At 45.2% G+C, this 72,089-nt stretch overlaps 2 protein-coding genes and 1 pseudogene across 2 annotated transcripts; all 3 read left to right on the top strand.

The window, feature by feature from the left end:
* Window positions 1–18,693: 18,693 nt before the first annotated feature.
* LOC137359408 (histone H2A-like) lies at window positions 18,694–29,764 on the top strand (the record flags this gene model as incomplete). The annotated part of the gene is made up of 3 exons (XM_068025390.1): window positions 18,694–19,059; window positions 25,290–25,420; window positions 29,593–29,764. Coding segments are annotated over 3 exons (669 nt in total), but the record flags the coding sequence as incomplete, so codon positions are not given.
* Window positions 29,765–36,617: 6,853 nt separating this feature from the next.
* On the top strand, window positions 36,618–36,752 carry LOC137359439 (U2 spliceosomal RNA; annotated as a pseudogene).
* Window positions 36,753–51,388: 14,636 nt separating this feature from the next.
* LOC137359400 (histone H2A-like) lies at window positions 51,389–51,778 on the top strand. Its single transcript, XM_068025382.1, has one exon. The coding sequence runs from the start codon at window positions 51,389–51,391 to the stop codon at window positions 51,776–51,778; it is 390 nt and encodes a 129-aa protein (XP_067881483.1).
* The last annotated feature ends 20,311 nt before the right edge of the window (window positions 51,779–72,089 follow it).

Here is a 72,089-nt window from a genome sequence, read left to right as displayed (position 1 = left end):
TTGTATACCTCAATCAGGTCCCCCCTCAGCCTTCATGCTCTAAAGAAAACAATCCTAGCCTATCCAGTTTCTCTTCACAGCTGAAATGCTCCAGCCCAGGCAACATCCTGGTGAATCTCCTTTGCACCCTCTCCAGTGCAATCACATCCTACCTGCAGTGTGGTGCCCAGAACTGTACACAGTACTCCAGCTGTGGCCTAACTAACATTTTATACAGCTCCAACATAACCTCCCTGCTCTTACATTCTATGCCTTGGCTAATAAAGGCAAGTGTCCCATATGCCTTCCTAATCACCTTATCTAACTGTGCTCCTGCCTTCAGTGATCTATGGACAAGTACACCAAGGTCCCTCTGGCCCTCTGTTCTTCCTAGGGTCCTACCATCCATTGTATATTCCCTTGCTTTGTTAGTCCTCACAAAATGCATCATCTTGCACTTCTCAGGATTAACTTCCATTTGCCACTGCTCTGCCCATCTATATCGTCCTGTAATTGAAGTATTTCCTCCTCACTATTTACGACCCCCACCAATTTTAGTGTCATCTGCGAACTTACTGATCATACCTCCTATATTCATGTCTAAGTCGTTAATGTACACTACAAACAGCAAGGATCCCAGCACCGATCCCTGTGATACACCACTGGTCACAGGCTTCCACTCGCAAAAACAACCCTTGACCATCACCCTCTGCCTCCTGCCAATTTTGGATCCAATTTGCCAAATTGCCCTGGATCCCATGGGCTCTTACCTTCTTAACCAATCTCCCATGCGGGACTTTATCAAAAGCCTTACTGAAGTCCATGTAGACTACATCAACTGCTTTACCCTCATCTACACATCTAGTCACCTCCTCGAAAAATTCAATCAAGTTAGTTAGACATAATCTCCCCCTGACAAAGCCATGCTGACTATCCCTGATTAATCCCTGCCTCTCCAAGTGGAGATTAATCCTGTCCCTCAGAATTTTTCCCAATAGTTTCACTACCACTGATGTTAGACTCACCAGCCTGTAATTACCTGGTTTATCCCTGCTACAATTCTTGAATAAAGGTACCACAGTAACTTTCCTCCAGTCCTCTGGTACCGCTCCTGTGGCCAGAGAGGATTTGAAAATTTGTGTCAGAGCCCCTGCTATCTCCTCCCTTGCCTCACATAACATCTCATCTGGCCCTGTGGATTTATCCACTTTTAAGCCCGCTAAAACAGCTAATACTTCTTCCCTTTCAGTGCTAATTTGTTGAAGTTTATCACAATCCCCCTCCCTGATCTCTATACCTACATCGTCCTTCTCCATAGTGAACACAGATGAAAAGTAATCATTTAAAACCTCACTTATGTCCTCCGGCTCCACATGCAGATTGCCACTTTGGTCCCTAATGGTCCCTACTCTTTCCCTAGTTACCCTCTTGCGGCACAGTGGCGCAGTAGTTAGCACTGCAGCCTCACAGCTTCAGTCAACCTGTGTTCAGTTCTGGTTACTGCCTGTGCAGAGTTTGCAAGTTCTCCCTGTGTCTGTGTGGGTTTCTGCTGGATGCTCCGGTTTCCTCCCAGCTCCAAAGACTTGCAGGTTGATAGGTAAATTGGTCATTGTAAATTGCCCCTAGTGTAGGTAAGTGGTAGGAGAATGGTGGGGATGTGGTAGAGAATATGGGGTTAATGTAGGATTAGTACAAATGGGTGCTTGTTGATCGGCGCAGACTCGGTGGGCTGAAGGGCCTGTTTCAGTGCTGTATCTCTAAATAAAATTTAAAAAATAAATAATATACTTATAAAATGCCTTGGGATTTTCCTTTATCTTGCCCGCCAGTGTTTTCTCATCACCCCACTTTGCTCTCCTAATTACTTTTTTAAAGTACTGCCCTACACTTTCCATACTCCTCTCGTGCCTCCACTGTTTTCAGCACTCTGAATCTGCCATAAGCCTCCTTTTTTTTCCTTATCCAATCCTCTATATCACTTGACATCCAGGAAAGACATTCTATTTTACGGAATCTCTCAATCTGATTCTGCACCTGAAATTTGGACTAGTATCTAATGTATATGTCAGCATACACTATGGGAATTAATACTGCAACTTATAAACCCATAATGTGTTAATATTGGGCGGGTATTAACTTGAATCTCAGAGTACATTATTGAGGCTAATTCTGTAACTTTGAAACGGAAACCATGTACCCAGTTCTATGTGTATTTAATTTGTAGCTGAGGTTGCAGTGTTGTGGGATTGACACACTGATAATTTGATAGTGGGTGTGAATTTGGACTGGGATGTATGTATCTACCTGTCAGTGGTACTGAGTTGGGGTGACATGGAAACAACGTCTGTCTCTCCTGTTCTGTTTGATTGATACATTGAAAATGTGTCTCTGGAACTATTTCTGCTGTCTGAGACTGTGGAACTGATGATCTGTCTGTCTCTCTGCGCTCTGTGAGCGATAATGTACGTACTGTGTGTGAGAAGGAGCTGGTGACACTCTTCCTTGTAACTTGGGTGGAGGAAAAATGACATTTACTCTGGTTTCTTCAATTATTTGCCTGTTGGAACAAAAGTATGTTTTTTAATTCAAATCAAGGTGAAATAGGAGATAGAGTTTTAATTAATTTAATCCCTCAAATAATAATCATTATGGATACCCGCAAAGGAACCCCAGCCACACAAATATTGTCAGTGTTTCACTCCACTACAATAACAGTTTCTTCCCATTCTGTCTCCCTCCCCTTGTCCACACACAGCCCGAGAATAGTCTCTCCCTTCCCCCACTCACTCCATGTTCCGGGACCAGTTCTCGCTCCACTCCGTCTCTTACAAACAGCCCCCACCTCCCCCTGAACTTGCCCCGGACTCGATGCTGATCTCTGAGTCCATCTGCGGACACGCTCCCAAAGCGATGTGCTGCTGGAAGGAGGCTGCTGTTTGCTGCCTTCCCCCGGTACCGGGATCTCTTCATTGGCGGCTGTTTTAAAGCATCTTCTTCCGCTCACAGGCAGTGCTGGGGGAGGGGAGTGCAGGCGCAGATTTCTGAAACAATTCCGCTAACAGAAACATGGAAAATTTCCGACACAGAATGAGGCCATTCGGCCCATCGTGACCGTGCCAGCGCAAAGAGCGATCCAGCCTGATCCCACAGTTTATTGTTATTGGACAGTGAAGTGTGGAAACAGAAGCGGACAGTCAGGATGTGGGGATTTACACAAAGAGAATCTATTATAGGCACCAGGTGAGAAGTGTGAAGGACACATTTTAAACAGCGGCTGTTTGGTTTCGCTTCGACCATAGGAGCGAGAACTGGAAATCTGACCTGTGTAAAAGTCCCGGTTCCGTCGGTCAGTCCCATTCATGGCCCAGTGGATTGTTTCTGGATGTCATTTAATTGTTGTAAAATGGCCAAAGACTCTGGTATGCAGTAGCTGGGGGCTGCAGGACTGCAGTGGAATCAGACACTGACTCTGTTTGTGTTGCTGGGTTTCCTTTGTGATTGTTCACAATGATTATTAATTGAAACATTGTTTTGGTCACATTTGTATCTTCTACCACACATCTTCCTGATTTTTTTTATTCGTTCATGTGACGTGGGCATCGCTGGCTAGGCCAACATTTATTGCCCATCCCTAATTGTCCTTGAGAAGGTGGTGGTGAGCTGCCTTCTTGAACAGCTGCAGTCCATGTGGGTTAGGTACACCAACAGTGCTCTTAGAAAGCGAGTTCCAGGATTTTGATTGGGGAGGCAGTGATGCAGTGGTATTGTCACTGGGCGAGTACCTCAGAAACCCAGGGCCTTGTTCTGGGGACATGGGTTCAAATTCCACCATGGCAAAATGTTGAATTTATTTAATAAATCTGGAATTAAATGAAGCTCGTTTTATGATGGCCATGAAACCATTGTTGGTTGTTGTAAAAACCCATCTGGTTCACTATTTTCCTTCTGGGAAGGAAATCTGCTCTCCTTACTTGGTCCGGCCTACATGTGACTCCAGACCCACAGCAATAAATTTGACTCTTAAATGCCCTGTGAAATGGCCTAGCAAGCCTCTCAGTTGTATCTAACTGCAACAAAGTCAACTATAAATACCTTTTCTTCCTACAGGCAAATACTTGAAGGAAGTGGAATAAATGTAGTGATTCCTCGACTCAAGGGGAAGTGCAGCCAATCCACACATAGTAAGTACAGTATCACTCTCAGAGAGAAGAGACATCAGTTCCACCAACAACAGAAGTAGTCAGACTGGCACTGATCTCAAGTTCCAGAGACATTCATTCAATCCAACAGTCACACAGAGCAGGAAAGACTGAAGTTGTTTCCATTTCGCCCCAACTCAGTCCCACTGACAGGTAGATACATCAATCCCAGTCCAAAATCACACCCACTATCAGATTGCAAGGCACTGTGTCACTCTCATAAGAGTGCAACCTCAACTACAAATTCAATGTCAGTGGTGCAGTGGTTAGCACCGCAGCCTCACAGCTCCAGCGACCCGGGTTCGATTCTTGGTACTGCCTGTGTGGAGTTTGCAAGTTCTCCCTGTGTCTGCGTGGGTTTCCTCTGGGTGCTCCGGTTTCCTCCCACCTCCAAAAGACTTGCAGGTTGATAGGCAAATTGGCCATTGTAAATTGCCCCTAGTGTAGGTAGGTGGTAGGTATGTGGTAGGAGAATAGTGGGGATGTGGTAGAGAATATGGGGTTAGTGTAGGGTTAGTATAAATGGGTGGTTGTTGGTCGGCACAGACTCGGTGGGCCGAAGGGCCTGTTTCAGTGCTGTATCTCTAAATAAAAATAAAAAAATAACAAAGATAGAACAGACAAACAGTACCTGATTGCAAGGTACAGAATTAATCTCAATAATGTACCCAGACTGCAGACTGAGCTACTTGTTACTCACCACTCCACAAAACTGACAAAGGGTCAGACTGGAAGACGCAATATTAATTCCATTGTTACGAGTTGAATGAAGCTGACCTCACATACCAGGCCATCAATCAGATTGTAAAATATATTGCCATTCTCAAATTGTGTTCACAGTGATACTGATTGAATACTAGACCAAAACTCTCTCACAATATCTGATTAAAACCAACAGCTATTAACTTCAGTTGATCCACCTTTCAATTAGATACAAGTCAGAATACATTTATGGAACATTAAGGTGTGAAACATATCCTTTCCAACACCATACCTGACCGATACAGAATGCATCCCAAACTCACATGGAACACCAGATACTGAGAGCAACTGAATGAATCCCACATTCATATACAGCACTCCAAACAGAGAGCTACACAACAAATCCTACATGTTAACAGATTAACAGATACAGAATAAATCCCACACTGATACATAATGCTAGTGAGTGGCAACTATAAAATAAATCCTGTGCTCACATACAGTACCAGAGGTTGACAGATGCAGAATGAATCCCGCACTCATACACAGTGCCATGGACTGACAGGTACAGAATGAATCCCACAAGCATGTATTGTACAACTGACTGATCGATGCAGAATAAGTCTCAAACAGTTCCAGAGATGGAGAGCTACCGAATGAATCCCACACTCATACATTGGTGAGTGTTACAGAGGAGTCACTATTACATGACCAGAAACAAAGACTGATGGAGACAGAATGAGTTGCACACTTATGCACAGAATCAGGGACTAAGATTTACAGAATGTAATCATACAGAATACCAGAGTCTCACACAGACAAAATGAATCCCACACTCATATATCATCCCTCAAACTGACAGATACAGAATTAATCCCACTCTCACATACAGCACCAATGTTATCCAAGTATAGAATGAGTCTAAATGAATACAAGAGATGGAGTGATTGTGAGTGTGGGACTTATTCTCATTCAGCCCTCGGCACTGAGAGATGCAGAATAATTTCAGTTGCTTACCATACCTGAGAATGGCAGACAGAGGATGTATCCCACAGGGTGGCACAGTGGTGCAGCGGTTAGTACCGCAGCTTCACAGCTCCAGCGACCTGGGTTCCGTTCTGGGTACTGCCTGTGCGGAATTTGCAAGTTCTCCCTGTGACTGTGGGTTTCCGCCGGGTGCTCTAGTTTCTTCCCACAGCCAACGACTTACAGGTTGATAGGTAAATTGGCCATTGTAACTTGCCCCTCGTGTAGGTAGGTAGGTGGTAGGAGAATTGAGGGAAGGTGGAGATGTGGGAGGGAATATGGGATTAATGTTGGATTAGTAGAAATGGGTGGCTGATGGTTGGCACAGACTCAGTGGGCTGAAGGGCCTGTTTCAGTGCTGTATCTCTCTATAACTCTCACACAGTACCAGAGATTGACAGATACAAGCTGAATTTTACACTTCCATTCAACTCCAGGTGTTAACAGGTATGGAATTAATATCATATTCACACACAGTACCAGGCACTGGCACGAATGAGTGAGACCTGCATTCAGATGCAATACCAGAGAGTAACTGACATTCAGTAATTACCAGTGACATTTAGTTTCAGTTATTGACTGAAACAGAATTAATCCTATTTAGTTTCAGTGAGTGATGGATAAGGAAGGATATCAACATCTTTATAGAGTGCCCAAGGCAGATGGATGAAGAAAGAAACTTATACTCACATAGAGTATCAGAGACTGTCATATTTTTATTAATCCATCATGGACACACAGGAACAGAGCCTGGCATACAGATGCGCACACTCAGACATAATACCAAAGATTCAAAGATATAGAAAAAATACCACATTCACTGACAGTGTTAGAGACTGACAAACACACTCACATACTGTTCCAGAAATTGACAGCTGCAGAATGAATCCCATACTCACATACAGTGCCAGAGATTGACAGATGGAGAATGAAGTCCACACTCAGACACTACCACAACCTCACAAACACTGAATTAATCCCATACTCAGACACAATGTATCAGAAAACAGAGACTGAATAAATTCCACACTCACACACAGAATGAGAGACCACAGTTACAGAAAGAAAACTCCTCCCCCCCACCAAACACACCAAGTATCAGACACAGAATGAATCCCAGACTCATGTATAACAGCTCTGACAGATACAAAGTGTTTTCCACACTCACACATGCATTACCAGAAAATGACAAATACAGTGTTAATCCCACACTCACACACTGCACCAGTGAATGACAGATAGGTAATGAATTTCACTGACGGTCAGTACCAGAGACTGACAGATTTAAAAAATGACTTTCACTTTCACAGGCAAGACAACAAGCTGACAGATTTATGACAACATCAAAACCAATGATTGCTTAAATAAAATGCATTAATAGCTCATCTCCACTCCTAGTATTTCTAAATCCCACACATTCACTATAATGTGAACAATTATTTCCTGTTGTGTCCCTCGCAGATTTGTAAACTTCACTGTATTGGAGTGAGGTGACATCTACTGGCTGGAAGCAAGAATTTCAATAGAGTGGCAGAAACTCCCAAAGTCTGTCAGGGTTAAAGAAACCTTGCAATATGAGGAAATAGTGAAGGGGGTTTGATAGGGTAGATGGAGACATGTTTCCACTTGTGGGAAAAAAGGGCGAGAAATTTAAAATTTAAAAGAAATGAGGAATTAATGAAAAATGTGTTTATGTAGTGAGTGCTTAGAATCTGGAACATGCTACCACAGGGAGAGGTTGAGGCGAATAGTATCGGTCGGTGCACTGAAGGGGACGCTGAACAGATGTATGGGGTGAAAGGAATAGAGGACTATACATATAGGGCTTTATTTTTCTGTTATTCATTTATATGAAGCAGGATGGCTGGAAATATGTGTAGAGCATAGAGCAGTTGGGATGATCCCAATGCAGTGTTTTGTCAGGATGGATCTGCCCAGAACACTTGTGATGCAGGAGCTGGGAGCTTCAGTACTTCAGTGGAGGCTGATACTGACACTGGTTTTCAATTGTGTGTGTTCTTAATGAATATTAATTGAGAAATTAAATTGATCACTTTGATATTTTGCACCTCACCTGTTCTTGAGTTATAAGATATATTTTTCTTCCAACAGGCAAATATTTGAAGGTATTGTGATGAATGTGATGGTTGCTGCACTCGAGGCACAAGGAACAGTGCAGCCAGCTCCTCTCACACACAGTAGGTACATTATCACTCAGAGGACAGAGGGATAGACAGTTCATCAGTTCCCCAGTCTCAGACTGCAGAAGTAGTCAGGCTCACATTGATCCCGAGTTCCAGAGTCATATTTTCAATCCAACAATCAAACAAAGCGGGAGAGAAATAAATTGTTTGTGTTTCACCCCAACTCAGTACCACTAACAGGTCGATACATCAATCCCAGGTCATAATCAAACCCACTGGCAGATTGAAATGCAATGTGTCAATCTAAATATAATGCAGACTTAGCTATCAATTAAATATCAGATAGAACTGGCACACAGTATTGACTGAATGGCACAGAATCTGACCTAATGATGTACCCTGAGTTTTTAATTAAATACCATACCCAAAGCTCACGCCTATTGATTATAAAAGATGATTAACCATCCCAATAGTGTACCCTGAGATACAAGTTACATACAAGTTCAACATTCATTGCAGTAAAATATTTAAAAGGGCTGAAAAATCGCGTAACCTGAGACACAAATTAGATACCAGTTCAAAACTCACCCACACCATGAAAAATTACTAAATATTACATACCATTCTAAAAACACATACAATATCAAACTGAAATACAGTATCAGTTCCATTAGTACAGATTGAGCTAAACATTGCCAGTCCAAAAATCACACACAGGGCTGAATTTTATAAGCCTGCTGCCGAAATCGACGGCCGGTGAAAACAATGGTGGTCCGCTCGTGCGGGCCACACGTCGTGGAGTCACCGCGATCCTAAGCGTGGTGGCTCATTTAAATAGCCGGGGTGGGCCACCTCCCGCCGATCACATGTAGGGGGCGAGCTGACCATCCCTGGCAATGGCGTCAGCCGCCTGTGCGCAGGCGCTGATACCATTTTTAAAGGGCTTTGAGCCCTATCTTTAAATTTAAATATTTAAACCGCAAGGACATGAAAATAAACAAAGACATTTCTTCTGTCTCTCTCCCACCCCCAGTATCAATTAAATTAATGACTTGCCCTCTCTCCCCAAAAACACTTACCTTGTCCACCTGACCTTCCGTGCCCCCCCACCCAAAGTGCATAAACTTTAACCTCAATCCCTTCCCACCATCCCCTACACCAATATGTTACTTTGACCATGTTCCCCCTCCCTCCTGCACTAAGAAACTTACCTCCTTCCCCCTGCCCATGAGTGTGTGCCTCGTTTCCCGGGACAGGGATCCGAAGGCCAGCCACCAGACTGACGATGGGAGCAGTAACTCAGGTGGGGACGTAAATATAATTAGTGCATTCATTTACATATATTTGAATATGCAAATGGAGGTCTGGTCGCTGAGCGGCGGGAAATGGGGTGCTGCCATGAGGCCTCGCTGCCACCGGCAATATCGGCGGGCTGGACCCTCCCAGCCTCTCCCGGAGGCATTTTCTGCTGCCCCCCCTCCCCCATCATGAAAGGCAATGTCGGGTGGGGGTCTGTAAAATCCAGCCCACAGTATCCGATTGTGCAATGCTTGTAAATTGTAAACTGGGGTGTAAATTAGATGTCAGTACAGAACTCACCCAAACTGAAGAATTGAAAAATACAGTAGACTGAATTACACATTATTTACCAGCCATAAAAACATATACAGTATCAGAATGAAATAGAGTATCAATTTCATTTGTGTAGACTGAGCTCCACATTACAAACCAGTAAAAAATCTAATCTAACAGAGGTATGGAGGTTTTAGTGGTTGTGGTACAGGATTAATCCAGAAGTCTCGACTAATGATTCAGACACATGAGTTTAAATTCCACTACAGCAGCTGGGTAATTTAAATTCAGTTAATTAAATAAATCTGGAATAAAAAAAATCTAGTCTCAGCACTGGTGACCCTGGAGCTACTGGATTGCTGTCAAAAAATCCATCAGATTCATGAATGTCCTTGAGAGAAGGAAATCTGCCATTCTGACCCAGTCTGAAGTATAAGTGATTCCAGGCCCACAGCAATGTGATTGAATCTTAACTGTCCTCTGAAATGGCCCAGCAAACCACTCAGCTGTCTTGAAAGTGTAATTAGGGATGGGCAATAAATGCTGACCTTGCCAGTGACACTAACATCCTGTGAATTAATAAACAAGCATTATCAGACTTAGAGATAACATTATCTATTCCATTGGAACCGGCTGAAGTACAGATAACATAGCACTCCAAAAATCTATAGTGTTAGAGTGAAAGATACTGTCTCAATTATTGATTGCAGCCTGAGCTCCACATTACATACCAATCTAAAATCGCATACAGTTTCAGACTGAGATACAATATTTATTCCATGACTGCAACAGAACTACATGTTCCACATTATTGAATAAGCCTGAGCTCCTTTCTCTGGAAAGAAGGAGGCTCAGTGTTCAGGCTAATAGAAGCATTGGCTATGAAAGGATTTGATAGGGTAGAGCTAGAGATTTTTCACACTTGTGGGAAAAGTTGTGAATAGGAAATAGTCAGTAATAAATCAAATAAATAATTCAGGAGAAACTTCTTCACCCTGCTTTGACCGTGGTTAGAATCTGTAACATGCCACCACATGCAGCAGTTGAGTTCATGAACATTGCGACATTTAACAGCAAGTTAAATGATTATATGAGGCAGAAAAGATTTGAGGGGTTTGCTGATCAGATTAGATGAAGTAGAGTTGGAGGAGGCTCATGTGGAAATGCAAAATCTTGGGCACAATAGCCTGTCTCTTTGCTGTAAATTCTATGTAATTCTGTGTAGAATGAATTCAGAACAGCAAGACATCCCAGAGATTAATGGTTGCGGACTATATCCCATAAACAGAATCCCAGAGACTTACAGATACTGAACGAAACCCACACTCACAGGCAGTACCAGAGACTGACAGATACTGAAAAAACCCACACTCACAGGCAGTACCAGAGACTGACAGATACTGAACAAAACCCACATTCACAGGCAGTACCAGAGACTGACAGATACTGAATGAAACCCACATTCACAGGCAGTACCAGAGACTGACAGATACTGAATGAAACCCACTTTCACAGGCAGTACCATGGACTGACAGATACTGAACAAAACCCACATTCACAGGCAGTACCAGAGACTGACAGATACTGAATGAAACCCACACTCACAGGCTGTAGCAGAGACTGACAGATACTGAATGAAACCAACACTCACAGGCTGCAGCAGAGACTGACAGATACTGAACGAAACCCACACTCACAGGCAGTACCAGAGACTGACAGATACTGAAAACACCCACATTCACAGGCAGTACCAGAGACTGACAGATACTGAATGAAACCCACATTCACAGGCAGTACCAGAGACTGACAGATACTGAATGAAACCCACATTCACAGGCAGTACCAGAGACTGACAGATACTGAATGAAACCCACATTCACAGGCAGTACCAGAGACTGACAGATACTGAATGAAACCCACATGCACAGGCCACACCAGAGATTGACAGATACTGAATGAAAGCCACACTCATACACAGGACGAGAGACTGATACTGAATGAGTCCCAGATTCAAAAAGTTACAGTGGCTGAGAATTACAACAATATTCCTACACTCACATACTGTACCAGTAACTTAAAGATACAGAATGAATCGCACACTCAAATAGCATACATGAGACTGAGATACAGAATGAGTCTACACCAACACACAGTACTGACAGATACAGACTGGATCATAAAGTCACATACAGCAACAGAGACCTATTAGCACAGTATGAATCAGTCACATATAGGACTAGAATATGACTGACTGGAGCATGAATCCCATACTCCCACTCAGTAACCAAGACTGACAGTTAGCCGCATATAAAGAATGATTCGCATTCTCATGTACGGGACAACAGGCTGGCTGATGTGGCACAATGGTACAATTAATGTTTGGACAAACTCAGTGCAATAATGGCTATCTGTAGGACCTCAGAGGTAGTAATCTCAGGATTGCTACCAGTGCCACGTGATAGTCAGAGTAGAAATGAAAGAATAGTCAGGATGAATGCGTGGCTTGAGAGATGGTGCAGGAGTGAGGGGTTCAGATTTTTGGGACATTGGGACCGGTTCTGGGGGAGGTGGGACTATTACAAATTGGACGGTCTACACCTGGGCCGGACTGGAATCAATGTCCTTCGGGGTGCTTTTGCTAACGCTGTTGGGGAGGGTTTAAACTAATGTGGCAGGGGGATGGGAACCAAATGAGGAGGTCAGTGGACAGTAAGGAGGTAGTAACTAAAGCCTGTAAGGAACCAGATAATGAAGTCAGCGTGACAAAGGGAAAGAGTAGGCAGGGAGCAGATGATGTACGCAAAGGGACTGGTGGTCTGAGGTGTATTTGTTTTAATGCAAGAAGTGTAGTAGGTACGGCAGATGAACTTAGGGCTTGGATTAGTACCTGGGAGAATGATGTTATTGCTATTACTGAGACTTGGTTGAGGGAAGGGCACGATTGGCAACTAAATATCCCAGGATATCGATGCTTCAGGAGGGATAGAGAGGGAGGTAAAAGGGGTGGAGGAGTTGCATTACTGGTCAAAGAGGATATCACAGCTTGTGCTGAAGGAGGGCACTATGGAGGACTCGAGCAGTGAGGCAATATGGGCAGAACTCAGAAATAGGAAGGGTGCGGTAAGAATGTTGGGGCTGTACTATAGGCCTCCCAACAGCGAGCGTGAGATAGAGGTACAAATATGTAAACAGATTATGGAAAGATGTAGGAGCAACAGGGTGGTGGTGATAGGAGATTTTAATTTTCCCAACATTGACTGGGATTCACTTAGTGTTATAGGTCTAGATGGAGCAGAATTTGTAAGGAGCATCCAGGAGGGTTTTCTCGAGCAGTATGTAAATAGTCCAACTCGGGAAGGGGCCATACTGGACCTGGTGTTGGGGAATGAGCCCGGCCAGGTGGTTGAAGTTTTAGTAGGGGACTACTTTGGGAATAGTGATCACAATTCCATAAGTTTTAGAATACTCATGGACAAAGACGAGAGTGGTCCTAAAGGAAGAGTGCTAAATTGGGGGAAGGCCAACTATACCAAATTTCGGCAGGAGCTGGGGAATGTAGATTGGGAGCAGCTGTTTGAAGGTAAATCCACATTTGATATGTGGGAGGCCTTTAAAGAGAGGTTGATTAGTGTGCAGGAGAGACATGTTCCTGTGAAAATGAGGGGTAGAAATGGCAAGATTAGGGAACCATGGATGACAGGTGAAATTGTGAGACGAGCTAAGAGGGAAAAGGAAGCATACATAAGGTCTATGCGGCTGAAGAAAGACGAAGCTTTGGAAGAATATCGGGAATGTAGGACCAATCTGAAACGAGGAATTAAGAGGGCTAAAAGGGGTCATGAAATATCTTTGGCAAACAGGGTTAAGGAAAATCCCAAAGCTTTTTATTCATATCTAAGGAGCAAGAGGGTAACTAGAGAAAGGATCGGCCCACTCAAGGACAAAGGAAGAAAGCTTTGCGTGGAGTCAGAGAAAATGGGTGAGATTTTAAATGAGTACTTTGCATCGGTATTCACCGAGGAGAGGGACATGACGGATGTTGAGGTTAGGGACAGATGTTTGATTACTCTAGGTCAAGTCGGCATAAGGAGGGAGGAAGTGTTGGGTATTCTAAAAGGCATTAAGGTGGACAAGTCCCCAGGTCCGGATGGGATCTATCCCAGGTTTCTGAGGGAAGCGAGAGAGGAAATAGCTGGGGCCTTAACAGATATCTTTGCAGCATCCTTAAACACGGATGATGTCCCGGAGGACTGGAGAATTGCTAATGTTGTCCCCTTGTTTAAGAAGGGGAGCAGGGAAAATCCAGGTAATTATAGACCTGGGAGCCTGATGTCAGTGGTAGGGAAGCTGCTGGAGAAGATACTGAGGGATAGGATCTATTCCCATTTGGAAGAAAATGGGCTTATCAGTGAAAGGCAACATGGTTTTGTGCAGGGAAGGTCATGTCTTACCAACTTAATAGAATTCTTTGAGGAAGTGACAAAGTTGATTGATGAGGGAAGGGCTGTAGATGTCATATACATGGACTTCAGTAAGGCGTTTGATAAGGTTCCCCATGGTAGGTTGATGGAGAAAGTGAAGTCGCATGGGGTCCAAGGTGTACTAGCCAGATGGATAAAGAACTGGCTGGGCAACAGGAGACAGAGAGTAGTAGTGGAAGGGAGTTTCTCAAAATGGAGAAGTGTGACCAGTGGTGTTCCACAGGGATCCGTGCTGGGACCGCTGTTGTTTGTGATATACATAAATGATTTGGAGGAAAGTATAGGTGGTCTGACTAGCAAGTTTGCAGACGACACTAAGATTGGTGGAGTAGCAGATAGTGAAGGGGACTGTCAGAGAATACAGCAGATTGTAGATAGATTGGAAAGTTGGGCAGGGAAATGGCAGATGGAGTTCAATCAGGGCAAATGCGAGGTGATGCATTTTGGAAGATCCAATTCAAGAGTGCACTATACAGTAAATGGAAAAGTCCTGGGGAAAATTGATGTCCAGAGAGATTTGGGTGTTCAGGTCCATTGTTCCTTGAAGGTGGCAGCGCAGGTCAAAAGAGTGGTCAAGAACGCACACGGCATGCTTTCCTTCATCGGACGGGGTATTGAGTACAAGAGTTGGCAGGTCATGTTACAGTTGTATAAGACTTTGGTTCGGCCACATTTGGAATACTGCATGCAGTTCTGGTCGCCACATTACCAAAAGGATGTAGATGCTTTGGAGAGGATGCAGAGGAGGTTCACCAGGATGTTGCCTGGTATGGAGGGCGCTAGCTATGAAGAGAGGTTGAGTAGATTAGGATTATTTTCATTAGAAAGACGGAGGTTGAGGGGGGACCTGATTGAGGTGTACAAAATCATGAGAGGTATAGACCGGGTTGATAGCAAGAAGATTTTTCCCAGAGTGGGGGATTCAATTACTAGGGGTCACGAGTTCAAAGTGAGAGGGAAAAGTTTAGGGGGGATATGCGTGGAAAGTTCTTTACGCAGAGGGTGGTGGGTGCCTGGAACACGTTGCCAGCGGAAGTGGTAGACGCGGGCACGATATCGTCTTTTAAGATGTATCTAGACAGATACATGAATGGGCAGGAAGCAAAGAGATACAGACCCATAGAAAATAGGCGACATGTTAAGAAAGAGGATCTGGATCGGCGCAGGCTTGGAGGGCCGAAGGGCCTGTTCCTGTTCTGTAATTTTCTTTGTTCTTTGTTCTTTGTCTCCATTCCCAATATTTCTAAGTTCCACCTGTCCAACATAAGCTGAACAATCATTGCATGTTGTGACTGACGGTCTGATCTGTAAACTGCACTGCATCACAGATTGCTGACATTTGCTAGCTGAAAGTGAGAACTGTAACATAGGAGAAGAAATTTACACAGTCTGTCAAGGTTAAAGATGCAGGTAATGTGAGGTAATAGATTTTGTCTGCAAGTGCTGCACTCATATTGCTTCATATTTTTATATTGAAAATAAAGGTAATTGATTCTTATTTTTAAAAATTGCCTTAATTGATTAGATATTTGTAAATGTGCCCTGTTATATTTTACACTAAATTGAGCAGTATTTCTGTCTGATATTTTAGGATACTATTTACATCACTTCAAACAAAGAAAACATAACTACACAAAGAACTGAGCACAACGCTGAAAGTTTCACAGCAAACAGTCAAAAGGGAAAGGGATGAAATACAAAAAAAAACTAAAATACTGAAAACACTCAGCCAGTCCAGAAACAACTGTGGAGAAGAGAAGCTCAGGTTAATGGTCCAGTTCTGTGACCCTTCTATAGACCTGAAACGTTGCTCCTGCCTTCCTCTCTCCATAGATACTGCTGGAACTGCTGAGTGTTTCCAGAATCTTCTGTTATTCAGATTTCCAGCAAGTTTCTCTTTTTGAAGAATGAAATATTCCCTGGGAAGGAATTGTAAGATTTTGGTTCGGTCTTCACAGACACACAAAGAAGGGGACCGAGCTCATAATGTGATTTTAAAATAGTTTATTAAGAAGCAACAGTTTAATGTAATATTAAGAAGTATCAGTTTAAATATGAACAGTTTAAATATGATGATGCGTAAGCTAAATAGATGAATTAGAGGTACGACCCATAACAGATTGAATGGATTACAGATCCGGATCATACAGTGGGGAAGAACAGTGTTGACAGTCTCCCTGACGATGAAGCAGGCGAGGTGTTGGTGTTGGTGTCCTCAGTCTTCTTCAGCCAACCAAAGTGTTAGGCCAAAGTCTAACACTCAGCTGAAGCCGAGCTTTGGGAAGCTCTCCTGTCTGAATAAGACTGACTATTTCCCTGTCGAGCACCTGTTTATATACTTTATTTCTCGGGACTGGTACCCTATGTCAATCATTTGTTCAAACACTTCTAACCAATGAATACAGGACAGGTAACTGAAGTATCAGGGTGGCCACACCCCCCCCCCCCCAACTTTGTCCATCACTTTTGCTCAAGGTCATCTTTCAGTATATCTTATACTGGAGCCCATTTTTAGCTTTCACTAGACACTTGTATTGATAACAGGGTACACAAAGTGCAAGAAGACTCCATCTATCAGTTCAGGAATGTCTATGGTGTCCAGTGGCTTCTATTATGACCACCTCAGGAACAGCATACTCCTCAGCCCCTATCTTTGTTTATACCAGTGCTGACCCTCGCTGCTAAGAACTGCTTTTCTATGGGTGGCCTCATGCTCTGTCTGCTACTTTTATTTATTTAGAGATACAGCACTGAAGCAGGCCCTTCGGCCCACTGAGTCTGTGCTGACCATCAACTACCCATTTATACTAATCCTATATTCCTACCACATCCCCACACCTATACTAGGGGCAATTTATAATGGCCAATTTACCTATCAACCTGCAAGTCTTTGGCTGTGGGTGGAAACCGGAGCACCCAGCGAAAATCCACATGGTCGCAGGGAGAACTTGCAAACTCCGTACAGGCAGTACCCAGAATCGAACCGGGGTCGCTGCAGCTGTGAGGCTGCAGTGCTAACCACTGCGCCAATGTGCCGCTATAATATATTGCTATAAGCATTCGACATTATTATGAGAAGAACCAGTTATTAAAGGTCCCATTTCTTACAGAATGGAACTTTGCATAAGAAGGAGGATTAGGCCACTCGGCCCTTCGAAATAGCTCTGCCATTCGATAAGATTAGGGCTGATCCCTTGATCACCTAAGTGTCCAAAAACCTATTAATCTCTCTCTTGAATATACGCAATGATTGAGCATCCACAGCTCTCTGGGGAAGAGAATTCCAAAGATTAACAACCATTAGAGTGAAAAAAAATCTCTTCTCAGTCCTGAATGACTGAGCCCTTCAGACTGAGACTATGAGCCTTTGTTCTGGGTTTGCCAGCCAGAGGAAACAGCCTCCCAGTATCTATTGTGTCAAACCACTTAAGATTTTTATTTGTCAGTACGATTACTTGTCATTCTTCTACATTCTGGGGAATTCTAGCATAGTCTACTCGAGCTTTTCTCATACATGGATGACGTTGCCGTCTTCTGCTCAGTACGCAAACACCAAGTGTCATTACGTGCTGAGGTTCTATCTGTACCCGATGTTGAGAAGGATGGACCTGGTCACATTGCCGCGGAACGCTCCATCCAGTTGGACCGTGCCGTACCACCTATCCTGCGTGGGAAGGTTTCTGCGGAAAACACCTTTGACCACCAATCCATCAGGCAGTGGTCTGCACGGAATGTCCTCAAGGCCCTACGGGAAACGTAGATGGTGGATCCGGTCGGATGGTTCCCCGAGCAGACCGCCAAAATCATTTGGCAGAACGCCTCATCACCAGAACTTTCAAACAAGCACCAAGATGTAGCTTGGCTCGTGGTGAGAAGAGCCCTCCCCGTCAGATCCTTCCTGCACGCCTGAAGTCTCACCCCCTCCGCACAATGCCCTCGAGGTGGCTGTGGTGAGAAAGAGACGGTTGCCCACCTCCTTCTGGAATGTGTCTTTGCAAAGCAGGTGTGGAGAGAGATGCAGTGGTTTTTGTCGAGGTTCATCCCAAGCAGCTCTGCAACACAGGAATCTGTGCTCTATGGGCTGTTCCCAGGGACGCACACCGAGATAAACATCAACTACTGCTGGAGGACTATCAATTCGGTGAAAGACGCCCTTTGGTCTGCCCGAAACTTGCTGGTCTTCCAGCACAAAGTGTTGTCCATGACCGAATGTTGCAGACTGGCACATTCCATGGTCCAGGACTATGTGCTGAGGGACGCACTAAAGCTTGGGGCAGCCGCAGCAAAGGCTCAATGGGGAAAGACCACTGTGTAAGTTCCCCTCATCAAGCTGAATGGAGGGGCTGGATCCATGGAAAACCCCTCGAACTTTATCTGGAAAATATTTGTGTGCTATAAAATGTAAAAATGTATCTGGCATGACAAATGAAATGGTTGTGAGGCAACTCACTCCTTTATTGAAGGAAACTGACCTCCTTTGCACTGTTTGTATTTTTTGACTTGATGCTGTTTGAAACTGTCCGGTAATGTATTTTTTTTTCCAGATTTTGATGAATAAAGTATATTTTGGAAATAAAAAAAAGGTCTGGAAGAGGAAAGACCAGCGGGAAAGCTCGGGCCAAGGCCAAGTCTCGCTCCTCCCAGGCTGGAATGCAGTTCCCGGTGGGTCGTGTTCACAGGCTCCTGAGAAAGGGTAACTATGCTGAGCGTGTGGGTGCCGGAGCCCCGGTCTATCTGGCTGCTGTGCTCGAGTATCTGACCGCTGAAATCGGCGAGCTGGCCGGTAATGCGGCCCGGGACAACAAGAAGAGCCGCATCATCCCCAGACACCTGCAGCTGGCGGTCCGCAATGACGAGGAGCTCAACAAGCTTCTGGGAGGAGTGACCATCGCTCAGGGCGGGGTGCTGCCTAATATCCAGGCCGTGCTGCTGCCCAAGAAAACCAGCGCTCAGAGCTCCCAGAAAAAGTAAAGCGGCCAAAATGTCATCCAATAACCCAAAGGCTCTTTTCAGAGCCACCGACAGTCTCTGTGAAAGGGCTGGTTACTGTCAGGAGGGAGTCAGTGATGGAGTTATTGTAACAGTGGATTGACCTGTTTCACATCTGTCCAGGTGTGTTTTCCGTTCCCTCTCTGGATTGCGCTCTGTTTCTCTCCTCACACATCCCCCTGTACCCACCCACCCCCAGTTAAATGAAGAACTGAACTACAGGGTGTCCATCAACAATTTAATAAATGCTGCCACCTTCAATTTCATAAATTCGGAGACCCTCCTGGTGCATTAATGATAAGTGGTTTGGCGCTGATTAATTAATTTAATAATGACAGTATCTGGGTCAATTCTGGTCTGTTTTTCATTTAGACAGTTTGAATTCTGTTCTTTTTTTCCTCCGGTGATCTGAGCGCCGCTTCTCACTGAGAATCTGCTCATGGAACAGAGTGAGTGCAGAGTAAGAGAAGGAACTTGAAACAATCCCTATCGCTAGAAAAAATGTAGTTGGAAAACTAATGGGACTAAAGACTGACAGATCCCCTGGACCTGATGGCCTGCATCCTAGAGTTTAAAAGAAATGGCTACAGTGGATGCATTGGTTGTAATCTTAAATTCCCGAGATTCTGGAACAGTCCCAGTGGATATTAAAACCGCAAATGTGAAACCCCTATTCAAAAAGCAGGTAATGATAGGCCTGCTAGCCTAATGTCTGTCATTGGGAAAATGCTGAAATCCATGATTAAGTAAGTGGTAGCAGAACATTCAGAAAATTAATGTACAATCATGCAGAGTCAACATGGATTTATGAAAAAGAAATCCTATTTGACAAAATTATTTTTGAGGATGTAACAAGCAGGGTATATGAAGGGGAACCAGTAGATGTAGTGATCTGCTCTGATGATGCTACCTTCCATGACAGCACTTCTGATATGTCTTCCTTTTTCCTCAACAGAGGATTCCCCCCACCGTGGTTGACAGGGCCCTCAACCGTGTCGGGCCCATTTCCCGCACCTCTATCCTCACCCCTTCCCCTTCCTCCCAGAACCGTGACAGGGTTCCCCTTGTCCTCACTTTCCACCCCATCAGCCTCCATATCCAAAGGATCATCCTCCGCCATTTCCGCCACCTCCAGCATGATGCCACGACCGAACGCATCTTCCCCTCCCTTCCCCTGTCAGCATTCTGAAGGGATCTTTCCCTCCGCCACACCCTGGTCCACTCCTCCATTACCCCCACCACCTCGTCCCCTTCCCATGGCACCTTCCTCTGCAATCGCAGGAGGTGTAATACCTGCCCATTTACCTCCTCTCTCCTCACTATCCCAGGCCCCAAACACTCCTTTCAGGTTAAGCAGCAACTTATTTGTACTTCTTTCAACGTAGTATACTGTATTTGCTGCTCACAATGTGGTCTCCTCTACATTGGGGAGACCAAACGCAGACTGGATGACCGCTTTGCGAAACACCTCCGCTCAGTCCGCAAGCAGGACCCTGAGCTTCCGGTCGCTTGCCATTTCAACACTCCCCCTTGCTCTCATGCTCACATCTCTATCATGGGCTTGCTGCAGTGTTCCGGTGAACATCAACGAAAGCTCGAGGAACAGCATCTCATTTACCAATTAGGCACACTACAGCCTGCCGGACTGAACATTGAGTTCAATAATTTCATTGCATGACAGCCCCCCATTTTACTTTCATTTTTAGTTATTTTTTCTTTTTACATTTTTTTGTATGTTTATTTTATTTCATCTTAGTCTGTTCAATTGGCTTACCCACTGTTTTTTTTTATGTCTGTACTTGCTGCTATTCAATTTTCAGTCCGTTAACACCCTATCTGTAATAATGCTTTGGCTTTCAACACATCATTAACATATTGTTTGCCTTTGCTCCATGACCTTCTGGTCAGTTATTCTCTGTGACCTTGTCCTATCTACACCTTCTCCTTTCTTATCTCTTGCCCCACCCCCGCTTTACTTGCTTAGAACCTTTGACATTTCTAATATTTGCCAGTTCCAAAGACGTGTCACTGACCCGAAACGTTAACTCTGCTTCTCTCTCCACAGATGCTGCCAGACCTGCTGAGTATTTCCAGCATTTCCTGTTTTTATATCAGTAGATGTTGTTTATTTGGAGTTTAAAAGGTGTTCGATAAAGTGCCATGTAAAAGACACAAGATAAGAGCTCATGGTGTTCAGGTGTAATATATTAGCATGGATAGAGGATTGGCTACCTAACAAGAAACAGGGAATTGGGTTCAATGGGTCATTTTTCAGTTTGGCAAACTAACTAATGGTGTGCCACAGGGATCGGTGTTGGGGTCTCAACCACTTACAATCTATAATTACTGGCTTAGATGAAGGGATCGAGTGTATTGTAACCAAATTTGCTGGTGATACAAATATAGGTGGGAAAGTTGTGAGGAGGCCACAATGAGTTTGCAAAGGGATAAAGGCAGGTTAAGTGTGTGGACAAAAATTTGGCAATGAAGTATAATGTGGGAAAATGTGAGGTTATCCACTTTGGTATGATGTGAAGAAAAGCAGAATATTATTTAAATAGAGAGAGACTGCAGAATGCTGTGGTACAGAGAATCAGGGGGTCCTTGTATATGAATCACAAAATGTTAGCATGAAAGTACAGCAAGTAATTAGGAAGGCAAATGGAATGTTGGCCTTTATTCCAAGGGGGATGGGGTAGAAATGTTCAAGTTGTTGGTTCGACCACACCTTGAGTGTTGCATGCAGTTTTGGTCTCCTTATTTATGGAGAGATATATTTGCATTGGAGGTCGTTCAGGCAAGAACCACTAGGTTGATTTCTGGGATGAAGGTGTTGTGTTATGTGGAAAGGTTGACCTGGTTGTGGTGCACTCATTGGAGTTTAGAAGAATGAGAGTCAATCTTATTGAAATACATAAGATTCTGAGGGGGCTTGACAGGGTATTTACTGAGATGATGTTTCCCCTCATGAGGGAATCAAGAACTCGGGGGAACAGTTTCAAAATAAGGGGTCTCATTTTCGATGTAGTTGAGGAGGAATATCTTCTCTCAAAGGGCTGCTATTCTTTGGAATTCTCTACCCAAGAGGATGGTGGAGACTGGTCATTGAATATATTTAAGGCTTAGTTAGACTGACTTTTGATCTACAAGGGAATGAAGGGTTATAGGGGCAGGCAGGATAGTGAAGTTGAGGCCATGATTAGATCTGCCATGATTTTATTGAATGGTGGAGCAGGCTCAATTGGTGGAATGGCCTAATCCTGCACCTAGTTATTATGTTCTTACATAATATTGCCAGGTGGAAATAAAATCCTGACTTATGCATACATCCCTGCTCCAGCAGGTATTCCCATTCATGGAGCAGTGCAGATGTTGGGTTGTTCCTGGATGTCACTAACTTGTTGTAAAACTACCAAAGAAAACCTGATCAGCAGAAGCTGAGTGCTGCAGTGGAATCAGACACTGACACTCTTTGTATTACTGATCATCCTTTGTGGTTGGTCATAATGATTATTAATTGAAATATTACATTCATGTTATGCCGAAAACCACACCTGTCAAAAACGAGACATATTAATTTTGTCGTATGAACTGTTATGGACTTCAAATACCTTGTTTAAAAAGACCACAACAATGGCTGAAAATATGGCTGCACATTTGCATTCTAAAAGACTAAACAAGACAGTGGGAGTGCTCCCTGATTCAATTAGCCAGATGGGGTTGTCAATGGAGATGATCAAGAGACATTGAATGTGTAAGATACTGCATTACGCTCCCCCCTCCCCACGCAACCCTCCCCCCACGCACCACCACACTCCACTCTCCCAGCAGACAATCAAACAATGCCGGAGAGGCAGAAGTTGTTTCCAATTCAGCCCAACTCAGTACTGCTGAAAGGTAGGTCCATTGATCTCAGTTCAAAATCACACACACTATCAGATTGAAAGGCACCGGATCAATCTCACAAAAGTGCAGCCTAAGCTACAAATTAAATATGAGGTAGAGCAGCTGATGGAAAGGTACAGAATGAATCCTAAGAATGTAGACCAGAGTGCAGACTGAGAGACAGATTACAATGTAGTACAAACATCTCATACAGTATCAAAAGGAAAGTTACAGTATTATGCCAATTAGTGCAGACTGCACTACACATTACATACCAATCCAATAATCTCTGTCAGAGCTGTAATGAAAGATAGAGTATCAATTCAATGATTCTAATTATACTGAGCACACCATTTGTGAGTTTGAAATATATGTCATCATTCACAAATGTGTTCAGAGTTACAGACTAAATACTCGTCCAAAACAAACAGAGATGAGGAGAAATTTCTTTACTCAGAGGGTTGTTAAACATTAGGAATTCTTTACCCCAGAGAACTGTGGAAGCTCAGTCATTGAGTATGTTTAAAGCAGAGATTGACAGATTTGTAAATACAAATGACATAAGGGGATATGAGGATAGTGTGGGAAAAAAGGCATTGAAGTGGATGATCAGTCCTGATCCTATTGAATGGCAGAGCATGCTGGGTGTCCTGCTCCTATGTTCCTAAAACTCTCATACCACAACTCAATAAAACACACAGTTAAAATGAGGCAAATTGTGATACATTATGGCGTTAAACAAATAGTTCTCAATACCATCCCTGAAATACATATTAAGTACCGGTACAGAGGAATCCTGCACCAGAGTCTCATAGATACAGACTGTACCACACTTGTAGACAATACCAGTAGCTGAGAGATACAAAATTAATTCCACTTTAACTGACTGTCCCAGAAACAGACACATAAAAAATGAATTGTAACACACATTAAGTACCAGAGACTGCCAAATGCAGAATGAGCTCTGGATGTGCACATGCAGACTGTACCAGAAATTGACTAATACTGAATGGGACCCACACTCATACGTTGTACCAGAGACTAACAGCTAAAGAATAAATCCAACATTCACTTCCAGTACCAGAAAATAATATATGCATAACAGATATCACTCACATACACTAGCAGAGACTGACAGACACATAGTGAGTCACAAAATCAATTAATTTCAGAGACCAGCAGATAGAGAATTAATCTCACTCTCACAGAAAGAACCAGAGACTGACAAATATACAATGAGACCCAAGCTCACATAAAGTGACAGACACTTAATTAAAACCACACACATACATAATACCTTAGACTGACACATAGAGAATGAATCAAACAATCACATTCTGACTGTAAGACTGGTGCATACAGAATGAATCTCACACTCACATTTAGTTCCAGACACTGACAGATACAGAATAATATCCACATTCACCCACAGTAGCAGATAGATACAGAAGCTGCCACACATTCACATACAATACTCATGATTGACAGACAGAATGAATCACACAATCACATTTAGTTCCATAGACTGACACTCAAATAATCTCACACTCAGATACAGTACAACAGAGATAGATTTAGAATTAAATTTGCTGTCATATAATGTACCAGAAAGTGTGACAAACTTAATCTCATACAGTACAAAAGATTGATGGAATTTGTTCCACACTCAATGTAATAAGTTTTAAGTAAGTGAAGTGGGGATGGCGGAGGGGTGGGGAGGGTAGGTGGAGGTGGGGAAGAGAACAAAAAGGAAGGTGTGTGTTCAGGCAGGAGACGGTTGCCCACCTCCTCCTGGAATGTGTCTTTGCAAAGCAGGTGTGGAAAGAGATGCAGTGGATTTTGTTGAGATTCATCCCAAGCAGCTCTGTAACACAAGAGTCTGTGCTCTACGGGCTGTTCCCAGAGACGCGCACCGAGATAAACATCAGCTGCTGCTGGAAGACTATCAATTTGGTAAAAGACGCCCTTTGGTCTGCACAAAACTTGCTGGTCTTCCAGCGCAAAGAGTTGTCCACCACCGAATGTTGCAGACTGGCACATTCCAAGGTCCAGGACTACGTGCTGAGGAACGCACTAAAGCTTGGGGCAGCCGCAGCAAAGACTCAATGGGGAAAGACCAATGTGTAAGGTCCCCCCACCAAGCTGAACGGAGGGGCTGGATCCATGGAAAACCCCTTGAACTGTATCCGGAAAATTTTTGTTTGCTATAAAATGTAAAATGAAATGGAAGGGTGGTGAGGCAATTCACTCCAGTATTGAAGGAAACTGATCTGCTTTGCATTGTTTGTATTTTTGTAATGTATTTTTTACAGATTTTTATGAATAAAATATATCTTGGAATTCAACAAAAAGTGTTAGGGCAGGAGAGATTAACTGACAAGCAGGTCATGCAGCAAAGACAAAGGGAGAGTGCTAATGGTGCAGTGAAGGGCAAAACATTAGTGTACAGACAGTGTTAATGACAGAATAATGAACAGCTCTCTCCAAAAGCACAAACTTGAAAAACCAAGATTCAGGCAGGAACATGGTAACAAAAAATTATCAATCAAAATAAAATAAAATAATAAAAAAGATCCAGCCATGCTCTGAAATTATTTTACTTAATGTTCAGTCCGGAAGGCTTTTGAGTGTCTAATCAGAAAATGAGGTTCTGTTCCTGGAGCTTGCTTCACTGGAACACTGCAGCAGACCGAGGACAGAAATGTGGGTATGAGAACAGTGTGGTGAAGTGAAGTGGCAAGCAACCTGAAGCTTGGGTTCATGCTTACAGATTGTCCAGAGATGTTCCGCAAAGCAGTCACCCAATCTGCGTTTGGTCTCCCCAATGTAGAGGTGCCGCATTGTGAGCAGCGAATACAGAAGACTAAATTGAAAGAAGTACAAGTAAATCGCTGCTTCACCTGGAAGGAGTGCTTGGGGCCTTGGATGGTGAGGAGAGAGGAGGTAAAAGGGCAGGATCTATGCCTCCTGCGATTATATGGGAAGAGGCCATGGGAAGGGGAATGCTGACAGGGCAGTGGAGGGGAAGATGTGTTTGATAATGGCATCATGCTGGAGGTGGCAGAAATAGTGGAGGATGATCCTTTGGATGTGCAGGCAGGTCGGGTGGAACTTGGTTGCAGTTCTGGGAGGGAGGGGAAGGGATGAGGGCAGAAGTGCAGGAAATGGGTCAGACACGGTTGAGGGCCCTGTCAACCACAGTGTGGGGGAATCCTCGGTTGAGGAAAAAGGAAGACATATCAGAACTGCTGTTGTCGAAGGTTGCATCATCAGAAATGATGTGTCAGAGATGGGGAAACTGGGAGAATGGAATGGAGTCCTTACAGGAAGCAGGGTGTGAGAAAGTGTAGTCAAGGTAACTGTGGGAGTCGGTGGGCTTAGAAAGAATATTAGCGGACAGCCTTAAATTCAGAGATGGAGACAGAGAAGTCACAAAGGGAAGGGAAGTGTCGGAGATAGATCATGTGAAGGTGAGGGAAGGGTGGAAATTGGAAACAAAGTTGATGAAGTTTTCCAGTTCCGGGCGGGAGCAGGAAATGACACTGACACAGTCATCATTCTACCGGAAAAAGAGCTGGGGGGTGGGGCCCTGAGTAGGACAGGAAAAAGGAATGTTTGACATACACCACAAAAAGACAGGCATAACTAGGACCCATGTGGGTAACCATGGCAACACCTTTTATGTTATTCTCTGAGTAACACAGCTCCTGATTCACCAAACCCTGTCCACCATCTACATGGCACAAGTGAGGTGTGTAATAGAATACTCTCCACTTGCCTAGCTGAGTTCAGCTCTAACTTCACTCTGGAAGCTCGACCCCATCCAGGACAAAGTAGCTCCCTTGATCAACACCCCGTCCACCACCTTAAATATTCACTCCTTCCACCACTGGTGCACAGTGGCAGCAGTGTTTACAATCCGAGACAGCACCTTCCAAACACGTGAACTCGACCACCATTTTTAAAAAATCATTCATGGGATGTGGGTGTTGCTGGCGAGGCCAGCATTTATTGCCCATCCCTAATTGCCCTGGAGAAGGTGGTGGTGAGTTGCCTTCTTGAACCGCTGCAGTCCATGTGAGGTAGGTACACACACAATGCCGTTAGGAAGGGAGTTCCAGGGCTTTGACCCAGTGACAGTGAAGGAACGACAATATAGTTCCACATCAGGATAGTGTGTGACTTGGAGGGGAACTTGCTGGTGGTGGTGTTCCCATGCATTTGCTGCCCTTGTACTTCTAATTGGTATCGGTTGTGGGTTTGGAAAGTGCTGTCTAAGGAGCCTCGGTGTGTTGCTGCAGTGCATCTTGTAGATGGTGCACACTGCTGCCACTGTGCGCGCTGGTGGAGGGTGTGAATGTTTGTGGATGGGGTGCCAATCAAGTGGGCTGCTTTGTCCTGCATGGTATCAAGCTTCTTGCGTGTTCTTGGAGCTGCATCCATCCAGACAAGTGGAGAGTGTTTCATCACGTTCCTGACTTGTGCCTTGTAGATGGTGGACAGGCTTTGGGGAGTCAGGAGGTGACTTACTCATTGCAGGATTACTAGCCTGTTACCTGCTCTTGTAGCCACAGTATTTTGTGGCTACTCCAGTTCAATTTCTGGTCAATGGTAGCCCCTAGGATGTTGATAGTGGGGGATTCGGCAATGGTAATGCCATTGAATGTCAAGGGAGATGCTTAGATTCTCTCTTGTTGAAGGTGGTCATTGGATAAGTCCTGGATACTGTCGAGCACTTGTTGCATTTCTACACAGACTGCTTCAGTATCTGAGGAGTCACGAATGGTGCTGAACACTGTGCAATTATCAGCGAAAATCCCCACTTCTGACCTTATGATTGAAGAAGATTATTGATGAAGCAGCTGAAGATGGTTGGGCCTAGGACACTACCCTGAGGAACTCCTGCAGTGATCTCCTGGAGCTCAGATAATTGACCTCCAACAACCACAACCATCTTCCTTTTTGCTAGGTATGACTCTAACCAGCGGAGAGATATCCCCCTGATTCCTTAGAAGGACAAGAGCAGCAGACACATGGGAACACTACAATCAGCAACCTCCCCTCCAATCCACATCCTGACTTGGAACTATTTTGCCGTCCCTTCCCTAGGGCATATCAAAATCCTGGAACTCCCTCCCTAATAGCACTGTGTGTGTACCTATAACATATGGACTGCAGTGGTTCAAGTAGGCAGCTCACCAAAACCAGGGCAATTAGGGATGGGCAATAAATGATGGTCTTGCCAGCGATGCTTACATCCCATGAAAAAAAATAACAAAAATAAAATGGAGTTAAAATCTCTATGAAAGAAATCTTTATAAAATTCTGCAATCAGTCCATGTGACCAGGAGATCCCCACCCCCTTCATTCCAGTTTTTACTTGCATTGATTCCACTTCATTGTCACACACGATTCTCTCATCCTCCTTTAAACCCTCTTCAATAAAACCACTCACTTTCCATCAACAATTTGCAAATGGATTCATTTATGATGCTGGAACATTCCTCACACAGAAATTATTCAACTCAGTAAAAACATTCTTACAGCTGATAACTTTGCTACCAATTGAAGGACTGTCTAATGTGGTTATCAAGTCAGAGTGAAAAGTTTATTAAACTTGGTTCCATTCAATCCAGCTGTCATAAACTTTGAACCTTTATTCATTTTATAAACAGTATTTGAAGGGTCTCAGTAACAATGTTCAGTGTTGATGAGAGTGGGGTCTGGGTGAGAAGCTGCTGAGTGTGACAGGGTCAGGACTGAATGCAGGAAGTTCTCTAACAGTCTCTCTCTTTCTCCCTCTCTATTGCTGAAGGGATTGAGTTGATTGACAACTGGCGGCTGCTGGTATTTGAATAAATGAAGTTTCTTCCAACCATTTTTTGATTGACAGCTACACAGAACTTTTTTGTCCCAGGCACAGTTGCGCAGTGGTTAGCACTGCAGCCTCACAGCTCCAGCGACCCGGGTTCGATTCTGGGTACTGCCTGTGCGGAGTTTGCAAGTTCTCCCTGTGTCTGCGTGGGTTTCCTCCGGGTGCTCCGGTTTCCTCCCACATGCCAAAGACTTGCAGGTTGATAGGTTAATTGGCCATCATAAATTGCCCCTAGTATAGGTAGGTGGTAGGGAAATATAAAGGGACCGGTGGGGATGTTATTGGAATGTGGGATTCGTGTAGGATTAGTATAAATGGTTGGTTGATGGTCGGCACAGACTCGGTGGGCCGAAGGGCCTGTTTCAGTGCTGTATCTCTAAACTAAAACTAGACACAAAAATGAACAGAAGTGGATCAGTGTAGGATGATTCTCGGTCTGTATAAAAGGGGTGTGATTTCAGCTGCCATGGTCCAGTGGTTAAAGATTTCAACATTGAAATCCACTGGACTTATCCCAGTTTGGTTTGAGTCCTGCTCACAGAGGATCTATTCAGTGATTTTAATTATTTTAAATCTTTAATCCTCTATTTCCACAAAACGCAGGCACTGAAATAACTCATACTCCTCACCATTGCTATCCATTATACAGGTAGTGGCTGCATGGTCTAATGGAGACACACTAGGAGGGCTCTGGGAGAGGTTTCTTCTCGGGTTTTAGGACTCTTTTGGTCTACCAACAGCAACCGGATGTCTGCAGAGGAACTCGGAGTGCCAGGCCGCTCAGAGGACAGACTTCCCAGGATCAATTTTAATCAGGGCACAAAATATCAGTGGAACAGGACATCAAAGGTCCGAGGATTGAGGCTGAAATTCCCGATGTTTTGGAAGAAACCTGCAGATGTGGGACGTTAATATTTGCTCGGTGCAGATTCACTTTAGTCCGTTATTGTGTCCTGCGACAAACAAATGGCTGGCAGCTGTCAATCCAAAAAATAAAAATCAGAAGATTCTGGCAATTTCCACCCTTACAGCTCTCAGCAGTCTTGGTTCCATCTCATCCAGTCCTCATGACTTATCAACATGAAGTACAGCCAGCCGTTCCAGTATCTCCTATTTATTAGAACGTGCTGACTGAGCTGTGTTTTCACCACTTCTGGGCAATCAGACAGTTCACCCTTCATTCTGCTCTGATTCACTTTCCCAAAGCAGATCTACAGATTCTCAAATCTGGGGACAAGGATTTCTTATTTGCTTCCTTTCAGTTTTTATCATTCTCAACTGACAATATAATCCAAAACTCGGACAAATCCTCCACCTTGCATCGTGTCCCAGACTCAGTAGAAAGCAGCACATAGTGACATGAACACACTGACAGATGCAATCCGTCACACTCTGATTCAGTGAGATTAATGTCAAGAGTGGTTTCCAGATCAAATGCAATGATGAACAAATTTCTCTCAAAGGAGGTGTGGTTGACTGAGGTACCTTTATAGTATTTGCAGTGAATTTCTGTGCAAGAAGGGACAATCGTCAAACATCCATTCCGAAATCCTTCGCTCAGCAAAGACAGATAGAGTCCTGTTTTAAATAAAAACAGAAAGTGCTGGAAATACTCAGCGGGTCTGGTGGCATCTGTGGACAGAGAAGCAGCGTTAACCTTTCAGGACTGTGACATTTTATCAGAACTGCTGAAATGTTAACTCTGCTCCTCTCTGCACAGATGCTACCAGACCTGCTGAATATTTCCAGCACTTTCTGTTTTTATTCTGGAAATATTCAGCAGGTCTGGTAGCATCTGTGCAGAGAGGAGCAGAGTTAACATTTCAGCAGTTCTGATAAAATGTCACAGTCCTGAAAGGTTAACTCTGCTTCTCTGTCCACAGATGCCACCAGACCCGCTGAGTATTTCCAGCACTTTCTGTTTTCATTTCAGATTTCCAGCATCTGCAGTATTTTGCTTTTGTTACTGTCCTGTCTTATTGTGCTGCTCAATAAAGTCGTTGGAAAACCAAGTTACAGTCAGGCTTAAAGGGGATTTGAATCCAGGATTGATCTGTTCATTAAAGAGGTGCTTCGACCAACTAAATCAAAGGGTCAAAATAAAGTGTTTGAGTTTTTTGAGCTATAGATTAGTGCAGATCTTTCTAGCTGTGCTGAACATTGATTTCCATCTCCGGGTTCTTTCTGAGTCTGTGAGTTTGCAGTTCTTTGCGAGTGAGTGCCAGACATGAAGATATGTTTAGACGATTTCTCGTAAGTTATTTGCATCTCCATATTTTTCTGAAATTTGTACAAACACATTAAATGAGGGAATCACATAAGTCACGCCGTGAAATTTCTCCACAAAACACTGAAAGGTGACAGTGTTGATTGTGAGGGGTTTCCACTTATTCAGACACATATCTAGTAAAAGTGATCAGGACGTGATTCACATATGTAGTGTATTTGTATATTATGCTAATAATGTAATGACGTGATGATGTAATGGCGTGAATAAACACTTATTTGAACTGGCCATATTTGGTGTCCATTTCCTCTGCTGGACCCACCTGAAAATATTAGAGAAAATGGCAACTAGGGGAAGATAAAGTCTGTAAATATAGGCAGAAAACAGCAGCAGGGACTGCAGTAAACAAGATCAGCCTGGTGACTTAGTTGCTCGGATAGTGGAGAATTTAGCTGGGTTGTGGGCAGCCTGAGCCTCAGACTGTCTCCTGAGTTGAATAGGATACCGCAGGGTCTTAGTGCTCATTGAGGAAATTTGGCTGTACCCATGTGATACAGCTGAAAGCTGGCAACGAATGAGAGGCTTTGAGCAACATTCCGTTCCTGTATTGAAAGAATGGGCATGTTCTTAGAGTTAAGAATATTTTGGGACTGGTAGGTGAGGCGGTCAAGACTCAGAATAAGGCAATTCCTGAGCAAAGGAAAACAATTTTGCTTGTGGAAATTGGCCTGGATGTGTCTGGCATGCTGACAAAGCTTCCTGCTCTGAACAAAGCAAAATATGTGCCAGTCAAAACAAAATCACCAACGTGGAGAAACATTTCAATCCTAAGCCACTAGAGATAGCAGAATGCTATAAATTTGGAACCAGAAATCAGAAAAGTAGTGAAGCAATTGGTGAGTATATTGTGGCACTGAAGAATTTTTATTCCGTTGCAACTTTGGCACATTCTTAGACCATGCATTTTGAGACATATTTGTGTGTGGATTTGTGAACAAAAGAATCCAATCAAAGTTACTAAACACACAAAATCTTACATTTGAGATCGTGTGTAAGATTGCTGTTTCCATGGAGATGGCATCAAAGAATGTTAGGGAATTTTATCCCATGCTGGTAACTAGTACAGGCTTCTGTCCACTGTTAAAGTGCTTCAGCCAAGTCTAAAGTGGACAGACATAGCCAGAAGAGTGCCAATGATAGCAGTTTAGTGTTGTTATCACCATAAGGGCAACCACACAGCACAATCATGTCAGTACAGAAACGCAAAATGTTTTAATTGTCAAGCAGAGGCCAAAGAAGGAAAGGGAACTAATTCCAGTCGTAATGGAAAACAGTGATGTTATAAGGGTGGAGTTCACAATCTTGAAGTGAATCCAGAGTGCCTAACCAAAGAGGAGCAAGGGCTTTACAGCATTTATGCCACTAGCAATCACTCAAATGACGCAGACTTTTGTACAATGTTGTTGGTAAATAAACAGCAAATTGCTACGACCATGGATTGCTACATCATGAATAGAGAAATGTATGGGAGCAAAGTCAGTGATGTACCTCTAACTGAGAGCACAGCTCAATTGAAAACCTACTCTGGTGAGGTGTTAGCAATGTGTTGGCAAATGGAGTGTAATGTGCAACATAAGGGCAGGCCCCTCAAGATACCTGTTTTTTATTCATTATTTCATGGGAGGCGGGCATCACTGGCAAGGCCAGCATTTATTGCCCATTCCTAATTGCCCTTGACAACTGAATTGCTTGCTCGGTCATTTCAGAGGACAGGTGAGAGTAAACCACATTGTTGTGGGCCAGCATCACATACAGGCCAGACCAGGTAAGCACAGCAGATTGCCTTCTGTAAAGGGTATGAGTGAACCAGATGGGTTTTAATGAAAATCAATTATAGTTGCATGGCACCACTACTCAGATTTTATATTATTCATTAATGAATTGAATCTGAATTCCACCAGCTGCCATGGTGGGATTTAAACCCATATCCCCAGGGCATTAGTCTGAGTAGTGAGATTATCAGTTCAGTGACATTACTGCTATGCCAGCCTCTCCCCTACAAGGTAGTGAGATATGTCAACAAACCAATAATAATGGGGAAAGACTGGCTTTGAAAGCTGAAGTTAGACTGGAAGCATGTTTTTTTCATGTGGTGTACCTTGGCCTGAAAATCAATGAAAAGAACTCCAGCCAGTGAAAGAGAAGATAGAGGCTATGGTCAAAGCCCCAAAGACAAAAAGATGTGTCTGAGCTTAGATCTTTTCTCGGCATGGTCCAATACTACTCACAATTTCTGCCTGAGCATGCAATGGTGTTAGCTCCACTACATAAGTTGTTGAAGAAAGATGTGAAATGGAAATGGTCTGAAACACAAGATGCTAATGATGCATGTAAGAGAAGCTCGATCAGTGACACACTACACATTCATTACCACACAAATGGTGAACTGAAGCTAGCTTCAAAATATGGAGTTGCAGCAGTAATCAGTCATGTTGTGGATCATGGCCGCTGCAAAGGCTCAATGGGGAAAGAACACTGTGTAAGGTCTTCCCACCAGAGTGAACTAAAGGGCTGGACCCATGGGAAACCCCTCTGACTGTCGACACCAACATGGGTCTGCTGTAAAATGTACATGGCATGTAAAATGGAATGGAAGGGTTGTGAGGCAACTCACTCCTGTATCGAAGAAAACTGATTTCCTTTGCGCTTTTGGAATGTCAACTTGGTGCTGTTTTGGACTGTTTTGTAAAGCTTTTTTTAAACAGATTTTTATGAATGGAGTATACTTTTGGGAAAAAGTGTCTGGCAGAGGTGAAGGATGCAAGGGACCTGGCAAAGGCAGAGCAAAGCGGCACCGCACAGTGCTTCGTGATAATATCCAGGGCATCACCAAACCAGCAATCCTCCGCCTGGCTCGCCGTGGCAGGGTCAAGCGGATCTCGGGTTTGATCTATGAGGAGACTCGCGGGGTGTTGAAAGGTTTCCTGGAGAATGTGATCAGGGATGCGGTCACCTACACTGAGCACGCCAAGCGCAAGACGGTCACTGCCATGGATGTGGTGTACGCTCTGAAACGGCAGGGCCGCACTCTCTGCGGATTCGGCGGCTGAGAAACCAGCCCCTTTCCCACAAACACACAACAAAGGCTCTTCGAAGAGCCACCCACCGCCTCACAGAGAGAGCAGTGACCTGGAAACGGGAGATGGGATAGGCTGTTCAGAACTGACTGGAATAAATCTGTGCTGTGTTCGGGTATAAAACTGGAATCCCCGAGTTTGACATTTCATTTGCAGCAAGGATGTGCAGTGGATTTGATTTTCAAAACGGGCTGTGTAAACAGTGCCCGAGGCTCCACACTTAGTTATTTCCCCAGTCGACACATGCCCTCAGTGAAAAGCCACATCACTCCTCCAGAATCACTCATTGTTTTCAAAGAATTTCAAAATGATTTCGCTGCAATGAGGGAATCCGGGAGTTTTGCAGCAGCCGTTAAATCGGTCACTGGAACCAGACCCACTTGTGATGTTATTTCCCCCGAGACGGTGTTTCCTGCACTGAAACTGACAGGGTTTGTGAAACTGACCAATTTCCAAAATATACTTTATTCATAAAAATCTGTAAAAATTACATTGCCAAACAGTTTCAAACAGCACCAAAAAATACAAACATTGCAAGGGAGATCAGTTTCCTTCAACACAATCATGAGTTGCTTCACAACCCTTCCATTTCACATTTGTCATGCCAATTACAGTTTTACATTTACAGCAAATGAACATTTTCCCGATACAGTTCGAGGAGTTTCCCATGGATCCAGCCCCTCAGTTCAGCCTGGTGGGGGGACCTTACACAGTGGTCTTTCCTCATTGAGCCTTTGCTGCGGCTACCCCAAGCTTTAGTGCATCCCTCAGCACGTAGTCCTGGTCCTTGGAATGTGCCAGTCTGCAACATTCGGTGGTGGACAACTCCTTGCGCTGGAAGACAGCAAGTTTCGGGCAGACCAAAGGGCGTCTTTCACCGAATTGATAGTCCTCCAACAGCAGTTGATGTCTGTCTCGTTGTGTGTCCCTGGGAACAGCCCGTAGAGCACAGACTCCTGTGTTACAGAGCTGCTTGGGATAAACCTCGACATAAAACAATGCATCTCTTTCCACACCTGCTTTGCAAAGACATATTCCAGGAGGAGGTGGGCAACCGTCTCTTCCCCACCACAGCCACCGTGGGGGCATTGCGCGGAGGGGGCGAGTCTTCGGGCGTGCAGGAAGGATCTGACGGGGAAGGCTCTTCTCACCACCAGCCAAACTACATCTTGGTGCTTGTTTGAAAGTTCTGGTGATGAGGCATTCTGCCAAATGACTTTGGTAGTCTGCTCGGGGAACCATCCGACAGGATACCCCATCTCCTTTTCCCGTAGGGCCTTGAGAACATTCCGTGCAGACCACTGCCTGATGGATCAGTGGTCAAAGGTGTTTTCCCGCAGAAACTGCTCCACGAAGGATAGGTGGTACAGCACGGTCCAACTACATGGAGCGTTCCGCGGCAATGTGACCAGGCCCATCCTTCGCAACACTGGGAACATATAGAACCTCAGCACGGAGTGACACTTGCAGTTTGCATACTGGAGGTCTACACACTGCTTGATGCAGCCGCACACGAAGGTGGTCATCAGGATGAGGGCAACGTTGGGTACATTTTTCCCGCCCTTGACCAGAGATTTGAACATCGTGTCCCTCCGGACCCAGTCCATTGTTGATCCCCAGATGAAGCGGAAAATGGCTCGGGTGACCACCACACCTGAGTGCCTCTGCTGCCTGGGATTGTCACCCCCTCTCATGCTCGCATCCTTCCTAATAGACTCAGCAAAGGGTTCAACACAGCAAACAAACAAGACAGGGGAGAGAGGACAGCCCTGTCTGACTCCAGATTGGATCAGGAAACTTTCCGATTCCCACCCATTGATTGAGACTGCGCTACTGATGTTCGTGTAGAGCAGTTTGATCCAATTGCAGATTCCCTTCCCTGAACCCCATTTTGGAAAGAACGTCCATCATGTAGGTGTGCGATTTCCTGTCAAAAGCCTTCTCCTGGTCCAGGCTGATGAGGCAGGTGTCCACCCTCCTGTCCCGTACATAGGCGATCGTATCCCTGAGTAGCACGAGACTATCAGAGATCTTCCTGCCGGGTACAGTACAGGTCTGGTCAGGGTGAATCACCAACTCCAGAGCAGACTTGACTCGACTGGCTATGACTTTGGACAGAGTTTCAGCTCAGTCATTCAGGGACCTGGAATTCACACAGTTTGAGCCCATGCTTACCCGAACCCACTTCTGATTGGTCACCCTCTTCTTATTCACATGTCTTAACCAATCGCAGAGCCTTGAATTAGAAAATGCAGCCAAGCATTGGCTTAAATTGTCGACCTGACAGAATATTTTAAATCGAAAAAGCCTCCAATTTCAGTGCAGTGAAGAAGCGAATTCCTGGAAAATCTATGTCCAGTAGCTTGGGGTCCAGGCAACTGAAGGCAGGACCGCCAGTGGTGGAGCTTCTCAGCCTTTTGGCTAAGATCAAGTGTAGTATCTGTTCTTATCAGTACTTACTTGGCAGAGGAGAAACCATGATCAGTGGCTTTTGATCCTGGGTAGGCTTTGAGTAAAATGGCTATAACCAATCTTTGAGCTTCAGGCCAGGGAGTGCGGAACACCATTCGGGTGGTGGTGAAGGACAAGGAAGGAGATGCACTGGTCGATCGCACCTTCTTCATCAAGAAAATCCTCATCGATTGCTGTGGATTTCAAGCTAGGCACATCTTCTGCCTGCAGGATTTCCCCAGCAGTGGGTATATCGACATGACATTCAAGAATGTGGCGGGGTGCATCAAGTTCCTGAAGGCGTTCAAGGAGAAAGGGGACCGGGCGCCGCTGTCGATCCTCCCAGTGGAGTCGCTCTTCACGCTTCCGTCACAACATGACCGGGTGGTGACAATTCACCTCTCCAACCCCCATGTTCCTGTGGTGGATGTACTCACCTTTCTCGCCAGGTACATCGAGGTGGCCAGCACTGATGTCAAAGACCCCTTTGGGATTTGGACCAATAAGCGGCAAGTCAAGGTGACCTTGACGGTCGATGCCAATGGAGCCATCATCCACCCTCCCTCCAGCTTCGCTATCAGGGGAAGTCGAGGCTTCTTGGTCTACGCTGGGCAGCCCAAAGTTTGTAGCACCTGTGGCAAATCTGGTCACGTGGCAGCTAACTGCAGCACGGTTGTCTGCAAGAACTGCAAGAAGGAAGGCCATCAGACCAAGGACTGTAAGCAGAGTAAGTGTTGCAACCTGTGCGGTGCGGCAGGCCATCTCTACAAAACCTGCCCCAAACGCTGCCTCAGTTATGCTCAGGCGGCAAGGTCCAAGGAAAGGCCGGGAGAAGGTTCGACGAAGGCGTCCGGTGTTGGAAAGGAGACAAGCAACCTTCTCTGCAGTGAGGAACTTCTACCTGAGAAGGAGAAGAAAGGGAAGGCAACTGAAACCAGCAACCTGGCACCTAACCTGCACCCGGAAACCCCTCCTCCACAGACAGAATCAATGGAGGAGGAGGCAGCAGATGGACAAACAGATCAGTGGCAGTTTGTCCAAAGGAAAACCACAAAGAAAAGACATCCAAAAGCGGAACAGGCCACCACCCAAACCAGTGGCAAGAGGAGGCTACCGTCTGAGACAGACTACAGCAGCTCCTCTTCACTGGATGAGGAAGTGCCGGAGCGACAGCACCTTCAAAAGAAGCGGCAGAACTCAAAAGGAGCTGGAAGATAAAACCCCCCAGCCCCCGGGCACTGGAAGCTGTGATGGGCCTGTCAAGCCCCAAACCCAAAGCGCCACACCTAGCGACATGGCCAACACATCCCAGCTCTGGGACACTGAGAGCAAAGACACGTCTGGCGCACTTCAGCTCTGGGAAGCCGGCAGCAGTGATGTTTTCGAGGAGGAACAGAGGGGAACAGCAGAGAACAGCCCAATCCCTGCTGCCAACAAGACCCCCGCCCCCCCACCGATGTCACCTCAGTGGAAGAAACCCTGCATGAAAAACCAGGAGGGGTTTCTGAGCCCAACGAGTGTGAAACAGCTTGCGTACACTATGGGTATACAGGAACATCCTGAAGGACTGGGACTAGCAAGGACAAATGGTATGGGAAGCAACAACTAACTTTAAAAAAATGGGTATAAGGATTGCTTCAATTAATGTGCGCAGCATTAAATCCACTATGCGATGGATTACCTCGCCAAGGTCAAAGCCGACCCCCTGTTTCTGCAGGAGTGTGGAATACCACATCTCAGCACCGACAGGCAGTGGTCGCAATGGTGGTCCCACGGGCCATCGATCTGGTCAGGGGGTAATGATTGCCATTCCTCCGGCCTGGGTCTTCTGCTGCGGGGAGGTAACTTCACCATCTCCGAAGTTAAGGAGGTGGTGGGCAGTCGCCTCCTCATCGCAGATGTAATGTACAACAATGCTTCGCTCTGGTTGATCAGCATGTACGCCCCGTTTCAATGCAGCGAACGGTTGACCGTCTTTAGAATTAGAATTAGAATTAGAACTAGAACATTACAGCGCAGTACAGGCCCTTTGGCCCTCGATGTTGCGCCGACCATCTGACCTACACTATTCCATTTTCATCCATATGTCTATCCAATGACCACTTAAATGCCCTTAAAGTTGGCGAGTCTACTATTGTTGCAGACAGGGCGTTCCACGCCCCTACTACTCTCTGCGTAAAGAAACTACCTCTGACATCTGTCCTATATCTTTCACCCCTCAACTTAAAGCTATGTCCCCTCGTGTTTGCCATCATCATCCGAGGAAAAAGACTTTCAATATCCACCCTATCTAACCCTCTGATTATCTTGGATGTCTCTATTAAGTCACCTCTCCTCCTCCTTCTCTCTAACGAAAACAACCCCAAGTCCCTCAGCCTTTCCTCGTAAGACCTTCCTTCCATACCAGGCAACATCCTAGTAAATCTCCTCTGCACCCTTTCCAAAGCTTCCACATCCTTCCGATAATGCGGTGACCAGAACTGCACGCAATACTCAAGGTGCGGCCTCACCAGAATTTTGTACAGCTGCATCATGACGTCGTGGCTCCGAAACTCGATCCCCCTACTAATAAAAGCGAACACACCATATGCCTTCTTAACAGCCCTATTAACCTGGATAGCAACCTTCAGGGATTTATGTACCTGGACACCATGATCTCTCTGTACATCTACACTACCAAGAATCTTCCCATTAGCCCAGTACTCTGCATTGCTGTTACTTCTTCCAAAGTGAATCACCTCACACTTCTCCGCATGAAACTCCATTTGCCATCTCTCAGCCCAGCTCTGCAGCCTATCTATGTCCCTCTGTACCCTACAACACCCTTCGACAATATCCACAACTCCACCGACTTCGTGTCATCCGCAAATTTACTAACCCACCCTTCTACACCCTCATCCAGGTCATTTATAAAAATGACAAACAGCAGTGGCCCCAAAACAGAACCTTGCGGTACACCACTAGTAACTCAACTCCAGGATGAACATTTGCCATCAACCATTGCTGCTGGCAACGTGCAGGCCAGTCATCCTCGGCGGTGACTTCAACTGCATCATCGATGCAGCTGGGCGATCTGGCAGAGACGACAGCAAACTGGACGCTATGTCCAGATTCCTAATAGAAACAGTAAAAGATGCAAAACTGCACGACGTATTCAGCAAACCTGCAGACGGAGTGCAGCGTAGATAGACATGGTCAAGATTGGACGGGTCTGCCCATTCCAGGATTGACTTCCTGTTTGTGGCCCATGCCGTCACGGTCAGATCCATTGACGTCAAGCCGGTGTTCTTGTCGAACCACTGCCTCGTAATGGCCGACTGTCACTTACAGGACGACTAGCGGGTTGGCAGAGGGACGTGGAAGCTCAATGCTACACTGCTAAACCCAGAGAACGTTGAGGAACTTAAAAGGGATTACAAAGGTTGGAGAACCGTGAAACCCCTCCTGAGTCTCCAGTTCACAGGTGGGACGCGATCAAGGAGAACATCAAGAGGTTCTTTCTCCTCAAAAGGTGTTCAGAGAGCGAGAGAGAGACAGAGGGAAATGTCCTGACTCCAGAAAAGTATGCAAAATCTGCTCCGGCTACAGTCGATGGGGGTTGAGGTCAAGGAGGACCTCCAAGAGGTGAAGAGAAAGCAGGCCTCGCTCTTTGCCACGGAGACCTCCAATATCATCTTCCGGTCCAGAGTCCACCCGATTGAGCAGGATGAGATGTGCTTGCATTACTTCTTCCAAAAGGTACACAGAGAGAGCTCTGTTATCAGCAGTCAGAAGGAATAAGATGGCTCGGTAACATCTTCGCAGTCCGACATACTAAGGATCAGAAAATCCTTTTATGCTGGGCTGTATGACGCGAAGCCCACAGACAGAAGAGCCTCCCAGTCCTTCCTGTCATCTATCACAGAGGTCTTAGATGACAGCAGGAGGGAGAGACTGGACAAGCCGCTAACTCGGGATGAGCTAACAAAGGCCGTCAAGTCCTTCGAGACGAATAAAACTCCCGGAAGTGATGGCTTACCGGTTGAGCTGTATTGTGTCCTGTGGGACTGGGTTTGCCTGGACCAGCTGGAAGTATACGAGAGTATGCTCCTGGCCGGCAGCATATCAGAATCCATGAGGAAAGGCATCATCACCCTCATTGACAAGCGGAACGGGGAGAGGGCAGAAATTGGAAATTGGCAGCCCATCTCACTGCTTAATGTTGACGACAAGATTCTGTCCAAAGTCATAGCCAGTCGAGTCAAGTCTGCTCTGGAGTTGGTGATCCACCCTGATCAGACCTGTACTGCGCCTGGCAGGAAGATCTCCGATAGTCTCGCACTACTCAGGGATACAATCGCCTATGTACGGGACAGGAGGGTGGACACCTGCCTCATCAGCCTGGACCAGGAGAAGGTTTTTGACAGAATATCACACACATACATGATGGACGTGTTTCCAAAATGGCGTTTGCGGAGGGAATCTGCAATTGGATCAAACTGCCCTACACAAACATCAGTGGCGCAGTCTCAATCAATGGGTGGGAATCGGAAAGTTTCCCGATCCAATCTGGAGTCAGACAGGGCTATCCTCTCTCCCCTGTCTTGTTTGTTTGCTGTATTGAACCATTTGTTGAGTCTATTAGGAAGAATGTGAGCAGAAGAGGGGTGACAATTCCAGGCAGAGGAGGCACTCGGGTTAAAACCTCCCTCTACATGGATGACGTCGCGGTCTTCTGCTCGGACCCGCTGTCTGTGTGCAGACTGATGAGCATCTGCGACCAGTTGAAACTGACCTCGGGAGCCAAAGTTAACCACGGCAAGAGAGAGGCCATGTTCTTTGGGAACAGGGCTTACCGATCCTTTGTCCCCTTCACCGTCAGCTCAGACTACCTGAAGGTGCTGGGAATATGGTTCAGAAGGGCCGGGGTGTGCACCAAAATCTGGGAAGAGCGAGCAGCCAAGGTACAACACAAGCTGAGCATGTGGGAGAAGCGATCTCTCTCCAATGTGGGTAAGAACCTGGTCATCAGGTGCAAGGCGCTCACGTTGTTGCTGTTCATGGCGCAGGTCTGGCCCAAACCCCACTCCGGCGCTGTGGCGGTCACCCGAGCCATTTTCCGCTTCATCTGGGGATCCAAAATGGACCGGGTCCGGAGGGACACGATGCTCAAACCTCTGGATAAGGGTGGGAAAAATGTAACCAACATCACCCTCATCCTGATGACTACCTTCGTGTGTGGCTGCATCAAGCTGTGTGTAGACGCAAACTCCAAGTGTCACCACGTGCTGAGGTTCTATCTGTCCCCGGTGTTGCGAAGCCTTGTCACATTGCCGCGGAATGCTCCATCCAGTTGGACTGTGTCGTTCCACCTATCCTTCGTCGAGCGGTTTCTGCGGAAAAACACCTTTGACCACCGGTCCATCAGCCAGTGGTCTGCACAGAATGTCCTCAAGGCCCTACAGGAAAAGGAGATGGCGGATCCTCTTCCCCAAGCAGACCACCGAAGTCATTTGGCGGAATGCCTCATCACCAGAACCTTCAAACAAGCACCAAGATGAAGCTTGGCTGGTGGTGAGAAGAGCCCTCCCAGTCAGATCCTTCCTGCACACCCGAAGTCTCACCCCCTCTGCACAACACCCTCGAGGTGACTGTGGTGGGGAAGAGATGGTTGCCCACCTCCTTCTGGAATTTGTCTTTGCAAAGCAGGTGTGGAAAGAGATGCAGTGGTTTTTGTCGAACTTCATCTCAAGCAGCTCTGTAACACAGGAGTCTGTGCTCTACGGGCTGTTCCCAGGGACGCACACTGAGATAAACATCAACTGCTGCTGGAGGACTATCAATTCGGTGAAAGACACCCGTTGTTCTGCCCGAAACTTGCTGGTCTTCCAGCACAAAGAGTTGTCCACGACCGAATGTTGCAGACTGGCACATTCCAAGGTCCAGGACGATGTGCTGAGGGACGCACTAAAGCTTGGGGCAGCCGCAGCAAATGTTCAATGGGAAAAGACCACTGTGTAAGGTCCCCCCACCAAGTTGAACGGATGGGCTGGGTCGATGGAAAACCCCTCGAAATGTATCAGGAAAATTTTCGTTTGCTGTAAAATGTATATGGCATGGAAAATGAAATGGAAGGGTTGTGAGGCAGCTCACTCCTGCAATGAAGGAAACTGACCTCCTTTGCACTGTTTGTAATTTTCGACTTGGTGCTGTTTAGAACTGTTTAGTCATGTACTTTTTACAGATTTTTATGAATAATGCATATTTTGGAAATAATAAAAAAAAGTCCAGTAACAAGTTAAAAACCTGTTTCCATATTCCACTTTTACTGTCACAAATTCCGGGCGCTATTTCACAAGCAGATTTAATTTGTCAATTGTTGTCAACTGTTCGAACTGGCGGGAAACAACTCTGTTCAGCAATCTATAATGGGACAAGTAACTCAAACTCCGTGTGGAACAAAGAACGAAGAACAAAGAAAATTACAGAACAGGAACAGGCCCTTCGGCCCTCCAAGGCTGCGCCGATCCAGATCCTCTTTCTTAACATGTCGCCTATTTTCTAAGGGTCTGTATCTCTTTGCTTCCTGCCCATTCATGTATCTGTCTAGATACATCTTAAAAAACGCTATCGTGCCCGCGTCTACCACCTCCGCTGGCAACGCGTTCCAGGCACCCACCACCCTCTGCGTAAAGAACTTTCCACGCATATCCCCCCTAAACCTTTCCCCTCTCACTTTGAACTCGTGACCCCGAGTAATTGAATCCCCCACTCTGGGAAAAAGCTTCTTGCTATCCACCCTGTCTATACATGTCACGATTTTGTACACCTCAATCAGGTCCCCCCTCAACCTCCGTCTTTCGAATGAAAATAATCCTAATCTACTCAACCTCTCTTCATAGCTAGCGCCCTCCATACCAGGCAACATCCTGGTGAACCTCCTCTGCACCCTCTCCAAAGCACCTACATCCTTTGGAATTAATAAATTATGGACAATGGGTAATTCCCCTTCACACAGGCTTCAGGGAGACAGTGAGAAGTCACTGAAATAGTTGCTTAAACATTTTAAATAGTTGCCATTCCTGTTACAAATGTTTTGGAATTAGACAGTAATCAGCCCTTTCACAGAGACTGTGGGTGGCTCAGAAAAGAGCCTTTGGCTTATTAGATGACATTTTGGCCGCTTTACTTTTTCTGGGAGCTCTGAGCGCTGGTTTTATTGGGCAGCAGCACGGCCTGGATATTAGCCAGCACCCCGCCCTGTGCAATGGTCACCCCTCCCAGCAGCTTGTTGAGCTCCGCGTTGTCGCGGACGGTCAGTTGCAGGTGTCGGGGGATGAGGCGGATCTTCTTGTTGTCCCGGGCCGCGTTACCGGCCAGCTCGAGGATTTCAGTGGTTAGATACTCGAGCACAGCAGCCAGCACCCACAGGCTCAGCATAGTTGCCCTTTCTCAGGAGCCTGTGTACACGGCCCACTGGGAACTCCAGTCCAGCCCGGGAGGAGTGAGACTTGGCCTTGGACTGAGCTTTCCCGCTGGTCTTTACTCTTCCTGACTTTTTTTATTTCCAAAATATACTTTATTCATAAAAGTCTGTAAGAAAAAACAATACAGAACAGTTCCAAACATCATCGAGTCAGACAATACAAAGAGTGCAAAGGAGATCAGTTTCCTTCAATACAGGAGTGAATTGCCTCACAACCCTTCCATTTCATTTTACGTACCATGTACATTTTACAGCAAACAAATATTTTCCCGATAAAGTTCGAGGGGTTTTCTATGGATCCAGCCCTGCAGTTCAGCTTGGTGGGGGGACCTTACACAGTGGTGTTTCCCCATTGAGCCTTTGCTGCGGCTGCCCCAAGCTTTAGTACGTCCCTCAGCACGTAGTCTTGGACCTTGGAATGTGCCAGTCTGCAACATTCGGTCGTGGACAACTCTTTGTGCTGGAAGACCAGCAAGTTTCGTGGGGCAGACCAAATTGATAGTCCTCCAGCAGCAGTTGATGTTTATCTCTGTGTATGTCCCTGGGAACAGCCAATACAGCACAGACTCCTGTGTTACAGAGCTGCTTGGGATGAACCTCGACAAAAACCACTGCATCTCTTTTCGCACCTGCTTTGCAAAGACACATTCCAGAAGGACGTGGGCAACCGTCTCTTCCCCACCGCAGCCACCTCAAGGGCATTGTGCGAAGGGTGTGAGACTTCGGGCGTGCAGGAAGGATCTGACGGGGAGGGCTCTTCTCACCACCAGCCAAGCTACACCTTGGTGCTTGTTTGAAAGTTCTGGTGATGAGGCATTCTGTCTAATGACTTTGGCAGTCTGCTTGGGGAACCATCCAACAGGATCCACCATCTCCTTTTCCCGTAGGGCCTTGTGGACATTCCATGCAGACCACTGCCTGATGGGTTGGTGGTCAAAGGTGTTTTTCTGCAGAAATTTTCCCACGAAGGATAGGTGGTACGGCACGGCCCAACAGGATGGAGCGTTCCGCGGCAATGTGACGAAGTCCATCCTTCTCAACATCGGGTACAGATAGAACCTCAGCACATAGTGACATTTGGTGTTTGCGTACTGGGGATCTACACACAGCTCGATGCCGCCGCACACGATGGTAGTCATCAGGATGAGGGCAACGTTGGGTACATTTTTCCCGCCCTTATCCAGAGGTTTGAACATCGTGTCCCTCCGGACCCGGTCCATTTTGCATCCCCAGATGAAGTGGAAAATGACTTGGGTGACCACCAGAGCGCAGGAGTGGGGTATGGGCTAGACCTGCGCCACATACAGCAACAACGTGAGCACCTCGCATCTGATGACCAGGTTCTTACCCATATTGGAGAGAGATCGCTGCTCCCACATGCTCAGCTTATGTTGTACCCTGGCTACTCACTCCTCCCAGGTTTTGGTGCACGCCCCAGCCCTTCCGAACCATATCCCCAGCATCTTCAGGTACTGTGACCTAATGGTGAAGGGGACAAAGAATTGGTCAGCCCAGTTCCCAAAGAACATGGCCTCGCTCTTGCCCTGGTTAACTCTGGCCCCTGAGGCCAGTTCGAACTGGTTGCAGATGCACACAGACAGCGGGTCCAAGCAGAAGACGACGACGTCATCCATGTACAGGGAGGTTTTAACCTGAGTGGCTCTGCTGCCTGGGATTGTCACCCCTCTTATGTTCACATCCTTCCTAATATACTTAGCAAAGGGTTCAAACAGCAAACAAACAAGACCGGGGAGAGAGGACAGCCCTGTCTGACTCCAGATTGGATCGGAAAACTTTCTGATTCCCACCCATTGATTGAGACAGCGCTACTGATATTTGTGAAGTGCAGTTTGATCCAATTGCAGATTCCCTCCCCAAACCCCATTTTGGAAAGCACATCCATTATGAAGGTGTGCGATATCCTGTCACAAGCCTTCTCCTGGTCCAGGCTGATGAGGCAGGTGTACACCCTCCTGTCCCGTACATAGGCGATCGTATCCCTGAGTTACGCGAGACTATCAGAGATCTTCCTGCCGGGTACAGTACAGGTCTGATCAGGGTGAATCACCAACTCCAGAGCAGACTTGACTCGACTGGCTATGACTTTGGACAGCATCTTGTAGTCAAAATTAAGTAGTGAGATGGGCTGCCAATTTCTGATTCCTGCCCTCTCCCCCTTCCGCTTGGAGATGAGGGTGATGATGCCTTTCCTCATGGATTCTGACATGCTGCCGGCCAGGAGCATACTCTCGTATACTTCCAGCAGGTCTGGGCCGATCCAGTCCCACAGGGCCGAATACAACTCAACCAGTAAGGCATCGCTTCCGGGAGTTTTACTCGTCTCAAAGGACTTGACGGCCTTTGTCAGCTTGTCCAGAGTTAGCGGCATGTCCAGTCTCTCCCTCATGCTATCATCTAAGACAGCTGTGATCGATCACAGGAAGCTCTGCTGTCTGTGCGCTTCGCGTCAGACAGCCCGGCATAAAAGGATTTGCTAATTCTTAGTATGTCGGACTGCGAAGACGTTACCGAGCCATCCTCTTCCTTCAGGCTTCTGATGAAGCTGTGTGAAGCTTTTGGAAGAGGTAGTGCAAACACATCTCATCCTGTTCAATGGAGTGGACTCTGGACCGGAAGATGATTTTGGAGGCCTCTGTGGCAAAGAGTGAGGCCTCCTGAATCTTCACCTCATGGAGGTCCTCCTTGACCTCGACCTCTATCGTCTGAAACACATGCTAAGTGCCAGATGCTGAAAGGTTTTTTTTTTAGATTAGAGATACGGCACTGAAACAGGCCCTTCGGCCCACCGAGTCTGTGCCGAACATCAACCACCCATTTATACTAATCCTACACTAATCCCATATTCCTACCAAACATCCCCACCTTTCCCTACCACCTACCTATACTAGCGACAATTTCTAATGGCCAATTTACCTACCAACCTGCAAGTCTTTTGGCAGGAAACCAGAGCACCTGGAGAAAACCCACGCAGACACAGGGAGAACTTGCAAACTCCACACAGGCAGTACCCGGAATCGAACCCGGGTCCCTGGAGCTGTAAGGCTGCGGTGCTAACCACAGTCATCTAAAGGAACCTAACACACAAATAGTAGCACTGAGAGATTGTGAAAGAGTCCAAAACTCAGAGTACCAGACACTGACAGACACAATCTGAAAACTACACACACATGGATATAGAATTGGCTAACTCACAGGAAACAGAGAGTGGGGATAAATGGGGCATTTTCAGATGGGCAACCTGTAACTAATGGAGTGTCACAGGGATCAGTGCTGGTGCCTCAACTATTTATGGCCTATATTAATAATTGCATGAAGGCACTGAGTGTTTTGTTGCCAAATTTATGGACGGTACAAAGATAGGTAGGAAAGCAAGTTGTGAGGAGGCCACAAAGTGTCTGCAAAGAGATATAGATGGGTTAAGTCAGTGGGCAAAAATTTGGCAGATGGGGTATAATACGGGAAAATGTGAGATTGTCTACTTTGGCAGGAAGAATAGAAAAGCAGACTATTACTTGCATCAGAGAGACTGCAGAATGCTGCTGTACCGAGGGATCTGGGTGTCCAGGTACATGAATTACAAAAACGTTAGCATGCAGCTAAGGCAAGTAATTCGGAAGGCAAATGGAATATTGGCATTTTTAGCAAGGGGAATGGAGTATAAAAGTAGGGAAGTTTTGCTATAACTGTACAGGGCATTAGTGACATCCCAACTAAAGGACTCCACACAGTTTTGGTCTCCTTATTTAAGGAGGGGTACACATGCATTGGAATCAGTTCAGAGAAAGTTCACTGGGCTGATTCCTGGGATGTTGGATTGTCTTTAGTTTAGAGATACAGCACTAAAACAGGCCCTTCGGCCCACCGAGTCTGTGCCAACCATCAACCACCCATTTATACTAATCCTGCACTAATTCCACATTCCTACCACATCCCCACATTTCCCTGCCACCTACCTCTACTCGGGGCAATTTTTATAATGGCCAATTTACCTATCAACCTGCAAGTCTTTGGCATGTGGGAGGAAACCGGAGCACCCGGAGGAAACCCACGCAGACACAGGGAGAACTTGCAAACCCCACACAGGCAGTACCCAGAATTGAACCCGGGTCGCTGGAGCTGTGAGGCTGCAGTGCTAACCACTGCACCACTGTGCTGCCCTGTTGTCGATGGCTGCCCTTGATGAGACAATGCTCGCTAGGGATGAGCAGTGATCACATCGTCCAGTGGTTCGCCATGGATCTTGATATAGAGGGGCAGTGTCGGGGAGCAGGCTGGCAGAGGACCTTTGTCTTCCAGACATTTAGCTTAAGGCCAATTCTTTCATATGCCTCAATGAATGCATCGATCAGGGTTTGAAGCTTGGTCACTGGGTGTGCGCACCCGCAGGCGTTGTCAGCGTATTGCAGCTAGATGACAGATGTTGGAATGGCCTTGCTTCTGGACTGGAGGCAATGTCAGTTCAATAGTTTCCAACTCGTACTATAGAGTAGATCGACTGACACAACAGCTGGTGGGCTGAAAGAACGCTGGAACTACAAAAACTTGCTGAAAGCCACGACATATGTGGCTTCTTCGGCACTGTCAAGATCATTCACGGCCCAAGTATCAAAGGACCTACCCCACTGAGAGCAAAAAATGGAGTGACACTGATCAAGGACAGAGAGGCAGTCAGCACTCATTGGAAGGAGCACTTTGAATATCTCCTCAATTGCGATGCCGTCTTTGATGTGAGTGCCCTTGACTACATTCCACAGCATGCTACCCACCATGACGTCAGCACAATCCCAGACTGACAGAGATTGACAGCTAAAAAAAAAATAAGGCCACCGGCATAGATGGAATTCCCACCAAAATTCGAAAATACAGCAGAGAAGCACTCTTGACACAAATACATCGTCTCACGTCTCTCATGTGGAAGGAAGAGAGCATGTCAGGGATTTCCGAGATGCCGTAATTGTGACCATCTTCAAAAAAGGTGACAACCCCGACTGTAGTAACTACAGAGGGGCAGCCCTGCTGTCCGTCACAGGGAAGGTCATCACAAGAGTCATTCTCAACCGCCTCCTCCCCATGGCTGAAGAGCTCCTACTGGAATCACAATGTGGATTCTGTCAATCAAGAGGCACAGTAAACATAATATTCACAGCAAGACATTCCCAAGAAAAATGTAGGGAGCAGCAGCAACCTTTCTACATGGTCTTCTCTGACCTGACAAAGGCCTTCAACTCTCCAAACTGGGAGGGATTATGGAACATCTTCTTCAAATTTGGCTGCCCGGAGAAATTCGGCACCATCGTCTGCCGACTGCATGACATGTAATCATTGGCAACGGACCTAGCACTGACCTAATCCCAATGTAAACTGGGCTCAAGCAAGGCTGTGTCATCGCACCAAAGCTCTTTTCCATCTTCCTCCCTGCAACATTCCACCTCATCTCCTCACACTCAAACACAGTACCAGAGACAGACAGATACAGAATGGATGTCACACTCACAGTACCAGAGTCTGTAATATACAGAATGAATCCCTACTGCACCAGAGACTGAGAGCTACCGAATTACACAACACGCTCAAACACAGGATCAGAGAAAAAATAAATGAAATTAATTGCACGCTCACATGCAATAGCAGAGACACAAGGACACAGAATCAGCCAATATGTGTCTTCCCAACAACAGCCAGGACATTTCCAGGGAGCTTTACATAAGAAGCGGCTCTTTCAACAGAAACTGGGGTTGGAGACAGTCTTTGGGAAATATACTTCCTGATTGCAGGAAGGGTGTTTGTGATTGGTTGCAAATGTTTAATCTGATTGGATGGCGAAAGAGACCAATTAGAGAATTACAATATGAAACCTTTGTGACATCACTGCCAGTCACCCAATCACAATCTTTATTTTCCCCCATCCCTCATTTGCATAGAGCTGTGGGATTGTCTATTTAATCCGCACTCGGAAGGGGTTTGGTTTATTTCTGTGTCTGAAATTGAATCTGAAGATGGTTGAAGAGAAGAAGAAAGCAGCTCCTAAGAAGGGCGCCAAGAAAACCTTAAATAAACCGTCAGCAAAGGGCGGCAAGAAGCGGAGAAAGTCGAGGAAGGAGAGTTACTCCATCTACATCTACAAAGTGATGAAGCAGGTTCACCCCGACACCGGCATCTCCTCCAAGGCCATGAGCATCATGAACTCGTTTGTGAACGATATTTTCGAGCGCATCGCGGGTGAGGCTTCCCGCCTGGCCCATTACAACAAGCGCAGCACCATCAGCTCCCGGGAGATCCAGACCGCCGTGCGCCTGCTGCTGCCCGGGGAGCTGGCCAAGCACGCCGTGTCGGAAGGGACAAAGGCGGTGACCAAGTACACCAGCTCCAAGTAAAACTGCACAATGGACTGAAAAACATCCCAAACACAACGGCTCTTTGAAGAGCCACCCACAATCTCTCTGAAAAAGCTGCATCCGAACATCTCTATTAAATCACTTTAAGATAATGTATAATATACTGTGTTTGTGTCTCCTGTCCCATGAACCCATAATGCGCTCATTCGCCTTTCCTTTTTTGCTTTAAGCTGTTATTTATTTTGCACAGCCCCTGAATGACCGCTTTAACAGCTGCTTTCAGCGGGAAGAGTCAGACCTCCGTTCCTTCACTCTATTCCTGAAATGTGAACTGATTCATCATTTTATTAACAGTAACTCTCCGCAGTGTAACAGCCCGGAATGGGATCATTAGAGAGCAGATTAAGGGCAGTTTGAGGATTCGATCCGGCTCCCTCTTTTCAGAGAAGGACACTGGGCTCTGATTGAAGATAAACTGAACGTTTCGCTTCAGGGAAATGCTGTGAACAGGGATTTAGTACCTCCCGGGACAGGTTGAAAGCGATTGTGGGAAGATCCACAATTTAAACAACATTTAAAACCCGCGTCTCTGATTGGTGACGAAAGGAGTTGAATGAAAGAAAATAAAGAGAAGGGATTTTAAATCTTTGACGAAGGATGACATTTATTTTAATCCGCTCCTTTCCGAAAATGAAATTGGCGGGCTTTTTGAAATTGACAAATTCTGTTTCTGAGGTTGTGGTGGGTAAATCCCGCCCTCTTCTGTTGTCAGTGACCTGATTGGTGATGAATATAGGCAAATAAGGTGAATTAAGTACCGACCAATGAGGAGAGTTTTCAGTCTGTAAGTACAGTAAATGCAGTGGAAAATATCCATTCTTCGTGAAAGAATTTGTGAAAATGTCTGGAAGAGGAAAGACCGGCGGCAAAGCTCGGGCCAAGGCCAAGTCTCGCTCCTCCCGGGCTGGACTGCAGTTCCCGGTGGGCCGTGTTCACAGGCTCCTGAAAAAGGGCAACTATGCTGAGCGTGTGGGTGCTGGAGCCCCGGTCTATCTGGCTGCTGTGCTCGAGTATCTGACCGCTGAAATCCTCGAACTCGCCGGTAACGCGGCCCGGGACAACAAGAAGACCCGCATCATCCCCAGGCACCTGCAGCTGGCCGTCCGCAACGACGAGGAGCTCAACATGCTGCTGGGAGGGGTGACCATCGCTCAGGGCGGGGTGCTGCCTAATATCCAGGCCGTGCTGTTGCCCAAGAAAACAGGCGCTCAGAGCTCCCAGAAAAAGTAAAGCGGCCAAAATATCATCGAATAAACCAAAGGCTCTTTTCAGAGCCACCGACAGTCTCTGTGAAAGGGCTGATTACTGTCTGATTCCAGAATGTCAGTAACAGGACCGAATCAGATTTATTTACAATGTTCAAGCAACTATTTCAGTGACTTCTCACTGTCCCCCGAAACCCTGTCCAATTTATTACTTCCACACCGAATTTGAGTTATTTGTCCCGTTACATTTTGCCGGCAGTTACAGATGAGTAACCAATAATATTACAGATTAAAGCTGTTCGTAAAATATGGACATAACCATCCAAAATCTTGTTTTTTATTCCGCTTTTATCAGCACAATTTCCTGGCGCTATTTTACGAACAGCTTTAAAATGGTGCCAGGAATTTGCTGATAAAAGCGGAATATAAATGTTTTTTAATGGTCATACATGTATATATATATATATATATATAAAACGATCAGCTTTGGATAGATTTTCCAGTAATCGCTTCTTTCCGATACTGAAATTGGCGGCTTTTTCGAATTCAAACTTTGTCAGGTCGACAATTTGAGCCAATGATTTGCTGCATTTTCCAATTCGAAGCTCTGCGATTGGTTAAGACATACGAATGGGAAGAGGGTGACCAATCAGAAGTGGGCTCGGGCTCAAACTGCGGGAATTCCAGGTCCCTGAATGATTGAGCTGAAACTGATCAGTTTCACAAACCCTCTCAGTTTCAGTGCAGGAAACACCGTCTCGGGAGAAATAACATCACAAGTGGGTCTGGTTCCAGTGACCGATTCAACGGCTGCTGCAAAACTCCCGGATTCTCTCATTGCATCGAAATCATTTTGAAATTCTATGAAAACAATGAGTGATTCTGGAGGAGTGATGTGGCTTTTCACTGAGGGCATGTGTCGACTGGGGAAATAACTAACTGGAGAGTCTCGGGCACTGTTTACACAGCACGTTTACAAAATCAAATCCACTGCACATCCTTGCTACAACTGAAATATCAAACTCGGGGATTCCAGTTTTGTATCCCGAACACAGCAGATTGATTGAACTGTTCTGAACAGCCTATCCCAGCTCCCATTTCCAGGTCACTGCTTTCTCTGTGAGGTGGTGGGTGGCTCTGAGAAGAGCCTTTGTTGTGCGTTTGCTGGAAAGGGTCAAGTTGTTCAACCGCCGAATCCGTAGAGAGTGCGGCCCTGCCGTTTCAGAGCGTACACCACATCCATGGCAGTGACCGTCTTGCGCTTGGCGTGCTCAGTGTAGGTGACCGCATCCCTGATCACATTCTCCAGGAAAACCTTCAACACCCCGCGAGTCTCCTCACAGATCAAACCCGAGATTCGCTTGACCCCGCCACGGCGAGCCAGGCGGCGGATTGCTGGTTTGGTGATGCCCTGGATATTATCACGAAGCACTTTGCGGTGCCGCTTTGCTCCGCCTTTGCCCAGTCCTTTGCCTCCTTTACCTCTGCCAGACATGATGATTCTTCACTCAGATCACTGCAGTACATGAGTAACAGAATCCTTCAGGATCCTTTGTATACAGACCCCCTGGACCTGGCTGAGAAAGGCAGAGTGAGAGCAGGGAGTGGAGGAGACAGAGTGAGGATTAAACAGAGAGCGAGAGGGAGGAGACACCCAGAGTGACAAGACAGAGAGAGAACGGCCCCTCATCTTTCAGATCCACCTCCAGTTTCCTCCGGGCTGCCAATTTCAAACCCTTTATTAACAGTAGAACCGAAACCCAGCTCTCCACACAAACCCTTCCAGACTCGGCATTCGTAGTCAAAGCCTTCCAGAAAGCCGGAGCTTTTCAATATGGTCCCGCTACAATTAACACTCAGTTATGTTCCCACCGAAACGCAATCCATTCGATACTAAGAAACCTCCTCAGTAACATCACCATTTCCACACACATCCGCTTCCAGCAGTTTACAAACACCTTATTACAGCTGTTTGGGGAATCTCCTGTGTTAAGATTGGAGTTGGAAAGCGGCCTTTACCCGGCAGTGTTATCGGCTCACAGTGAACCTGCCGACTGGTCGACTCAGTCATGGCCACAATTTCTATTATGAAGATTGCACCTTCACAGTCTACATCTAAATCTTCATGCAGTAAATGTGACAGTGCGTCAGCGATAGCATTCTCCTTTGAACTACGATATTCAATGTTACAGTCAAACAGTGAGAGAAGTACAGCCCACTGCAGCATCCTTGATACTGCCATTGTCAGTATTGTAGACTTTGGTCCCAGAATAGCTATTAGTGGTTTATGATCTGTTACTAGCGTAAAGTTACCACCCAACAAAATCTGGTGAAACGTTTTGTTTCCAAAGATGATTCCAAACACTTCCTTTCCTATCTGTGTGTAGTTCCAGTCACTCTTGGTCAGGGTACGTGACACAAATGCTCTGGGCTTCTCCTGACCATGATCCACAACATGACTGATTACTGCTCCAACTCCATATTTTGAAGCTAGCTTCAGTTCACCATTTGTGTGGTAATGAATGTGTAGTGTGTCACTGGTCAAGCTTCTCTTACATGCATCATAAGCATCTTGCTGTGCTTTAGACCATTTCCATTTCACATCTTTCTTCAACAACTCATGTAGTGGAGCTAACACCATTGCATGCTCAGGCAGAAATTGCAAGTAGTATTGGACCATGCGTAGAAAAGATCTAAGCTCAGACACATCTTTTTGTCTTCGGGGCTTTGACCATAGCCTCTATCTTCTCTTTCACTGGCTGTAGTACTTTTCATTGATTATCAGGCCAAGGTACACCACCTCAGATTGTACAAAGGCACACTTGTTCTTTTTCAACTGACACATTGTGATCATTGAGCCTTTTTAACACTTCATCCAACACTTGAAAATTCTCTTCATTTGTTACAGTCATGATCAACACATCATCCTGATTGCACAAGCAATGTAGCACTCCTTGTAAAATCTTACCCATTGTAACTTGGAAGAAGTTTGGAGAAGGCTTCACACCGTACGGCAGCTTTATGTAGGAGTATAACCCCATGTGTGTGTTTATCGTGAGATACTGCAGATTCACTTGATTCACATTGAGCTGTGCATAAGCATGGAATAAATCCAACTTTGTGAATAGCTTGGATCCTGCTAAATCCGCATACAAATCTCGAGATCAGTAGTGTATACTTCTCATAATCCACTGCCTGGTTCATTGTGACATTGTCATCCCCACATAGACTGATGGTTTTGTCTGACTTGGGCACAATGACAATTGGGTTTGCCCAATCACAGTGATCAGTTTTCACCAGCACACCATATCTCTCCAGATTCTTTTGCTCCTCTTCAACCTTGGTTTTGGAAGCATAAGGAAGCAGCCAAACTTTGCAATATACTGGTTTGGTATCAGGCCTGATTCAGATGTGAGCTTTCACACTGATTATGCCTTCATAGCTGTCCTCGAAAGTGTTCCTGTAACAATTCAATGCCTGATCAAGCTCCTTGGTTGTTTCAACTTGAAAAAACATGCTTCCAGTCTAACTTCAGCTTTCAAAGCCAGTCTTTCCCCATTATTATTGGTTTGTTGACATATCTCACTACCTTGTAGTGGAGAGGCTGGCATAGCAGTAATGTCACTGAACTAATAATCTCACGACTCAGACTAATGCCCTGGGGATATGAGTTTAAATCCCACCATGGCAGCTGGTGGAATTCAGATTCAATTCATTAATGAATAATATAAAATCTGAGCAGTGGTGCCATGCAACTATAATTGATTTTCATTAAAAACCATCTGGTTCACTCATACCCTTCACAGAAGGCAATCTGCTGTGCTTACCTGGTCTGGCCTGTATGTGATGCTGGCCCACAACAATTTGGTTTACTCTCACCTGTCCTCTGAAATGACCTAGCAAGCAATTCAGTTGTCAAGGGCAATTAGGAATGGGCAATAAATGCTGGCCTTGCCATTGATGCCTACTTCCACTGACCTAATTTTTTAAACAATGGGTAACTTGAGGGGCCTGCCCTTATGTTGGATATTGCACTCCATTTGCCCACACATTTCTCACACCTCACCAGAGTAGGTTTTCAATTGACTGGTGCTCTCAGTTTGACGGACATCACTGACTTTGCTCCCATACATTTCTCTACTCATGATGGAGCAATCCATGGTCGTAGCAATGGACTGTTCATTTACCAACAACATTATACAAAAGTCTCCATCATTTGAGTGATTGCTAGTGGCATAAATGCTGTACAGCCCTTGCTCCTCTTTGGTTAGGCACTCTGGATTCACTTCAAGATTGTGAACTCCACCCTTATAACATCACTGTTTTCCATTACCACTGGAATTAGTTCCCTTTCCTTCTTTGGCCTCTGCTTGACAATTGAAACATTTTGCATTTCTGTACTGACATGATTGGGCTGTGTGGTTGCCCTGATGGTGATAACGACACTAAACTGCTATCATTGGCACTCTTCTGGCAATGTCTGTCCACTTTAGACTTGGCTGAAGCACTTTAACAGTGGACAGAAGCCTGTACTAGTTACCTGCATAGGACAAAATTCCCTAACATTCTTTGATGCCATCTCCATGGAAACAGCAATCTTACACACGATCTCAAATGTAAGATTTTGTGTGTTTAGTAGCTTCGATTGGATTCTTTTGTTCACAAATCCACACACAAATATGTCTCATAATGCATGGTCTAAGAATGTGCCAAAGTTGCAACGTAATAAAAATTCTTCAGTGCCACAATATACTCACCAACTGCTTCACTACTTTTCTGATTTCTGGTTCCAAATTTATAGCATTCTGCTATCTCTAGTGGCTTAGGATTGAAATGTTCCTCCAACTTGGTGATTTTGTTTTGACTGGCACATATTTTGCTTTATTCAGAGCAGGAAGCTTTGTTAGCATGTCATACACTTCCAGGCCAATTTCCACGAACAAAATTGTTTTCTTTTGCTCAGGAATTGCCTTATTCTGAGTCTTGACCGCCTCACCTTCCAGTCCCAAAATATTCTTAACTCTAAAAACATGCCCATTCTTTCAATACAGGAACGGAATGTTGCTCAAACCCTCTCATTCGTTGCCATCTTTCAGCTGTATCCCATGAGTACAGCCAAATTTCCTCAATGAGCACGAAGACCGTGCGGTATCCTATTCAACTCAGGAGACAGTCTGAGGCTCAGGCTGTCCACAACCCATCTAAATTCTTCACTATCCGAGCAACGAAGTCACCAGGAACTGGCTGATCTTGTTTACTGCAGTCCCTGCTGCTGTTTTCTGCCTATATTTACAGACTTTATCTTCCCCTTGTTGCCATTTTCTCTATAATATTCAGGTGGGTCGAGCAGAAAAAATGGATACCAAATATGGCCAGTTCAAGGAAGTGTTTCTTCACGCCATTACGTCATCACGTCATGTGTGAATCACGTTCTGATCACTCCTTCCAAATGTATGTCTGAATAAGTGAAAAACCCCCCTCACAATTAACAATGTCACCTTTCAGTGTTTTGTGGAGAAATTTCACGGCGTGACGTATGTCATTAATGTGTTCGTACAAATTTCAGAAAAATATGGAGTTGCAAATGATTTGCCAGGAAATCGTCTAAACATATCTCCATGTGTCCCACTCACTCGCAAAGAACTGCAAACTCACAGATTCAGAAAGAACCCGGAGATGGAAATCAATGTTCAGCACAGCTAGAAAGATCTGCACTAATCTGTAGCTCAAAAAACTCAAACACTGTATTTTGTCCCTTTGACTTAGTTGGTCGAAGTACCTCTTTAATGAACAGATCAATCCTGGATTCAAATCCCCTTTCAGCCTGACTGTAACTTGGTTTTCCAACTACTTTATTGAGCAGCACAACAAGACAGGACAGTAACAAAAGCAAAATACTGCAGATGCTGGAAATCTGAAATGAAAACAGAAAGTGCTGGAAATACTCAGCGGGTCTGGTGGCATCTGTGGACAGAGAAGCAGAGTTAACCTTTCAGGTCTGTGACATTTTATCAGAACTGCTGAAATGTTAACTCTGCTCCTCTCTGCACAGATGCTACCAGACCTGCTGAATATTTCCAGCACTTTCTGTTTTTATTTAAAACAGGACTCGATCTGTCTTTGCTGAGCGAAGGATTTCGGAATGGATGTTTGACGATTGTCCCTTCTTGTACAGAAATTCACTGCAAATACTATAAAGGTACCTCTGTCAACCACACCTCCTTTGAGAGAAATTTGTTCATCATTACATTTGATCTGGAAACCACTCTTGACATTAATCTCACTGAATCAGAGGGTGACGGATTGTATCTGTCAGTGTGTTCACGTCACTATGTGCTGCTTTCTACTGAGTCTGGGACACGATGCAAGGTGGAGGATTTGTCCGAGTTTTGGATTATATTGTCAGTTGAGAATGATAAAAACTGAAAAGAAGCAAATAAGAAATCCTTGTCCCCAGATTTGAGAATCTGGAGATCCACTTTGGGAAAGTGAATCAGAACAGAATGAAGGATGAACTGTCTGATTGCCCAGAAGTGATGAAGACACAGCTCAGTCAGCACGTTCCCCTGGTTTATGATGCTGGAACATTCCTCACACAGAAATTATTCAACTCAGTAAAAACATTCTTACAGCTGATAACTTTGCTACCAATTGAAGGACTGTCTAATGTGGTTATCAAGTCAGAGTGAAAAGTTTATTAAACTTGGTTCCAGTCAATCCAGCTGTCATAAACTTTGAACCTTTATTCATTTTATAAACAGTATTTGAAGGGTCTCAGTAACAATGTTCAGTGTTGATGAGAGTAGGGTCTGGGTGAGAAACTGCTGAGTGTGACAGGGTCAGGACTGAATGCAGGAAGTTCTCTAACAGTCTCTCTCTCTCTTTCTCCCAGTCTATTGCTGAAGGGATTGAGTTCATTGACAACTGGCGGCTGCTGGTATTTGAATAAATGAAGTTCCTTCCAACCATTTTTTGATTGACAGCTACGAAGAACTTTTTTGTCCCAGGACACAAAAATGAACAGAAGTGGATCAGTGTAGGATGATTCTCGGTCTGTATAAAAGGGGTGTGATTTCAGCTGCCATGGTCCAGTGGTTAAAGATTTCAACATTGAAATCCACTGGACTTATCCCAGTTTGGTTTAAGTCCTGCTCACAGAAGATCTATTCAGTGATTTTAATTATTTTTTAATCTTTAATCCTCTATTTCCACAAAACGCAGGCACTGAAATAACTCATACTCCTCACCATTGCTATCCATTATACAGGTAGTGGTTGCATGGTCTAATGGAGACACACTCGGAGGGGTTTGGGAGACGTTTCTTCTCGGGTTTTCGGGATCTTTTGGTCCACCAACAGCAACCGGATGTCTGCAGAGGAACTCGGAGTGCCAGGCCGCTCAGAGGACAGACTTCCCAGAATCAATTTTAATCAGGGGACAAAATATCAATGGAACAGAACATAAAAGGTCCGAGGATTGAAACTGAAATTCCTGATGTTTTGGAAGAAACCTGCAGATGTGGGACGTTAATATTTGCTCGGTGCAGATTCATTTTAGTTCGTTATTGTGTCCTGGGACAAACAAATGGCTGGCAGCTGTCAATCCAAAAAATAAAATTCAGAAGATTCTGGCAATTTCCACCCTGACAGCTCTCAGCAGTCTTGGTTCCATCCCATCCAGTCCTAATGACTTATCAACATGAAGTACAGCCAGCCGTTCCAGTATCTCCTATTTATTAGGAGTTATGTGCAAATGAATCCATTTGCAAATTATTGAAAGTGAGTGGTTTTATTGAAGAGGGTTTAAAGGAGGATGAGAGAATCGTGTGTGACAATGAAGTGGAATCAATGCAAGTAAACTTAGCAGGAACTGGAATGAAGTGGGTGGGGATCTCCTGGTCACATGGACTGATTGCAGAATTTTATAAAGATTTCTTTCATAGAGATTTTAACTCCATTTCATTTTTGTTATTTTTTTCATGGGATGTAAGCATCGCTGGCAAGACCATCATTTATTGCCCATCCCTAATTGCCCTGGTTTTGGTGAGCTGCCTACTTGAACCACTGCAGTCCACATGTTATAGGTACACACACAGTGCTATTAGGGAGGGAGTTCCGGGATTTTGATATGCCCTCGGCAAAATAGATCCAAGTCACGATGTTGTGTGGCTTGGAGGGGAGGTTGCTGGTTGCAGTGTTCCCATGTATCTGCTGCTATTGTCCTTCCAGGGAATCAGGGGGAAATCTCTCCGCTGGTTGGTGTCATACCTAGCACAAAGGAAGATGGTTGTGGTTGTTGGAGGTCAATCATCTGAGCTACAGGACATCACTGCAGGAGTTCCTCTGGGTAGTGTCCAAGGCCCAACCATCTTCAGCTGCTTCATCAATGACCTTCCTTCAATCAGAAGGTCAGAAGTGGGGATATTCGCTGATAATTGCACAATGTTCAGCAGCATTCATGACTGCTCAGACACTGAAGCAGTCTGTGTAGAAATGCAGCAAGACCTGGACAATATCTAGGCTTGGGCTGATAAGTAGCAAGTAACATTCATGCCACACAAGTGCCAGCAATAACCATCTCCAACAAGAGAGAATCTAACCATCTCCCCTTGACATTCAATGGCATTACCATCGCCGAATCCCCCACTATCAACATCCCAGGGGCTACCATTGACCAGAAATTGAACTGGAGTCGCCAAAAAAATAATGTGGCTACAAGAGCAGGTCAGAGGCTAGGAATCCTGCGGCAATTAACTCACCTCCTGACTCCACAAAGCATGTCCACCATCGACAAGTCACAAGTCAGGAGTGTGATGGAATACTGTCCACTTGCTGGATAGGTGCAGCTCCAACAACTCTCAAGAAGCTCGATACCATCCAGGCCAAAACAGCCCACTTGATTGGCACCCTATCCACAAACATTCACTCCCTCCGCCACTGATGTACAGTGGCAGCAGTGTGCACCTTTTTAAAATTCATTCATGGGATGTGGGCGTCGCTGGCTCGGCCAGCATTTATTGCCCATCTCTAACTGCCCTTGAGAAGGTGATGGTGAGCTGCTGTCTTGAACCACTGCAGTCCATGTGAGGTAGGTACACTCACAGTGCTGTTCGGAGGGGAGTTCCAGGATTTTGACCCAGTGACAGTGAAGGAACTGCGATATAGTTCCAAGTCAGGATAGTGTGTGACTTGGGGGGAACTTGCAGTTGGTGGCGTTTCCATGCATTTGCTGCCCTTGTCTTCTAGTTGGTAGAGGTTGCGGGTTTGGAAGGTGCTGTCGAAGGACCCTTGGTGCGTTGCTGCAGTGCATCTTGTAAAAAAAATGGTGGTAGAGGTCGGGTGTTTGGAAGGTGATGTCTAGGATGTTAAACGCTGCTGCCACTGTCCACCAGTGGTGGAGGGAGTGAATATTTAAGGTGGTGGACGGGGTGTCGATCAAGTGAACTACTTTGTCCTGGATGGAGTCGAGCTTCCAGAGTGTTGTTGGAGCTGCATTCATCCAGGCAAGTGGAGAGTATTCCATTACACACCTAACTTGTGCCTTGTAGATGATGGACAGGGTTTGGTGAGTCAGAAGGTATGTTACTCAGAGAATAACATAAAAGGCTTTGCTATGGATACCCGCATAGGTCCTAGTTATGCCTGTCTTTTTGTGGTGTATGTCAAACATTCCTTTCTCCAGTCCTACTCAGGGCCCCACCCCCCAGCTCTTTTTCTGGTAGAATGATGACTGTGTCAGTGTCATTTCCTGCTCCTGCCCCGAACTGGAAAAATTCATCAACTTTGTTTCCAATTTCCACCATTCCCTCACCTTCACATGATCTATCTCCGACACTTCCCTTCCCTTTGTGACTTCTCTGTCTCCATCTCTGAGGATAAGGCTGTCCACTAATATTCATTCTAAGCCCACTGACTCCCACAGTTACCTTGACTACACTTCCTCACACCCTTCCTCTTGTAAGGACTCCATTCCATTCTCCCAGTTTTTCCATCTCAGACACATCATTTCTGATGATGCAACCTTCGACAACAGCACTTCTGATGTGTTTTCATTTTTCCTCAACCGAGGATTTCCCCCCAGCTGTGGTTGACAGGGCCCTCAACCGTGTCTGACAAATTTCCTGCACTTGTACCCTCATCCCTTCTCCTCCCTTCCAGAACTGCAATCAAGTTCCACCCGACCTGCCTGCACATCCAAAGGATCATTATCCACCATTTCTGCCACCTCCAGCGTGATGCCATTACCAAACCCATCTTCCACTCCCCTGTCAGCAATCCAAAGGACTGTTCCCTCCGTGACACCCTTGTCCACTCCTGCATTACCCCTGACACCTTGTCCCCTTCCCATGACATCTTTGCATGTAATTGCAGGAGGCATAGATCCTGTCCTTTTACCTCCCCTCTCTTCACCATCCAAGGCCCCAAACACTCCTTCCAGGTGAAACAGTGATTTACTTGTACTTCTTTCAATTTAATACATTGTATTCGCTGCTCACAATGCAGCCACCTCTACACTGGGGAGATCAAACATAGATTGGGTGACTGCTTTGCGGAACATCTCTGCTCAGTCCGCAAGCATAAACCCAAGCTTCCGGTTGCTTGCCATTTCAGTTCACCACCCTGCTCTCATGCCCACATTTCTGTCCTCGGCCTGCTGCAGTGTTCCAGTGAAGCAAGCTCCAGGAACAGAACCTCATTTTCTGATTAGACACTCAACAGCCTTCCGGACTGAACATTGAGTACAATAATTTCAGAGCATGACTGGCTCTTTTAGATTATTTTATTTTATTTTATCATTTTTTGTCACCATGTGTCTGCCTTAATCTTGATGTTTCAAGTTTGTGCTTTTGGACAGAACTGTTCATTATTCTGTCATTAACACTCTCTCTATACTAATGTTTTGCCTTTCACTGCACCCTTAGCACTCTCCCTTTACCGCATGACCTATTTGTCAGTTAATCTCTCCTGCCCTCTGCCCTAACACATACCTTCCATTTTGTTCTCTTCCCCACCTCCACCCCCATCCCTCCGACAACCCCACTTCACTTACTTAAAACCTATTACATTGAGTGTGGGACAAATTCCATCCATCCTTTGTACTGTATGAGATTAATTTTGCCACACTTTCTGGTACATTATATGACAGTGAATTTAATTCTAAATATATCTCTGTGGTACTGTGTCTGAGTGTGAGATTATTTGAGTGTCAGTCTATGGAACTAAATGTGATTGTTTGATTCATTCTGTATGTCATTCATGAGTGTTGTATGGGAATGTGGGGCAGCTTCTGTATCTATCTGCTACTGTGGCTGAATGTGGATATCATTCTGTATCTGTCAATGTCTGGAACTAAATGTGAGTGTGAGCTTCATTGTGTATGCATCAATCTTATTGTCAGAATGTGTTTGATTCATTCTCAATGTGTCAATCTAAGGTACTATGTATGTGCGTGGTTTTAATTATGTGTGTCACTTTATGTGAGCTTGGGTCTCATTGTATATCTGTCACTCTCTGGTTCTTTCCGTGACAGTGAGATTAATTCTCTATCTGCTGGTCTCTGAAATTAATTGATTTTGTGATTCACTCTGTGTCTGTCAGTCTATGATACTGTGAATAATTGGGGGATATATATGGTGTTTGTCTGAACTTGGTATTGAGTATGATTGTAGTGATTCATTGTGTATCTGTCAGTATCCAGACTGAATGTGAAACAAGATGCATTCTGCACATGTAAATAACTGGCATTCCATGGAAGTGAACTCTATAATATGGCTGTCAGTCTTTGACACTGTATCTGATTGTGGTATTGACTCAATATCTTTCAGGTTTTGGTACTATATATGGGTGTGGATCAAGTTCTGCATGTCAGTCTCTGTTACTCTATGTGAGTGTGGGAAAACCTTTATGTAACTGTCAGTCTCTTGCAATGAATGCAAGTGTGGGATTAATTCTCTTTTCAACAGTATCTGGTACTGACTGTGAGCATGTGACTCCTACAATATCTGTCAATGTTTGCTCTTGTATGTGAATGTGCAATGCTTCCTATGTCTTTCAGTGCCTAGTACAGTGTGTACGGGTGGGATTAATTCTGTACCTGTCAGTATCTGGCACTGAATGAGATTGTGGGATTCATTCTTAGAATTAGAATTAGAACATTACAGCGCAGTACAGGCCCTTCGGCCCTCGATGTTGCGCTGACCTGTGAAACCATCTGACCTACACTATTCCATTTTCATCCATATGTCTATCCAATGACCACTTAAATGCCCTTAAAGTTGGCGAGTCCACTACTGTTGCTGGCAGGGCATTCCACGCCCCTACTACTCTGAGTAAAGAAACTACCTCTGACATCTGTCCTATATCTATCACTCCTCAACTTAAAGCTATGTCATCTCGTGTTTGCCATCACCATCCGAGGAAAAAAACTCTCACTATCCACCCTATCCAACCCTCTGATTATCTTATATGTCTCTATTAAGTCACCTCTCCTCCTCCTTCTCTCCAACGAAAACGACCTCAAGTCCCTCAGCCTTTCCTCGTAAGACCTTCCCTCCATACCAGGCAACATCCTAGTAAATCTCCTCTGCACCCATTCCATAGCTTCCACATCCTTCCTATAATGCGGTGACCAAAACTGCTTGCAATACTCCAGGTGCGGTCTCACCAGAGTTTTGTACAGCTGCAGCATGACCTCGTGGCTCCGAAACTCGATCCCCCTACTAATAAAAGCTAACACACCATATGCCTTCTTAACAGCCCTATTAACCTGGGTAGCAACGTTCAGGGATTTATGCACCTGGACACCAAGATCTCTCTGTTCATCTACACTACCAAGAATCTTCCCATTAGCCCAGTACTCTGCATTCCTGTTACTCCTTCCAAAGTGAATCACCTCACACTTTTCTGCATTAAACTCCATTTTCCATCTCTCAGCCCAGCTCTGCAGCCTATCTATGTCCCTCTGAACCCTACAACATCCTTCGGCACTATCCACAACTCCACCGACCTTCGTGTTATCCACAAATTTACTAACCCACCCTTCTGCACCCTCTTCCAGGTCACTTATAAAAATGACAAACAGCAGTGGCCCCAAAACAGATCCTTGCGGTACACCACTAGTAACTAAATTCCAGGATGAACATTTGCCATCAAACACCACCCTCTGTCTTCTTTCAGCTGGCCAATTTCTGATCCAAAGCTCTAAATCACCTTCAACCCCATACTTCCGTATTTTCTGCAGTCGCCTACCTTGGGGAACCTTATCAAACGCCTTACTGAAATCCATATACACCACATCCACTGCTTTACCCTCATCCACCTGTTTGGTCACCTTGTCGAAAAACTCAATAAGGTTTGTGAGGCACGACCTACCCTTCACAAAACCGTGCTGACTATCGCTAATGAACTTATTGTTTTCAAGATGATTATAAATCCTGTCTCTTATAACCTTTTCCAACATTTTACCCACAACCGAAGTAAGGCTCACAGGTCTATAATTACCAGAGCTGTCTCTACTCCCCTTCTTGAACAAGGGGACAACATTTGCTATTCTCCAGTCTTCCGGCACTATTCCTGTCGACAATGACGATAAAGATCAAGGACAAAGGCTCTGCAATCTCCTCCCTAGCTTCCCAGTGAATCCTCGGATAAATCCCATCTGGCCCAGGGGACTTATCTATTTTCAGACTCTCCAAAATTGATAATACCTCCTCCTTGTGAACCTCAATCCCATCTAGGCTAGTAGCCTGATTCTCAGTATTCTCCTCGACAACATTTTCTGTCTCTACTGTAAATACTGACGCAAAATATTCATTTAACACTTCCCCTACCTCCTCTGATTCCACACACAACTTCCCACTACTATCCTTGATTGGCCCTAATCTAACTCTCGTCATTCTTTTATTCCTGATATACCTATAGAAAGCCTAAGGGTTTTCCCTGATCCTATCCGCCAATGACTTCTCGTGTCCTCTCCTTGCTCTTCTTAGCTCTCCCTTTCGATCCTTCCTAGCTAGCTTGTAACTCTCAAGCGCCCTAACTGAGCCTTCACGTCTCATCCTAACATAAGCCTTCTTCTTCCTCTTGACATGCGCTTCAACTTCTTTAGTAAACCACGGCTCCCTCGCTCGACAACTTCCTCCCTGCCTGACAGGTACATACTTATCAAGGACACGCAGTAGCTGCTCCTTGAATAAGCTCCACATTTCGATTGTTCACATCCCCTGCAATTTCCTTCCCCATCCTACACATCCTAAATCTTGCCGAATCGCATCATAATTTCCTTTCCCCCAGCTATAATTTTTGCCCTGCAGTATATACCTGTCCCTGCCCATCGCTAAGATAAACCTAACCGAATTGTGATCACTATCACCAAAGTGCTCACCTACATCTAAATCTAACACCTGGCCGGGTTCATTACCCAGTACCAAATCCAATGTGGCATCCTGGTTGGTCTGTCTCCATGCTGTGTCAGAAAACCCTCCTGCACACACTGGACAAAAACAGACCCATCTAAAGTACTCGAACTATAGTATTTCCAGTCGATATTTGGAAAGTTAAAGTCCCCCATAACAACTACCCTGTTACTCTCGCCCCTGTCGAGAATCATCTTCGCTATCCTTTCCTCTACATCTCTGGAACTATTTGGCGGTCTATAAAAGACTCCCAACAGGGTGACCTCACCTCTCCTGTTTCTAACCTCGGCCCATACTACCTCAGTAGACGAGTCCTCAAACGTCCTTTCTGTCGCTGTCATACTCCCCTTGATTAACAATGCCACACCCTCCCCCCCCTCTTTTACCCTCTTCTCTGTTCTTACTGAAACATCTAAATCCCGGAAACTGCAACATCCATTCCTGCCCCTGCTCTCCCCATGTCTCCGAAATGGCCACTACATCGAGATCCCAGGTACGAACCCATGCTGCAAGCTCACCCACCTTGTACCGGATGCTCCTGGCGTTGAAGTAGACACACTTTAAACCAGTTTCTTGCTTGCCAGTGCCCTCTTGCGTCCTTGTAACCTTATCCCTGACCTCACTTCTCCACATCCTGTACACTGGCACTACATTTTAGGTTCCCATTCCCCTGCTGAATTAGGTTAAACCCCCCCGAAAAGCACTAGCAAATCTCCCCCCCCACCCCCCCCCCCAGGATATTGGTACCCCTCTGGTTCAGGTGAAGACCATCCTGTTTGTAGAGGTCCCACCTACCCAGAAAGAGCCCCAATTATCCAGGAAACCAAAACCCTCCCTCCTACACCATCCCTGCAGCCACATGTTCAACTCCTCTCTCTCCCTATTCCTCGCTTCGCTATCACGTGGCACGGGCAACAACCCAGAGATAACAACTCTGTTTGTTCTCGCCCTAAGCTTCCACCCTAGCTCCCTGAATTTCTGTCTTAAATCCCCATCTCTCTTCCTACCTATGTCGTTGGTGCCTATGTGGACCACAACTTGGGGCTGCTCCCCCTCCCCCTTAAGGATCCCAAAAACACGATCCGAGACATCACGAACCCTGGCACCTGGGAGGCAACATACCAACCGTGCGTCTCTCTCGTTCCCACAGAACCTCCTATCTGTTCCCCTAACTATGGAGTCCCCAATGACTAAAGCTCTGCTCCTCTTCCCCTTCCCTTCTGAGCAACAGGGACAGACTCTGTGCCAGATACCTGTACCCCATTGCTTACCCCTGGTAAGTCGTCCCCCGCAACAGTATCCAAAACGGTATACCTGTTGTTGAGGGAAAGGGCCAGAGGGGATCCCTGCACTGCCTGCTGGTTCCCTCTCCTTCCCCTGACGGTAACCCATCTACCTACTTTTACCTGAGGTGTGACTACCTCCCCATAACTCCTCTCAATAACCCCCTCCGCCTCCCGAATGATCCGAAGTTCATCCAGCTCCAGCTCCTGTTCCCTAACGCGGTTCTCGAGGAGCTGGAGTTGGGTGCACTTCCCGCAGATGCAGTCAGCAGGGACACTCTTGGCGACCCTGACCTCCCACATTCCGCAGGAGGAACATACAACTGCCTTAACTTCCATTCCCTCTATTCTAAATTCCCAACAAATCTACTGAAAAACCAAAACACTGTCAAAACTTGTTAGGTTAGCAAGCCAACGGACAGAACTTCTTAAATAAAAAGCTTACCATATCAACACAACAGAGTCCTTTTTTTTTGTTAGAGGAGGAGGGTGGGTGGGAGACACTACACGTGTAGTGTCTCGGGTACAGCCACCACCCAAATATATAGTTTTTACTTACCCAGCAGTCCCCTGGCCCTCCGAAAACAAAAGGGAATTAACTTTTAAACTCCCACTGAAATTGACTTCCCAGCTGCAAGCTCGCTCTCGCACCTTCGCTACTGTCAAGCTGCAGTCACCAAAACTAAAAGAAAGAGATTATAAACCACCCAAATATATAGTTTTTACTTACCCAGCAGTCCCCTGGTCCTCCGAAAACAAAAGGGAATTAACTTTTAAACTCCCACTGAAATTGACTTCCCAGCTGTAAGCTCGCTCTCGCACCTTCGCTACTGTCAAGCTGCAGTCACCAAAACTAAAAGAAAGAGATTATAAACCACCCAAATATATAGTTTTTACTTACCCAGCAGTCCCCTGGTCCTCCGAAAACAAAAGGGAATTAACTTTTAAACTTCCACTGAAATTGACTTCCCAGCTGTAAGCTCGCTCTCGCACCTTCCCGACTGTCAAACTGCATTCTGTTGTTTGTCAATCTCTGCTACTGTACATGAGTGATATCTGTTATGCATATATTATTTTCTGGTACTGGAAGTGAATGTTGGTTTTATTCTTCAGCTGTTAGTCTCTGGTACTGCATATGAGTCTGGGTCTCATTCAGTATCAGTCAATTTCTGGTACACTCTGCATGTGCACATCCAGGGCTCATTCTGCATTTGGCAGTCTCTGGTACTGAATGTGTGTTACAATTCATTTTTTATGTGTCTGTTTCTCAGACAGTCAGTTACAGTGGGATTAATTTTGTATCTCTCAGCTACTGCCATTGTCTGCAAATGTGATACATTGTGTATCTATGAAATTCTGGTAGAGGATTCCTCTGTACCTGCACTTAATATGTATCTCAGTGATGGTATTGAGAACTATTTGTTTAATGCCATAATGTGTCACGATTTGCTTGCCTCATTTGTATTTCAAAATATGGATCACATTTTAACTGTGTGTTTTATTGAGTTGTGGTGTGAGAATTTTAGGAACATAGGATCATAGGAGCAGGACATTCAGCCGATTGAGCATGCTCTGCCATTCAATATGATCATGGCTGATCATCCACTTCAATGCCTTTTTCACACACTATCCTCATTTCCCTTTATGTCATTTGTATTTAGAAATCTGTCACTCTCTGCTTTAAACATACTCAATGACTGAGCTTCCACAGCCCTCTGGGGTACAGAATTCCAAATGTTTACCAACGCTCTGAGTAAAGAGGTTTTTCCTCATTGCTATCTGTTTTGGACTAATATTTAGTCTTTAACTGAACACATTTGTGAATGATGGCATATATGTCAAACTCACAAATGGTGTGCTCAGTACAATTAGAATCATTGAATTGATACTCTATCTTTCGTTACAGCTCTTACAGAGATTATTGGACTGGTATGAAATGAGTAGTGCAGTGTGCACTAATTGACATAATACTATAACTTTATTTTTGATACTGTATGAGATGTTTGTACTACATTGTAATCTGTCACTGAGTATGCAGTCTGGGCTACATGCTAAGGATTCATTCTGTACCTTTCCATCAGCTGCTCTACCTGATATTTAATTTGTAGCTTAGGCTGCACTTTTGTGGGATTAATCCGGTGCCTTTCAATCTGATGGCGGGTGTGATTTTGAACTGAGATTGATAGACCTACCTTTCAGCAGTACTGAGCTGGGGTGAATTGGAAACAACTTCTGCCACTCCTGCATTGTTTGATTGTCTGCTGGATTGAAAATGTGTCTCTGGAACTTGGGATCTGTGCGAGTCTGACTACTTCTGCTCTCTGTGCCTGTGGAACTCATGGCCTGTCTGTGTCTCTGTGCTCTGGGTGTGATAATGTACCTACTCTGTGTTAGAAGGAGTGGACTGCACTTTTCCTTGTGCTGGGGAATCACCACCTTCCTTCAGGTTCGTTCAAGCTTTTGCCTACAGGGAGAAAGAAAAATATCTCTGTAACTCAAGATCAATTGAGGTAGAAGCTAGAAAAGTCATTGTTACGACCAGGTGAGAAAGGCTCCCCCTCTCAGCCTCTTCCTTACCTGTAACAGGGTTTAACTTTTTCAAACACCATGTTTTAGCTTCACTACTCCCTAATTCTAATGGCAAAGAAATCAACCAGGCATGTTTTCTCAGATTTAAAAAAGAACAGTGTAAGTTTATTAACCTTAAAAATCTAATTCAGTTAAAATGAATAAAGATACGCAGCACAACCACGCTAGCGTGCATATGTGATAAACAGACACACAAATAGAAACGGAAAAGGGGAAAAGATTTGAAGCAATAGCTGGAGTTCAGTTGCTGGCTTTGGGTTTGATGGAAAGTCTTTGATTGCTGTTATGGCTTGCAGTTCTTGTTGGGGACCAGTGCACACTTTCAAACTTGTTTCGCTGGTCTTCTGTCTTGAGGGTTGAGCTACTCCCATGGGTCTCTGGGACTCTGCATGTGTGTGTGAGAGAGAGAGAGAGACCTGCCTTCTGTTGTCTTCAAATTGCAGTCTCTGTCAGATTTTTATTTCCATCTGGCATTACAGCATAAGAACATAATAACTAAGAGCAGGATTAGGCTATTCTGCCACTCGAGCCTGTTCCACCATTCAATAAGATCATGGCAGATCTAATCATGGCCTCAACTCCACTATCCTGCCTGCCCCTATAACCAATTATTCCCTTGTAGATCAAAAGTCAGTCTAACTCAACCTTGAATATATTCAATGACTAACCGCCACCATCCTCTTGGGTAGATAATTCCAAAGAATAGCAGCCCTTTGTGAGAAGAAATTCCTCCTCGACTCCATCTAAAATGAGAGACTCCTTATTTTGAAACTGTTCCCCCATAGTTCTCGATTCCCTCATGAGGGGAAACATCATTTCAGCAAATACCTTGTCAAGCCCCCTCAGAACCTTATGTATTTCAATAAGATTGACTCTCATTCTTCTAAACTCCAATGAGTGCACCACAACCAGGTCAACCTTTCCACATAACACAACACCTTTATCCCAGAAATCAACCTAGTGGTACTTACCTGAACTACCTCCAATGCAAATATATCTCTCCTTAAATAAGGAGACCAAAACTGCATGCAACACTCAAGGTGTGGTCAAACCAACAACCTGCACATTTATACCCCATCCCCCTTGCAATAAACACCAACATTCCATTTGCCTTCCTAATTACTTGCTGTGTTTTCATGCTAACATATTGTGATTCATATATGAGGACACCCAGATCCCTCTGTACCACAGTATTCTGCATTCTCTCTCGAATTAAATAATATTCTGCTTTTCTATACGTCATACCAAAGTGGATAACCTCACATTTTCCCACATTATACTTCATTGCCAAATTTTTGTCCACACACTTAACCTGTCTTTATCCCTTTGCAAACTCATTGTGTCCTCCTCACAACTTGCTTTCCCACCTATCTTTGTATCCCCAGCAAATTTGATTACAATACACTCGATCCCTTCATCCAAGTTATTAATATAGATTGTAAGTAGTTGAGGCCCCAACACCAATCCCTGTGGCACCCCACTAGTTAGTTTGCCAACCTGAAAAATGACCCATTTAACCCAATTCTCTGTTTCTTGTTAGTTAGCCAATCCTCTATCCGTGCTAACATATTACACCTGAACACCATGAGCTCTTATCTTGTGTTGTAACTTTTTACATGGCACTTTATCGAACGCTTTTAAAATCCAAATACACTACATCTACTGGTTCCCCTTCATATACCCTGCTTGTTACATCCTCAAAGAACTCTAATAATTTTGTCAAACATGGTTTCCCTTTCATAAATCCATGTTGACTCTGCATGATTGTACTTTAATTTTCTGAATGTTCTGCTACCACTTACTTAATCATGGATTCCAGCATTTTCCCAATGACAGACATTAGGCTAGCAGGCCTATCATTACCTGCTTTTTGAATAGGGGTTTTACATTTGTGGTTTTAATATCCACTGGCACTGTTCCAGAATCTCGTGAATTGACGAAGATTACAACCAACGCATCCACTATGGCTGGAGCCATTTCTTTTAAACTCTGGGATGCAGGCCATCAGGTCTCGGGGATCTGTCAGATTTTAGTCCCATTAGTTTTCCTCA

Source organism: Heterodontus francisci, unplaced genomic scaffold (assembly GCF_036365525.1).
Source record: "Heterodontus francisci isolate sHetFra1 unplaced genomic scaffold, sHetFra1.hap1 HAP1_SCAFFOLD_102, whole genome shotgun sequence".
Lineage (NCBI taxonomy): Eukaryota > Metazoa > Chordata > Chondrichthyes > Heterodontiformes > Heterodontidae > Heterodontus > Heterodontus francisci.
The sequence above is the reverse complement of the archived record's forward strand: the minus strand, read 5'-3'. Positions and strand labels throughout refer to the sequence as shown.

What these genes read in the sequence shown, in the direction of transcription:
- LOC137359400 (XM_068025382.1), top strand. Translation starts at nt 51,389, where the DNA reads ATGTCTGGAAGAGGAAAGACCGGCGGCAAAGCTCGGGCCAAGGCCAAG.